General features: G+C 45.5%; 1 protein-coding gene and 1 pseudogene across 3 annotated transcripts; both read left to right on the top strand.

Moving 5' to 3' along the window:
- Window positions 1-37,278: 37,278 nt before the first annotated feature.
- LOC109736143 (uncharacterized) lies at window positions 37,279-40,149 on the top strand (annotated as a pseudogene).
- Window positions 40,150-40,616: 467 nt separating this feature from the next.
- Window positions 40,617-42,701, top strand: LOC109736145 (uncharacterized). Of its 3 annotated transcripts, none has more exons than XR_012183451.1 (4): window positions 40,664-40,988; window positions 41,324-41,400; window positions 41,525-41,730; window positions 41,817-42,032. XR_012183451.1 is itself a non-coding variant. In XM_073498453.1 (4 exons), exon 4 carries the CDS (start codon window positions 42,270-42,272, stop codon window positions 42,597-42,599), a length of 330 nt encoding a protein of 109 aa, XP_073354554.1. In that variant the 5' UTR covers window positions 40,778-40,988; window positions 41,324-41,400; window positions 41,525-41,730; window positions 42,066-42,269; the 3' UTR covers window positions 42,600-42,701. The 3 variants fall into 3 exon arrangements, 2 of the variants coding, with proteins under 2 accessions (XP_073354555.1, XP_073354554.1); XM_073498453.1 differs by lacking the exon at window positions 41,817-42,032 and adding an exon at window positions 42,066-42,701 and having other exon boundaries at window positions 40,778-40,988; XM_073498454.1 differs by lacking the exon at window positions 41,324-41,400 and having other exon boundaries at window positions 40,617-40,988; window positions 41,817-42,701.
- The last annotated feature ends 29,388 nt before the right edge of the window (window positions 42,702-72,089 follow it).

The following is a 72,089-nucleotide window of genomic DNA, read 5'->3' as shown; positions in this document are numbered from 1 at the left end:
ACTTTATCCTTTTTTGTCTTCTCCACACAACCCCCATCATCATATTCTATTCCACCCATAGTGCTATGTCCATGGCTCACGCTCATTTATTGCGTGAAAGTTGAAAAAGTTTGAAAATTCTAAAGTATGAAACAATTGCTTGGCTGAAACCGGGGTTGTGCATGATTTGAATATTTTGTGTGACAAAGATGGAACATAGCCCAACTATATGATTTTGTAGGGATGAACTTTCTTTGCCCATGTTATTTTGAGAAAACATAATTGCTTAGTTAGTATGCTTGAAGTATTATTATTTTTTATATCAATGTTAAACTTTTATCTTGAATCTTTTGGATCTGAATATTCATGCCACAATAAATAAAATTACATCGAAAAATATGCTAGGTAGCATTCCACATCAAAAATTCTGTTTTTATCATTTACCTACTCGAGGACGAGCAGGAATTAAGCTTGGGGATGCTTGATACGTCTCCAGCGTATCTATAATCTTTTATTGTTCCATGCTATTATATTATTTGTTTTGGATGTTTAATGGGCTTTATTATGCACTTTTATATTATTTTTGGGACTAACCTATTAACCGAAGGCCCAGTCCAAATTGTTGTTTTTGCCTATTTCAGTGTTCCGCAGAAAAGGAATATCAAACGGAGTCCAAACGGAATGAAACCTTCGGGAGCGTTATTTTTGGAACAAACGTGGTCTAGGGGACTTGGAGTGGACGTCAAGAAAGAAGCAAGGAGGCCACGAGGCAGGGAGGCGCGCCTGCCCCCCTGGGCGCGCCCCCACCCTCGTGGGGCCCTCGCAGCTCCACCGACCTACTTCTTCCTCCTATATATACCCATATACCCTAAAAACATCAAGGAGCACCACGAAACCCTATTTCCACCGCTGCAACCTTCTGTACCCGTGAGATCCCATCTTGGGGCCTTTTCCGGCGCTCCGCCGGAGGGGGAATCGATCACGGAGGGCTTCTACATCAACAACGTAGCCTCTCCGATGATGTGTGAGTAGTTTACCACAGACCTTCGGGTCCATAGTTATTAGCTAGATGGCTTCTTCTCTTTCTTTGGATCTCAATACAAAGTTCTCCTCGATTCTCTTGGGAGATCTATTTGATGTAACTCTTTTTGCAGTGTGTTTGTCGAGATCCGATGAATTGTGGGTTTATGATCAAGATTATCTATGAATAATGTTTGAATCTCCTCTGTATTCTTTTATGTATGATTTAATATCTTTGCAAGTCTCTTCGAATTATCAGTTTGGTTTGGCCTACTAGATTGATCTTTCTTGCAATGGGAGAAGTGCTTAGCTTTGGGTTCAATCTTGCGTTGCTCGATCCTAGTGACAAAAAGGGAAACGACACGTATTGTATTGTTGCCATCGAGGGTAAAAATATGGGGTTTATATCATATTGCTTGAGTTTATCCCTCTACATCATGTCATCTTGCCTAATGCGTTACTCTGTTCTTATGAACTTAATACTCTAGATGCATGCTGGATAGCGGTCGATCTGTGGAGTAATAGTAGTAGATGCAGAATCGTTTCGGTCTACTTGTCGCGGACGTGATGCCTATATACATGATCAAGCCTAGATATTCTCATAACTATGCGCTTTTCTATCAATTGCTCGACAGTAATTTGTTCACCCACCGTAATACTTATGCTATCTTGAGAGAAGCCACTAGTGAAATCTATGGCCCCGGGTCTATTTTCCATCATATAAGTTTCCAATCTATTTTTACTTTGCAATCTTTACTTTCAATCTTTATCATAAAAATACCAAAAATATTTATCTTATTATCTCTATCAGATCTCACTTTTGCAAGTGGCCGTGAAGGGATTGACAACCCCTTTATCGCGTTGGTTGCAAGGTTCTTATTTGTTTGTGTAGGTACGAGGCGACTTGTGTGTAGTCTCCTACTGGATTGATACCTTGGTTCTCAAAAACTGAGGGAAATACTTACGCTACTTTGCTGCATCGCCCTTTCCTCTTCAAAGGAAAAACCAACGCAAGCTCAAGAGGTAGCAATACATAGACAAACGGAGTGTCCCTAGTATGCCTCTGCTTGACTAGCTCGTTAATCAAAGATATTTCAGTTTCCTAGCCATAGACATGTGTTGTCATTTGATGAACGGGATCACATCATTAGAGAATGATGTGATGGACAAGACCCATCCGTTAGCTTAGCATAATGATCGTTTAGTTTTTCTGCTATTGCTTTCTTCATGACTTATACATGTTCCTCTGACTATCAGATTATGCAACTCCTGCATACCAGAGGAACACCTTGTGTGCTATCAGACGTCACAACGTAACTGGGTGATTATAAAGATGCTCTACAGGTGTCTCTGATGGTGTTTGTTGAGTTGGCATAGATCGAGATTAGGATTTGTCACTCCGTGTATCGGAGAGGTATCTCTAGGCCCTCTCGGTAATGCACATCACTATGAACCTTACAAGAAATGTGACTAATGAGTTAGTTACGGGATGAAGCATTACAGAACGAGTAAAGAGACTTTCCGGTGACGAGATTGAACTAGGTATGATGATACCGATGATCGAATCTCGGGCAAGTAACATACCGATGACAAAGGGAACAATGTATGTTGTTATGCGGTTTGACCGATAAAGATCTTCGTAGAATATGTAGGAGCCAATATGAGCATCCAGGTTCCGCTATTGGTTATTGACCGGAGATGTGTCTCGGTCATGTAAATAGTTCTCGAACCCGTAGGGTCCGCACGCTTAACGTTTGATGTCGATTTGTATTAAGAGTAATGTGATTTGATGACCGAAGTTGTTACGGAGTCCCGGATGAGATCACAGACAAGACGAGGAGTCTCGAAATGGTCGAGAGGTAAAGATTCATATATTGGAAGGTTACATTCGGACATCGGTATGGTTCGGGTCGTTTCGGATAAGTTTCGGAGTACCGGGGGTTACCGAACCCCCCCCCCCCCCGGGGAATTGATGGGCCTTCATGGGCCCTAGTGGAGAGAGGAGGCGGCTGCCAGGTGGAGGCGCCCCCCCCCCCCCAAGCCCAAACCGAATTGGACTGGGGTTGGGGGCGGCCCCCCTTCCCTTCTTCTCCTCCACCTCTTTCCCCTTCCCCTCTTCCCTTGGGCCGGCCACCTCTCCTCCCCCCTTTATATACGTGGGATGGGGACACCCCAAAGGCACACCAAGTCTTCTCTTAGCCGTGTGCGGTGCCCCCCTCCATAGTTACACACTGTTGGAAATATGCCCTAGAGGCAATAATAAAATGGTTATTATTGTATTTCCTTGTTCATGATAATTGTCTATTGTTCATGCTATAATTGTATTAACTAGAAACCGTAATAATGTGTGAATACATAGACCACAACATGTCCCTAGTAATCCTCTAGTTTACTAGCTCGTTGATCAATAGATGGCTATGGTTTCCTGACCATGGACATTGGATGTCATTGATAACGGGATCACATCATTAGGAGAATGATGTGATGGACAAGACCCAATCCTAAGCATAGCACAAGATCGTGTAGTTCGTTTGCTAAGAGCTTTTCTAATGTCAAGTATCGTTTCCTTAGACCATGAGATTCTGCAACTCCCGGATACCATAGGAATGCTTTGGGTGTACCAAACGTCACAACGTAACTGGGTGGCTATAAAGGTGCACTGCAGGTATCTCCGAAAGTGTCTGTTGGGTTGGCACGAATCGAGACTGGGATTCGTCACTCCGTATGACGGAGAGGTATCTCTGGGCCCACTCGGTAATGCATCATCATAATGAGCTCAATGTGACTAATGAGTTAGCCACAGGATCATGCGTTACGGAACGAGTAAAGAGACTTGCCGGTAACGAGATTGAACAAGGTATAGGGATACCGAGATCAAATCTCGGGCAATTAACATACCGATAGACAAAGGGAATTCTATACGGGATTGATTGAATCCCCGACATCGTGGTTCATCCGATGAGATCATCGTGGAACATGTGGGATCCAACATGGGTATCCAGATCCCGCTGTTGGTTATTGGCCGGAGAACGTCTCGGTCATGTCTGCATGGTTCCCGAACCCGTAGGGTCTACACACTTAAGGTTCGGTGACGCTAGAGTTGTTATGGGAAATAGTATGTGGTTACCAAAGGTTGTTCGTAGTCCCGGATGAGATCCCGGACATGACGAGGAGCTCCGGAATGGTCCGGAGGTGAAGATTTATATATGGGAAGTCATCATACGGTCACCGGAAATATTCGGGGGTATACCGGTATTGTACCGGGACCACCGGAGGGGTTCCGGGGGTCCACCGGGAGGGTCCACTTGCCCCGGAGGGCCTTATGGGCTGTAGGTGGAAGGGAACCAGCCCCTAAGTGGGCTGGGCGCCATCCCCCCTAGGGCCCATGCGCCTAGGGTTTGGGGGAACCCTAAAGGGGGCGCCCCCCTTGCTTGGGGGGCAAGCCCCCTCCCCCTTGGCCGCCGCCCCCCCTCTAGATCTCATCTAGAGGGGCCGGCCCCCTTCCCCCATCTCCCTATAAATAGAGGGTGGAGGGAGGGCTGCAGCACCACATCCCTGGCGCAGCCCTCTCCTCCTGCAACTCCTCCTCCTCCTCCGTAGTGCTTAGCGAAGCTCTACCGGAGAACCACGAGCTCCATCGCCACCATGCCGTCATGCTGCTGGAGTTCTCCCTCAACTTCTCCTCTCCCCTTGCTGGATCAAGAAGGAGGAGACGTCCCCGGGCTGTACGTGTGTTGAACGCGGAGGCGTCGTCCGTTCGGTGCTAGATCGGATATTCCGCGATTTGAATCGCCGCGAGTACGACTCCATCAACCGCGTTCTTGTAACGCTTCCGCTTAGCGATCTTCAAGGGTATGAAGATGCACTCCCTGTCTCTCGTTGCTAGCATCTCCTAGATTGATCTTGGTGACACGTAGGAAAATTTTGAATTTCTGCTACGTTCCCCAACAGTGGCATCATGAGCTAGGTCTATGCGTAGATTCTATGCACGAGTAGAACACAAAGTAGTTGTGGGCGATGATTTGTTCAATTTGCTTACCGTTACTAGTCTTATCTTGATTCAGCGGCATTGTGGGATGAAGCGGCCTGGACCGACCTTACACATACTCTTACGTGAGACAGGTTCCACCGAATGACATGCACTTGATGCATAAGGTGGCTAGCGGGTGTCTGTCTCTCCCACTTTAGTCGGATCGGATTCGATGAAGAGGGTCCTTATGAAGGGTAAATAGCAATTGGCATATCACCGTTGTGGCTTTTGCGTAGGTAAGAAACGTTCTTGCTAGAAACCCATAGCAGCCACGTAAAACATGCAACAACAATTAGAGGACGTCTAACTTGTTTTTGCAGGGTATGCTATGTGATGTGATATGGCCAAAAGGATATGATGAATTATATATATGTGATGTATGAGATTGATCATGTTCTTGTAATAGGAATCACGACTTGCATGTCGATGAGTATGACAACCGGCAGGAGCCATAGGAGTTGTCTTAATTTATTGTATGACCTGTGTGTCATTGAAAAACGCCATGTAATTACTTTACTTTATTGCTAACCGTTGGCCATAGTAGTAGAAGTAATAGTTGGTGAGACAACTTCATGAAGACATGATGATGGAGATCATGATGATGGAGATCATGATGATGGAGATCATGGTGTCATGCCGGTGACGAAGGTGATCATGCCGCGCCTCGAAGATGAAGATCAAAAGGCGCAAGATGATATTGGCCATATCATGTCACTTTATGATTTGCATATGATGTTTGTCATGTTTACATCTTATTTGCTTAGAACGACGGTAGCATAAATAAGATGATCCCTCACTAAAATTTCAAGAGATGTGTTCCCCCTAACTGTGCACTGTTGCGAAGGTTCGTTGTTTCGATGCACCATGTGATGATCGGGTGTGATAGATTCTAATGTTCGCATACAACGGGTGTAAGCCAGATTTACACATGCGAAACACTTAGGTTGACTTGACGAGCCTAGCATGTACAGACATGGCCTCGGAACACAAGAGACCGAAAGGTCGAACATGAGTCGTATAGTAGATACGATCAACATGAAGATGTTCACCGATGATGACTAGTCCGTCTCACGTGATGATCGGACACGGCCTAGTTGACTCGGATCATGTATCACTTAGATGACTAAGAGGGATGTCTATCTAAGTGGGAGTTCATTAAATAATCAGAAGAACTTAATTGTCATGAACATAGTCAAAAGGTCTTTGCAAATTATGTCATAGCTTACGCTTTAGTTCTACTGTTTAAGATATGTTCCAAGAGAAAATTTAGTTGAAAGTTGACAGTAGCAATTATGCGGACTGGGTCCGTATACTGAGGATTGTCCTCATTGCTGCACAGAAGGCTTATGTCCTTAATGCACCGCTCGGTGTGCTGAACCTCGAGCGTCGTTTGTGGATGTTGCGCACATCTGACATACCTGTTTTGATGACTACGTGATAGTTCAGTGCGTAATGCTAACGGTTAAGAATTGAGGCGCCAAAGACGTATTTGAAACGTCGCAGAACATATGAGATGTTCCAAAGACTGAAATCGGGATTTCAGACGAGTGCCCACATCAAGAGGTATGAGACCTCTGACAAGTTTCTTAAGCCTGCAAACTAAGGGAGAAAAGCTCAATCGTTGAGCATGTGCTCAGATTGTCTGAGTACTACAATCGCTTGAATCGAGTGGGAGTTGATCTTCCAGACGAGATAGTGATGGTTCTCCATAGTCACTGCCACCAAGCTATTAGAGCTTCGTGATGAACTATAACATATCAGGGATAGACATGATGATCCTTGAGCAACTCGTGATGTTTGACACCGCGAAAGTAGAAATCAAGTAGGAGCATCAATTGTTGATGGTTAGTAAAACCACTAGTTTTCAAGAAGGGCAAGGGAAAGAAGGGATACTTCATGAAACGGCAAATCAGTTGCTACTCTAGTGAAGAAACCCAAGGTTGAACCCAAACCCGAGACTAAGTGCTTCTGTAATGAGGGGAACGGTCACTGAAGCAGAACTACCCTTGATACTTGGTAGATGAGAAGGCAGGCAAGGTCGACAAAAGTATATTGGATATACAATGTGTACTTTACTAGTACTCCTAGTAGCACCAGGGTATTAGATACTAGTTCGGTTGCTAAGTGTTGGTAACTCGAAATAAAAGGCTACGGAATAAACGGAGACTAGCTAAAGGTGAGGTGACGATATGTGTTGGAAGTGTTTCCAAGTTTCATGTGATCAAGCATCGCATGCTCCCTCTACCATCGAGATGTGGGGAATGTAGTAATTTAAAAAATTTCCTACGCACACGCAAGATCATGGTGATGCATAGCAACGAGAGGGGAGAGTGTTGTCCATGTACCCTCGTAGACCGATAGCGGAAGCGTTATCACAACGCGGTTGATGTAGTCGTACGTCTTCACGATCCGACCGATCAAGTACCGAACACACGGCACCTCCGAGTTCTACACACGTTCAGCTCAATGACGTCCCTCGAACTCCGATCCAGCCGAGTGTTGAGAGAGAGTTTTGTCAGCACGACGACGTGATGACGATGATGATGTTCCACCGACGCAGGGCTTCGCCTAAACTCCGCAACGGTATTATCAAGGTGTAATATGGTGGAGGGGGGCACCGCACACGGCTAAGAGATCTCAAGGATCAATTGTTGTGTCTATGGGGTGCCCCCTGCCCTCGTATATAAAGGAGCAAGGGAGGAGGAGGCCGGCCCTAGGAGGGGGCGCACCAAGTGTGGAGTCCTACTAGGACTCCCTAGTCCTAGTAGGATTCCACCTCCCATATGGAATAGGAAAAGAGGAAGGGAAAAAGAGAAGGAAGGAAGGGGGTGCCCCCCTTCCCTAGTCCAATTCGGACCAGACCAAGGGGAGGGGTGCGGCCACCCTTGAGGCCCTTTTCCTTCTTTCCCGTATGGCCCAATAAGGCCCAATACGTATTCCCGTAACTCTCCGGTACTCCGAAAAATACCCGAATCACTCGAAACCTTTCCGAAGTCCGAATATAGTCGTCCAATATATCGATCTTTACGTCTCGACCATTTCGAGAATCCTCGTCATGTCCCCGATCTCATCCGGGACTCCGAACTCCTTCGGTACATCAACATACATAAACTCATAATAAAACTGTCATCGTAACGTTAAGCGTGCGGACCCTACGGGTTCGAGAACTATGTAGACATGACCGAGACACGTCTCCGGTCAATAACCAATAGCGGGACCTGGATGCCCATATTGGCTCCCACATATTCTACGAAGATCTTTATCGGTCAGACCGCATAACAACATACGTTGTTCCCTTTGTCATCGGTATGTTACTTGCCCGAGATTCGATCGTCGGTATCTCGATACCTAGTTCAATCTCGTTACCGGCAAGTCTCTTTAGTCGTTCCGTAACACATCATCCCGCAACTAACTTATTAGTCACAATGCTTGCAAGGCTTATAGTGATGTGCATTACCGAGTGGGCCCAGAGATACCTCTCCGACAATCGGAGTGACAAATCCTAATCTCGAAATACGCCAACCCAACAAGTACCTTTGGAGACACCTGTAGAGCACCTTTATAATCACCCATTTACGTTGTGACGTTTGGTAGCACACAAAGTGTTCCTCCGGTAAACGGAAGTTGCATAATCTCATAGTCATAGGAACATGTATAAGTCATGAAGAAAGCAATAGCAACATACTAAACGATCGGGTGCTAAGCTAACGGAATGGGTCAAGTCAATCACGTCATTCTCCTAATGAGGTGATCCCGTTAATCAAATGACAACTCATGTCTATGGCTAGGAAACATAACCATCTTTGATTAACGAGCTAGTCAAGTAGAGGCATACTAGTGACACTCTGTTTGTCTATGTATTCACACATGTATTATGTTTCCGGTTAATACAATTCTAGCATGAATAATAAACATTTATCATGATATAAGCAAATAAATAATAACTTTATTATTGCCTCTAGGGCATATTTCCTTCAGTCTCGCACTTGCACTAGAGTCAATAATCTAGTTCACATCGCCATGTGATTTAACATGAATAGTTCACATCACCATGTGATTAACACCCATAGTTCACATCGTCATGTGACCATCACCCAAAGGGTGTTTACTAGAGTCAGTAATCTAGTTCACATCGCTATGTGATTAACACCCAAAGAGTACTAAGGTGTGATCATGTTTTGCTTGTGAGATAATTTTAGTCAACGGATCTGTCATATTCAGATCCGTAAGTATTTTGCAAATTTCTATGTCTACAATGCTCTGCATGGAGCTACTCTAGCTAATTGCTCCCACTTTCAATATGTATTTAGACCGAGACTTAGACTTATCTAGATTAGTGTCAAAACTTGCATTGATGTAACCTTTTACGACGAGCCTTTTGGCACTTCCATAATCGAGAAACATATCCTTATTCCAGTAAGGATAATTTTGACCGCTGTCTAGTGATCTACTCCTAGATCACTATTGTACTCCCTTGCCAAAATCAGTGTAGGGTATGCAATAGATCTGGTACACAGCATGGCATACTTTATAGAACCTATGGCCGAGGCATAGGGAATGACTTTCATTCTTTTTCTATCTTCTGCCGTGGTCGGGTTTTGAGTCTTACTCAATTTCACACCTTGTAACACAGGCAAGAACTCTTTCTTTGACTGTTCTATTTTAAACTACTTCAAAATCTTGTTAAGGTATGTACTCATTGAAAACTTTATCAAGCGTCTTGATCTATCTCTATAGATCTTGATGCTCAATATGTAAGCAGCTTCACCGAGGTCTTTCTTTGAAAAACTCCTTTCAAACACTCCTTTATGCTTTGCAGAATAATTCTACATTATTTCCGATCAACAATATGTCATTCACATATACTTATCAGAAATGCTGTAGTGCTCCCACTCACTTTCTTGTAAATACAGGCTTCACCGCAAGTCTGTATAAAACTATATCCTTTGATCAAGTTATCAAAGCGTATATTCCAACTCCGAGATGCTTGCACCAGTCCATAGATGGATCGCTGGAGCTTGCATATTTTGTTAGCACCTTTAGGATTGACAAAACCTTCTGGTTGCATCATATACAACTCTTCTTTAATAAATCCATTAAGGAATGTAGTTTTGTTTATCCATTTGCCAGATTTCATAAAATGTGGCAATTGTTAACATGATTCAGACAGACTTTAAGCATAGATACGAGTGAGAAACTCTCTCATCGTAGTCAACACCTTGAACTTGTCGAAAACCTTTTTGCGACAATTCTAGCTTTGTAGACAGTGACACTACTATCAGTGTCCGTCTTCCTCTTGAAGATCCATTTATTTTCTATGGCTTGCCGATCATCGGGCAAGTCAACCAAAGTCCATACTTTGTTCTTATACATGGATCTCATCTCAGATTTCATGGCCTCAAGCCATTTTGCGGAATTTGGGCTCACCATCGCTTCTTCATAGTTCGTAGGTTCGTCATGGTCTAGTAACATAACCTCCAGAACTGAATTACCCTACCACTCTGGTGCGGATCTCACTCTGGTTGACCCTACGAGGTTCAGTAATAACTTGATCTGAAGTTCCATGATCATCATCATTAACTTCCTCACTAATTGGTATAGGCGTCACAGAAACTGGTTTCTGTGATGAACTACTTTCCAATAAGGGAGCAGGTACAATTACCTCATCAAGTTCTACTTTCCTCCCACTCACTTCTTTCGAGAGAAACTCCTTCTCTAGAAAGGATCCATACTAAGCAACGAATGTCTTGCCTTCGGATCTGTGATAGAAGGTGTACCCAACTGTCTCCTTTGGGTATCCTATGAAGACACATTTCTCCGATTTGGGTTTGAGCTTATCAGGATGAAACTTTTTCACATAAGCATCGCAACCCCAAACTTTAAGAAACGATAACTTTGGTTTCTTGCCAAACCTCAGTTCATAAGGCGTCGTCTCAATGGATTTTGATGGTGCCCTATTTAACGTGAATGCAGTTGTCTTTAATGCATAACTCCAAAACGATAGTGGTAGATCGGTAAGATACATCACATATCGCACCATATCTAATAAAGTACGATTACAACATTTGGACACACCATTAAACCGTGGTGTTCCAGGTGGCGTGAATTTGTGAAACTATTCCACATTGTTTTAATTGAAGACCAAACTCGTAACTCAAATATTTGTCTCCGCGATCAAATCATAGAAACCTTATTTTCTCGTCACGATGATTTTCTACTTCACTCTGAAATTCTTTGAACTTTTCAAATGCTTCAGACTTATGTTTCATCAAGTAGATATACCCATATCTGCTCAAATCATCTGTGAAGTTCAGAAAATAATGATACCTGCTACGAGCCTCAATATTCATCGGACCACATACATCTGTATGTATGATTTCCAACAAATCTGTTGCTCTCTCCATAGTTCCGGAGAACGGCATTTTTAGTCATCTTGCCCATGAGGCACGATTCGCAAGTATCAAGTGATTCATAATCAAGTGATTCTAAAATCCCATCAGTATGGAGTTTCTTCATGCGCTTTACACCAATATGACCTAAACGGCAGTGCCACAAATAAGTTGCACTATCATTATTAACTTTGCATCTTTTGGCTTCATTATTTTGAATATGTGTATCACTACGATCGAGATCCAACAAACCATTTTCGTTGGTGTGTATGACCATAGAAGGTTTTTATTCATGTAAACAGAACAACAATTGTTCTCTAACTTAAATGAATAACCGTATTGCAATAAACATGATCAAATCATATTCATGCTCAACGCAAACACCAAATAACACTTATTTAGTTTCAACACTAATCCCGAAAGTATAGGGAGTGTGCGATGATGATCATATCAATCTTGGAACTACTTCCAACACACATCGTCACCTCGCCTTTTACTAGTCTCTGTTTATTCTGCAACTCCCGTTTTCGAGTTACTACTCTTTAGCAACTGAACCAGTATCAAATACTGAGGGGTTGCTATAAACACTAGTAAGTACACATCAATAACATGTATATCCAATATACCTTTGTTCACTTTGCCATCCTTCTTATCCACCAAATACTTGGGGCAGTTCCGCCTCCAGTGACCAGTTCCTTTGCAGTAGAAGCACTTAGTCTCAGGCTTAGGTACAGACTTGGGCTTCTTCACTTGAGTAGCAACTTGCTTGCCGTTCTTTTTGAAGTTCCCCTTCTTCCCTTTGCCCTTTTCTTGAAACTAGTGGTCTCGTCAACCATCAACACTTGAAGTGGTCTCGTCAACCATCAACACTTGATGTTTTTCTTGATTTCTACCTTCGTCGATTTCAGCATCACGAAGAGCTCGGGAATTACTTTCGTCATCCCTTGCATATTATAGTTCATCACGAAGTTCTACTAACTTGGTGATGGTGACTAGAGAATTCTGTCAATCACTATTTTATCTGGAAGATTAACTCCCACTTGATTCAAGCGATTGTAGTACCCAGACAATCTGAGCACATGCTCACTAGTTGAGCGATTCTCCTCCATCTTTTAGCTATAGAACTTGTTGGAGACTTCATATCTCTCAACTCGGGTATTTGCTTGAAATATTAACTTCAACTCCTGGAACATCTTATATGGTCCATGACGTTCAAAATGTCTTTGAAGTCCCGATTCTAAGCCGTTAAGAATGGTGCACTAATCTATCAAGTAGTCATCATATTGAGCTAGCCAAACGTTCATAACGTCTGCATCTGCTCCTGCAATAGGTCTGTCACCTAGCGGTGCATCAAGGACATAATTTTTCTGTGCAGCAATGAGGATAATCCTCAGATCACGGATCCAATCCGCATCTTTGCTACTAACATCTTTCAACATATTTTTTCTCTAGGAACATATCAAAAATAAACACAGGGAAGCAACAACGCGAGCTATTGATCTACAACATAATTTGCAAAATACTATCAGGACTAAGTTCATGATAAATTTAAGTTCAATTAATCATATTACTTAAGAACTCCCACTTAGATAGACATCCCTATAATCCTCTAAGTGATCACGTGATCCATATCAACTAAACCATGTCCGATCATCACGTGAGATGGAGTAGTTTCAACGGTGAACATCACTATGTTGATCATATCTACTATATGATTCACGCTCGACCTTTCGGTCTCCGTGTTCCGAGGCCATATCTGTTATATGCTAGGCTCGTCAAGTTTAACCTGAGTATTCCGTGTGTGCAACTGTTTTGCACCCGTTGTATTTGAACGTAGAGCCTATCACACCCGATCATCACGTGGTGTCTCAGCACGAAGAACTTTCGCAACGGTGCATACTCAGGGAGAACACTTATACTTTGATAATTTAGTGAAGGATCATCTTATAATGCTACCGTCAAACAAAGCAAGATAAGATGCATAAAGGATTAACATCACATGCAATCAATATAAGTGATATGATATGGCCATCATCATCTTGTGCTTGTGATCTCCATCTCCGAAGCACCGTGCTTGTGATCTCCATCTCCGAAGCACCGTCATGATCACCATCGTCACCGGCGCGACACCTTGATCTCCATCGTAGTATCGTTGTCGTCTTGCCAACTTTTTGCTTTTACTACTATCGCTACCGCTTAGTGATAAAGTAAAACTATTACATGGAAATTGCATTTCATACAATAAAGCGACAACCATATGGCTCCTGCCAGTTGTCGATAACTCGGTTACAAAACATGATCATCTCATACAACAAATTATATCACATTATGTCTTGACCATATCACATCACAACATGCCCTGCAAAAACAAGTTAGACGTCCTCTACTTTGTTGCTGCAAGTTTTACGTGGCTGCTACGGGCTTAGCAAGAACCGTTCTTACCTACGCATCAAAACCACAACGATAGTTTGTCAAGTTGGTGCTGTTTTAACCTCCGCAAGGACCGGGCGTAGCCACACTCGGTTCAACTAAAGTGAGAGAGACAGACACCCGCCGGTCACCTTTAAGCAACGAGTGCTCACAACGGTGAAACCAGTCTCGCGTAAGCGTACGCGTAATGTCGATCCGGGCCGCTTCATCTCACAATACCGCTGAACCAAAGTCTGACATGCTGGTAAGCAGTATGACTTATATCGCCCACAACTCACTTGTGTTCTACTCGTGCATAGCATCAACGCATAAAACCAGGCTCGGATGCCACTGTTGGGGAACGTAGTAATTTCAAAAAAATTCCTACGCACACGCAAGATCATGGTGATGCATAGCAACGAGAGGGGAGAGTGTTGTCCACGTACCCTCGTAGACCGATAGCGGAAGCGTTATCACAACGCGGTTGATGTAGTCGTACGTCTTCACGATCCGACCGATCAAGTACCGAACGCACAGCACCTCCGAGTTCTACACACGTTCAGCTCGATGACGTCCCTCGAACTCCGATCCAGCCGAGTGTTGAGGGAGAGTTTTGTCAGCACGACGGCGTGATGACGATGATGATGTTCCACCGACGCAGGGCTTCGCCTAAGCTCCGCAACGGTATTATCGAGGTGTAATATGGTGGAGGGGGGCACCGCACACGGCTAAGAGATCTCAAGGATCAATTGTTGTGTCTATGGGGTGCCCCCTGCCCCCGTATATAAAGGAGCAAGGGAGGAGGAGGCCGGCCCTAGGAGGGGGCGCACCAAGTGTGGAGTCCTACTAGGACTCCCTAGTCCTAGTAGGATTCCACCTCCCATATGGAATAGGAAAAGAGGAAGGGAAAAAGAGAAGGAAGGAAGGGGGTGCCCCCCTTCCCTAGTCCAATTCGGACCAGACCAAGGGGAGGGGTGCGGCCACCCTTGAGGCCCTTTTCCTTCTTTCCCGTATGGCCCAATAAGGCCCAATACGTATTCCCGTAACTCTCCGGTACTCCGAAAAATACCCGAATCACTCGAAACCTTTCCGAAGTCCGAATATAGTCGTCCAATATATCGATCTTTACGTCTCGACCATTTTGAGACTCCTCGTCAGGTCCCCGATCTCATCCGGGACTCCGAACTCCTTCGGTACATCAACATACATAAACTCATAATAAAACTGTCATCGTAACGTTAAGCGTGCGGACCCTACGGGTTCGAGAACTATGTAGACATGACCGAGACACGTCTCCGGTCAATAACCAATAGCGGGACCTGGATGCCCATATTGGCTCCCACATATTCTACGAAGATCTTTATCGGTCAGACCGCATAACAACATACGTTGTTCCCTTTGTCATCGGTATGTTACTTGCCCGAGATTCGATCGTCGGTATCTCGATACCTAGTTCAATCTCGTTACCGGCAAGTCTCTTTAGTCGTTCCGTAACACATCATCCCGCAACTAACTTATTAGTCACAATGCTTGCAAGGCTTATAGTGATGTGCATTACCGAGTGGGCCCAGAGATACCTCTCCGACAATCGGAGTGACAAATCCTAATCTCGAAATACGCCAACCCAACAAGTACCTTTGGAGACACCTGTAGAGCACCTTTATAATCACCCATTTACGTTGTGACGTTTGGTAGCACACAAAGTGTTCCTCCGGTAAACGGGAGTTGCATAATCTCATAGTCATAGGAACATGTATAAGTCATGAAGAAAGCAATAGCAACATACTAAACGATCGGGTGCTAAGCTAACGGAAGGGTCAAGTCAATCACGTCATTCTCCTAATGAGGTGATCACGTTAATCAAATGACAACTCATGTCTATGGCTAGGAAACATAACCATCTTTGATTAACGAGCTAGTCAAGTAGAGGCATACTGGTGACACTCTGTTTGTCTATGTATTCACACATGTATTATGTTTCCGGTTAATACAATTCTAGCATGAATAATAAACATTTATCATGATATAAGCAAATAAATAATAACTTTATTATTGCCTCTAGGGCATATTTCCTTCACGAGATTGGTGTTAAACCTAAATAATTGTTATTTGGTGTTTGCGTTGAGCATAGACATGATTGGATTATGTTTATCGCAATACGGTTATTCATTTAAAGAGTAATGGTTACTCTGTCTATTTGAATAATACCTTCAATGGTCTTGCACCTAAAATGAATGGTTTATTGAATCTCGATCGTAGTGATACACATGTTCATAGTAATGATAGTACCAAATACTTGTGGCACTGCCATTTGAGTCATATTGGTATAAAACGCATGAAGAAGCTCCATGTTGATGGATCTTTGGACTCACTCGTTTTTGAAAAGATTGAGACATGCGAACCATGTCTATTGGTAGATATGCAGGAAGAAACTCCATATAGATGGATCGTTTGGACTCACTTGATTTTGAATCACTTGAGACATGCAAATCATAACACATGGGCAAGATGACTGAAAGGCCTCGTTTTCAGTAAGATGGAACAAGAAAGCAACTTGTTGGAAGTAATACATTTTGATGTGTGCAATCCAATGAGTGCTGAGGCACGCAGTGAATATCATTATGCTCTTACTTCATAGATGATTTGAGTAGATTCTAAGTATATTTACTTGATGAAACACAAGTCTGAATTATTGAAAGGTTTAAGTAATTTCAAAGTGAAGTTGAAGATCGTCGTGACAAGAGGATAAAATGTCTATGATATGATCATAGAGATGAATATCTGAGTTACGAGTTTGGTACAAAATTAAGACATTGTGGAAATTGTTTCACAACTAATACCGCCTGGAACACCATAGTGTGATGGTGTGTCCGAACATCATAAATGCACCCTATTGGATATGGTGCATACCATGATGTCTCTTATCAAATTACCACTATAGTTTATGGGTTAGGCATTAGAGAAAACCGCATTCACTTTAATAGGGCACCACGTAATTCCGTTGAGACGACACCATATGAACTATGGTTTAGAGAAACCTAAGCTGTCGTTTCTTAAAAGTTTGGAGCTGCGACGCTTATGTGAAAAAGTTTCAGGCTGATAAGCTCAAACCCAAAGCGGATAAATGCATCTTCATAGAATACCCAAAACAGTTGGGTATACCTCCTATTTCAGATCTGGAAGCAAAAGTGATTGTTTCTAGAAATGGGTCCTTTCTCGAGGAAAAGTTTCTCTCGAAAGAATTGAGTGGGAGGATGGTGGAGACTTGATTAGGTTATTGAACCGTCACTTCAACTAGTGTGCAGCAGGGCACAGGAAGTTGTTCCTGTGGCGCCTACACCAATTGAAGTGGAAGCTGATGATAGTGATCATGAAACTTCAGATCAAGTCACTACCAAACCTCGTAGGTCGACAAGGATGCGTACTACATCATAGTGGTACGGTAATCCTGTCTTGGAAGTCATGTTGCTAGACAACAATGAACCTACGAGCTATGGAGAAGCGATGGTGGGCCCGGATTCCGACGAATGGCTCGAGGCCATAAAATCCGAGAGGATCCATGTGTGAAAACAAAGTATAGACTTTGGAAGAACTACTTGATGGTCGTAAGGTTGTTGGGTACAGATGGATTTTAAAAGGGAAGACGGACAATGATGGTAAGTATCACCATTAAGAAAGCTTGACTTGTCGTTAAGATGTTTTCCGACAAGTTCAAGGAGTTGACTACGATGAGACTTTCTCACTCGTAGCGATGCTAAGATTCTGTTGGAATTATATTAGCAGTTACTGCATTATTTATGAAATCTTGCAGATAGGATGTCAAAACATTGTTTCCTCGACGATTTTCTTGAGGAAAGGTTGTATGTGATACAACCAGAAGGTGCTAACAAGTATGCAAAGCTCCAACAATCCTTCTAAGGACTGGAGTAAGCATCTCGGAGTTGGAATATACACTTTGATGAGATGATCAAAGATTTTGGGTTTATGCAAAGTTTATGAGAAACTTGTATTTCCAAAGAAGTGAGTGGGAGCACTATAGAATTTCTTATGAGTATATGTTGTTAACATATTGTTGATCAGAAATGATGTAGAATTTCTGGAAAGCATATAGGGTTATTTGAAAAGTGTTTTTCAATGGAAAACCTGGATTAAGCTACTTGAACATTGAGCATCAAGATCTATAAGGATAGATAAAAAAGCTTAATAGTACTTTCAAATGAACACATACCGTGACAAGATTTTGAAGGAGTTCAAAATAGATCAGCAAAGAAGGAGTTCTTGGCTATGTTACAAGGTGTGAGTATTGAGTAAGACTCAAGACCTGACCACGGCAGAAGAGAGAGAAAGGACGAAGGTCGTCCCCTATGCTTTAGACGTAGGCTCTACAGTATGCTATGCTGTGTACCGCACCTGAAGTGTGCCTTGCCATGAGTTAGTCAAGGGGTACAATAGTGATCCAGGAAGGGATCACATGACAGCGGCCGAACTTATCCTTAGTATCTAGTGGACTAAGGAATTTTCTCGATTATGGAGATGGAAAAGGAGTTCGTCATAAAGGGTTACGTCGATGCAAACTTTGACACTAATCCGGATGACTCTGAGTAGTAAACCGGATTCGTATAGTAGAGCAGTTATTTGGAACAGCTCCAAGTAGCGCGTGGTAGCTGCATCTACAAAATGACATAGAGATTTGTAAAGCACACACGGATCTGAAAGGTTCAGACCCGTTGACTAATAATCTCTCTCACAAGCGAGATATGAACAAACCCCATGGGTGTTGGATTCATTACAATCACATAGTGATGTGAACTAGATTATTGACTCTAGTGCAAGTGGGAGACTGTTGGAAATATGCCCTAGAGGCAATAATAAAATGGTTATTATTGTATTTCCTTGTTCATGATAATGGTCTATTGTTCATGCTATAATTGTATTAACTGGAAACCGTAATACATGTGTGAATACATAGACCACAACATGTCCCTAGTAAGCCTCTAGTTGACTAGCTCGTTGATCAATAGATGGTTATGGTTTCCTGACCATGGACATTGGATGTCATTGATAACGGGATCACATCATTAGGAGAATGATGTGATGGATAAGACCCAATCCTAAGCATAGCACAAGATCGTGTAGTTCGTTTTCTAAGAGCTTTTCTAATGTCAAGTATTGTTTCCTTAGACCATGAGATTGTGCAACTCCCTAATACTGTAGGAATGCTTTGGGTGTACCAAACGTCACAACGTAACTGGGTGGCTATAAAGGTGCACTGCAGGTATCTCCGAAAGTGTCTGTTGGGTTGGCACGAATCGAGACTGGGATTTGTCACTCCGTATGACGGAGAGGTATCTCTGGGCCCACTCGGTAATGCATCATCATAATGAGCTCAATGTGACTAATGAGTTAGCCACAGGATCATGCGTTACGGAACGAGTAAAGAGACTTGCCGGTAACGAGATTGAACAAGGTATAGGGATACCGACGATCAAATCTCGGGCAATTAACATACCGATAGACAAAGGGAATTGTATACGGGATTGATTGAATCCCCGACATCGTGGTTCATCCGATGAGATCATTGTGGAACATGTGGGAGCCAACATGGGTATCCAGATCCCGCTGTTGGTTATTGGCCGGAGAACGTCTCGGTCATGTCTGCATGGTTCCCGAACCCATAGGGTCTACACACTTAAGGTTCGGTGACGCTAGAGTTGTTATGGGAAATAGTATGTGGTTACGGAAGGTTGTTCGGAGTCCCGGATGAGATCCCGGACATGACGAGGAGCTCCGGAATGGTCCGGAGGTGAAGATTTATATATGGGAAGTCATCATACGGTCACCGAAAATATTCGGGGGTATACCGGTATTGTACCGGGACCACCGGAGGGGTTCCGGGGGTCCACCGGGAGGGTCCACCTGCCCCGGAGGGCCTTATGGGCTGTAGGTGGAAGGGAACCAGCCCCTAAGTGGGCTGGGCGCCATCCCCCCTAGGGCCCATGCTCCTAGGGTTTGGGGGAACCCTAAAGGGGGGCGCCCCCCTTGCTTGGGGGGCAAGCCCCCTCCCCCTTGGTCGCCGCCCCCCCTCTAGATCTCATCTAGAGGGGCCGGCCCCCTTCCCCCTTCTCCCTATAAATAGAGGGGTGGAGGGAGGGCTGCAGCACCACATCCCTGGCGCAGCCCTCTCCTCCTCCAACTCCTCCTCCTCCTCCATAGTGCTTAGCGAAGCTCTGCGGGAGAACCACGAGCTCCATCGCCACCATGCCGTTGTGCTGCTGGAGTTCTCCCTCAACTTCTCCTCTCCCCTTGCTGGATCAAGAAGCAGGAAACGTCCCCGGGCTGTACGTGTGTTGAACGCGGAGGCGCCGTCCGTTTGGCGCTAGATCGGATCTTCCGCGATTTGAATCGCCGCGAGAACGACTCCATCAACCGCGTTCTTGTAACGCTTCCGCTTAGCGATCTTCAAGAGTATGAAGATGCACTCCCTCTCTCTCTCTTGTTGCTAGCATCTCCTAGATTGATCTTGGTGACACGTAGGAAAATTTTGAATTTCTGCTATGTTCCCCAACACACACCTCGGTCATATCATCGTAGTGCTTAGGCGAAGCCCTGCGCCGGTAACTTCATCATCGCCGTCGCCACGCCGTCGTGTTGACAGAACTCTCCCTCGACCTCAACTGGATCAAGAGTTCGAGGGACGTCATCGAGCTGAAAGTGTGCTGAACGCGGAGGTGCCATACGTTCGGTGCTTGGATCGGTTGGATCGCAAAGACGTTCGACTATGTCAACCGCGTTACTAAACGGTTCCGCTTTCGGTCTACGAGGGTACGTGGACACACTCTCCCCGCTCGTTGCTATGCATCTCCTAGATAGATCTTGCGTGATTGTAGGTAAAATTGTTGAAATACTGCGTTCCTCGACAAGAAATGAGTGGGAGGAAAGTAGAACCTTATGAGTTAGTTGTACCTTCTCTCGAATTGGAAAGTAGTTCATCACAGAAATTAGTTCTAGTGATTCCTACACCAACTAGTGAGGAAGCTAATGATGATGATCATGAAACTTCAGATCAAGTTACTACCGAACCTCATAGGTCAACCAGAGTATGGTCCGCACCAGAGTGGTACGGTAATCCTTTCTGGAAGTCATGTTGCTAGACCATGACGAACCTACGAACTATGAGGAAGCGATGATGAGCCCAGATTCCCCGAAATGGCTTGAGGCCATGAAATCTGAGATGGGATCCATGTATGAGAACAAAGTATGGACTTCGATTGACTTGACCAATGATCGGTGAGCCGTTGAGATTAAATGGATCTTCAAGAGGAAGACGGACACTGATAGTAGTGTTACTATCTACAAAGCACGAATTGTCGCAAAAGGTTTTCAACAAGTTCAAGGTGTTGACTACGATGAGAGTTTCTCACTCGTATCTATGCTTAAAGTCTGTCCGAATCATGTTAGCAATTGCCGCATTTTATGAAATTGGCAAATGGATGTCAAAACTACATTCCTTAATGGATTTCTTAAAGAAGAGTTGTATATGATACAACCATAAGGTTTTGTCGATCCGAAAGGTGCTAAAAAAGTGTGTAAGCTCCAATGATCCATTTATGGACTGGTGCAAGCATCTTGGACTTGGAATGTATGCTTTGATAGTGTGGTCAAAGCATATGGTTTTATACAGGCTTTTGGAGAAGTCTGTATTTACAAGAAAGTGAGTGGGAGCTCTATAACATTTATGATATTATATGTGGATGACATATTGTTGATTGGAAATAATACAGAATTTCTGGATAGCATAAAAGGATACTTGAATAAGAATTTTTCAATGAAAGACCTCAGTGAAACTACTTACATATTGGGCATCAAGATCTATAAAGATAGATCAAGATGCTTGATAAGACTTTCGATGAGTACATACCTTGATAAGATTTTGAAGGAGTTCAGAATGGATCATTCAAAGAAGGAGTTCTTGCCTGAGTTGTAAGGTGTGAAGTTGAGTAAAGACTCAAAACCCAACCACGGCAGAAAATAGAAAGAGAATGAAAAGTCATTCCCTATGCCTCACTCATAGATTCTATAAAGTATGCTATGACGTGTACCAGACCTATTGTGTACCTCACCATGAGTTTGGAAAGAGGGTACAATAGTGATCCAGGAGTGGATCACTTGACAGCGGTCAAAATTATCCTTAGTGGAATAAAGACATGTTTCTCGGTTATGGAGGTGACAAAAAGTTCGTTGTAAAGGGTTATATCGGTGCAAGCTTTGACACTGATCCGCATGACTCTAAGTCTCAATCTGGATACATATTGAAAGTGGGAGCGATTAGCTAGAGTAGCTCGATGCAGAGCATTGTAGACATAGAAAATTTTCAAAATACATACGGCTCTGAATGTGGAAAACCCGTTGACTAAACTTCTCTCACAAAGCAAAATATGATCACTCTTTGGGTGTTAATCACATAGCGATGTGAACTAGATTATTGACTCTAGTAAACCCTTTGGGTATTAGTCACATGGAGATGTGAACTAATCACATAAAGATGTGAACTATTGGTGTTAAATCACATGACGATGTGAACTAGATTATTGACTCTAGTGCAAGTGGGAGACTGAAGGAAATATGCCCTAGAGGCAATAATAAAGTTGTTATTTATATTTCCTTATATCATGATAAATGTTTATTATTCATGCTAGAATTGTATTAACCGGAAACTTAGTACATGTGTGAATACATAGACAAAACAGAATGTCCCTAGTATGCCTCTACTTGACTAGCTCGTTAATCAAAGATGGTTAAGTTTCCTAACCATAGACATGTGTTGTCATTTGATGAATGGGATCACATCATTGGGAGAATGATTTGATGGACAAGACCCATCCGTTAGCTTAGCATTATGATCGTTTAGTTTTATTGCTATTCCTTTCTTCATGACTTATACATATTCCTCTGACTATGAGATTATGCAACTCCCGAGTACCGAAGGAACACTTTGTGTGATATCAAACATCACAACGTAACTAGGTGATTATAAAGATGCTCTACAGGTGTCTCTGATGGTGTTTGTTGAGTTGGCATAGATCGAGATTAGGATTTGTCCCTCCGTGTATCGGAGAGGTATCTCTGGGCCCTCTCGGAAATGCACATCACTATAAGCTTTGCAAGCAATGTGACTAATGAGTTAGTTACGGGATGATGCATTACGGAACAAGTAAAGAGACTTGCCGGTAACGAGATTGAACTAGGTATGAGGATACTAACGATCGAACCCTGGGAAAGTAACATACCGATGACAAAGGGAACAACGTATGTTGTTATGCGGTTTGACTGATAAAGATCTTCGTAGAATATGTAGGAGCCAATATGAGCATCCAGGTTCCGATATTGGTTATTGACTAGAGATGTGTCTCGGTCATGTCTACATAGTTCTCGAACCCGTAGGGTCCGCACGCTTAATGTTTGATGGCGATTTGTATTATGAGTTATGTGATTTGATGACCGAAGTTTGTTTGGAGTCCCGGATGAGATCATGGACATGACGAGGAGTCTCGAAATGGTCGAGAGGTAAAGATTGATATATTGGAATGGTTTTGGGACGTTTTGGATATCTATCGGGAACCGAGGGGTTACCGGAACCCCCCGGGGAAGTTATGGGCCTTGATGGGCCATAAGGGGGAAGGAGAGGAAAGGCCACAAGGTGGCGCCCCCCCCCCCCAAGGGCAGTCCGAATTGGACTAGGGGGAGGGGACGCGGCCCCCCTTCCTTCCCCTCTCCCTCTCCCTCCTTCCCCTTGTTGGAATAGGAAAGGCGGGAGGCCGAATCCTACTTGGACCGGGAGTCCAAGTAGGACCCCCCCCCCTTGGCGCGCCCCCCTTGGGCCGGCCTCCTCCTCCCCCCTCCTTTATATACGTGGGAGGGGGGCACCCCAAAGGCACACCAAGTCTTTTCTTAGCCGTGTGTGGTGCCCCCCTCCACAGTTACACACCTCGGTCATATCTTCGTAGTGCTTGGGCGAAGCCCTGGCGCCGGTAACTTCATCATCACCGTCGCCACGCCGTCGTGCTGACGGAACTCTCCCTCGTCCTCAACTGGATCAAGAGCTCGAGGGACGTCATCGTGCTGAACGTGTGCTGAACACAGAGGTGCCGTACATTCGGTACTTGGATCGGTTGAATCGTGAAGACGTTCGACTACATCAACCGCGTTACTAAACGCTCCCGCTTTCGGACTACGAGGGTACGTGGACACACTCTCCCGTCTCGTTGCTATGCATCTCCTAGATAGATCTTGCGTGATCGTAGGAAATGTTTTTGAAATACTGTGTTCCCCAACAACCATAACCTAGCCCATGACCTGTGATCTGTCTCTCCATTGGAGTGACCTTCGTTATGTTCCAGCCAATCTGTCTGTTGCTGCTTGGTAGAGGATAAGAGCCTGTACGCAGACTACACTGTAAACCGTTCATAATGCCAAGACCAAAAATCCTCACGGACCCTAGATCTTAAAGGTATATTTAGAATTGCTTCCTTGTCCATCGCATAGAAGTGCTCCTCGAGAGCAGCCCCGTCCCATGTCAAGGTAGTCGGATTAATAATCTCTGAAACCTTCTACGGGGGATTGGAAGATTTTGGGCACACTGATACGTCTCCAAAATATCTATAATTTTTTATTGTTCCATGCTATTATATTATCTGTTTTGGATGTTTAATGGGCTTTATTATACACTTTTATATTATTTTTGGGACTAACCTACTAACCCAAGGCCCAGTACAAATTGCTGTTTTTTTGCCTATTTCAGTGTTTCGCAGAAAAGGAATATCAAACGGAATCCAAACGGAATGAAACCTTCGGGAACGTGATTTTTGGAACAAACGTGATCCAGAGGACTTGGAGTGGATGTCAAGAAACGAACGAGGAGGCCACGAGGCAGGGAGGCGCGCCTGCCCCCTGGGCGCGCCCCCCACCCTCGTGGGCCCCACGTAGCTCCACCGACCTACTTCTTCCTCCTATATATATCCACGTACCCAGAAAACATCCAGGAGCACCACGAAACCCTATTTCCACCGCCGCAACCTTCTGTACCCATGAGATCCCATCTTGGGTCCTTTTCCGGCGCTCCGTCGGAGGGGGAATCAATCACGGAGAGCTTCTACATCAACAACATAGCCTCTCCGATGATGTGTGTGTAGTTTACCTCAGACCTTAGGGTCCATAGTTATTAGCTAGATGGCTTCTTCTCTCTCTTTGGATCTCAATACAAAGTTCTCCTTGATCTTCTTGGAGATCTATTCGATGTAATTCTTTTGCGGTGTGTTGGTCGAGATCCGATGAATTGTGGGTTTATGATCAAGATTATCTATGAACAACTTTTAATCTCCTCTGAATTCTTTTATGTATGATTGGTTATCTTTGCAAGCCTCTTCGAATTATCAGTTTGATTTGGCCTACTAGATTGATCTTTCTTGCAATGGGAGAAGTGCTTAGCTTTGGGTTGAATCATGTGGTGCTCGATTCCAGTGACAGAAAGGGAAACGACACGTATTGTATTGTTGCCATCGAGGATAAAAATATGGGGTTTATATCATATTGCTTGAGTTTATCCCTCTACATCATGTCATCTTGCCTAATGTGTTACTCTGTTCTTATGAACTTAATACTCTAGATGCATGCTGGATAGCGGTTGATGTGTGGAGTAATAGTAGTAGATGCAGGCAGGAGTCGGTCTACTTGTCACGGACGTGATGCCTATATACATGATCATGCCTAGATATTCTCATAATTATGCACTTTTCTATCAATTGTTCGACAGTAATTTGTTCGCCCACCGTAATACTTATGCTATCTTGAGAGAAGCCACTAGTGAAACCTATGGCCCCCGGGTCTATTTTCCATCATATAAGTTTCCGATCTATTTTATTTTGCAATCTTTACTTTTCAATCTATACAACAAAAATACCAAAAATATTTATCTTATTATCTCTATCAGATCTCACTTTTGCAAGTGGCCGTGAAGGGATTGACAACCCCTTTATCGCGTTGGTTGCAAGGTTCTTATTTGTTTGTGCAGGTATAAGGCGACTTGCGTGTGGCCTCCTACTGGATTGATACCTTGGTTCTCAAAAACTGAGGGAAATACTTGCGCTACTTTGCTGCATCGCCCTTTCCTCTTCAAGGGAAAAACCAACGCAAGCTCAAGAGGTAGCAAGAAGGATTTCTGGCGCCATTGCCGGGGAGTCTACGCACAAGTCAAGACATACCAAGTACCAATCACAAACTCTTACCCCTTGCATTACATTATTTGCCATTTGCCTCTCCTTTTCCTCTCCCCCACTTCACCCTTGCCGTTTTATTCGCCCTCTTTTCCGTTTTCCTTTTTCTCGCTTGCTTCCTGTGTGCTTGTGTGTTGGATTGTTTGTTTGTCACGATGGCTCAAGACAATACTAAATTGTGTGACTTTTCCAATACCAACAACAATGATTTTCTTAGCACTCCGATTGCTCCTCTTACCGATGTTGAATCTTGTGAAATTAATGCTGCTTTGTTGAATCTTGTCATGAAAGATCAATTATCCGGCCTTCCTAGTGAAGATGCCGCTACCCATCTAAACAACTTTGTTGATTTGTGTGATATGCAAAAGAAGAAAGATGTGGATAATGATATTGTTAAATTGAAGCTATTTCCGTTTCCGCTTAGAGATCGTGCTAAAACTTGGTTTTCGTCTTTGCCTAAAAATAGTATTGATTCTTGGAATAAGTGCAAAGATGCTTTTATCTCTAAGTATTTTCCTCCCGTTAAGATCATCTCTCTTAGAAACGATATTATGAATTTTAAGCAACTTGATCATGAGCATGTTGCACAACCTTGGGAGAGGATGAAATTGATGATATGTAATTGCCCTACACATGGATTGAATTTATGGATGATTATACAAAAATTTTATGCCGGATTGAATTTTGCTTCTAGAAATCTTTTACATTCGGCTGCGGGGGGGGCACTTTTATGGAAATCACTTTAGGAGAAGCTACTAAACTCCTAGACAATATTATGGTTAATTATTCTCAATGGGACCCCGAAAGATCTACTTGTAAAAAGGTTCATGCGATAGAAGAAATTAATGTTTTGAGTGGAAAGATGGATGAACTTATGAAGTTCTTTGCTAATAAGAGTGCCCCTATTGATCCTAATGATATGTCTTTGTCTACTTTGATAGAGAATAATAATGAATCTATGGATGTGAATTTTGTTGGTAGGAACAATTTTGGTAACAACGCGTATAGAGGAAACTTTAATCCTAGGTCGTTTCCTAGTAATTCCTCTAATAATAATTATGGTAATTCCTACAACAACTCTTATGGAAATTTTACTAAGGTTCCTTATGATTTTGAGACTAGTGTTAAAGAATTTATGATTTCACAAAAGAATTTCAATGCTTTGCTTGAAGAAAAATTGCTTAAGGTTGATGAATTGGCTAGGAAAGTGGATAGAATTTCTCTTGATATTGATTCTTTGAAACTTAGATCTATTCCACCAAAGCATGATATCAATGAGTCTCTCAAAGCTATGAGAATTTCCATTGATGAATGCAAAGAAAGAACCGCTAGGATGCGTGCTAAGAAAGATTGCTTTGTAAAAGCGTGTTCTTCTAGTTTTCATGATAATAGGGATGAAGATCTAAAAGTGATTGATGTGTCTCCTATTAAATCTTTGTTAGCCAATATGAATCTTGATAATGATGGGACTGGAGATGAGTCAACTTTAGTTAAAAGGCGTCCCAATAATTCGGAGTTTTTAGATCTTGATGCAAAAATTGGTAAAAGTGGGATTGAAGAGGTCAAAACTTTACATAGCGATGAACCCACTATTTTGGATTTCAAGGAATTTAATTATGATAATTGTTCTTTAATAGATTGTATTTCCTTGTTGCAATCCGTGCTAAATTCTCCTCATGCTTATAGTCAAAATAAGGCTTTTACTAAACATATCGTTGATGCTTTAATGCAATCTTATGAAGAAAAGCTTGAATTGGAAGTTTCTATCCCTAGAAAACTTTATGATGAGTGGGAACCTACTATTAAAATTAAAATTAAAGATCATGAGTGCTATGCTTTATGTGATTTGGGTGCTAGTGTTTCCACGATTCCAAAAACTTTGTGTGATGTGTTAGGTTTCCGTGAATTTGATGATTGTTCTTTAAACTTGCACCTTGCGGATTCCACCATTAAGAAACCTATGGGAGGGATTAATGATGTTCTTATTGTTGCAAATAGGAATTATGTGCCCATAGATTTTATTGTTCTTGATATAGATTCCAATCCTACATGTCCTATTATTCTTGGTAGACCTTTCCTTAGAACGATTGGTGCAATTATTGATATGAAGGAAGGGAATATTAGGGGAAAGGCATGGAGCACTTTACTAGGAAGAAAATTAAAGTACCTTATGAATCTATTATGACAGACACTTATGGATTGCATGCTAAAGATGATGATACCTAGATCTATCCTTGTTTTTGGGAACTTGAGGGACCAAATGTATGCGAAAAAATCTTGAGGGACCAATTTTATGCCTAGCTAGGGGCGTTAAACAATAGCACTTGTTGGGAGGCAACCCAATTTTATTTTTGTTTCTTGATTTTTCGTTCTGTTTAGTAATAAATAATTCATCTAGCCTCTGGTTAGATGTGGTTTTATGTTTTAATTAGTGTTTGTGCCAAGTAAAACCTATAGGATCTTCTTGGGTGATAATTATTTGGTCTTGCTGAAAAAGTCAGAAACTTTCTGCTCACGAAAACAATTGTTAAAAATCACCAGAACGTGATAAAATACTGATTCCAATTGCAGTAAATCAATAATCAAATTGTCTAGGTCTTCCTATTTTGGTAGATTTGTTTGTGTTCAGGAAGTTTGCGTATGATACAGATTACTACAGACTGTTCTGTTTTGACAGATTCTGTTTATCGTGTGTTGTTTGCTTATTTTGATGAATCTATGGCTCGTATCGGAGGTTATGAACCATAGAGAAGTTGGAATACAGTAGGTTTAACACCAATATAAATAAATAATGAGTTCGTTACATTACCTTAAAGTGGTTGTTTGTTTTCTTTCGCTAACGGAGCTCATGAGATTTTCTGTTGAGTTTTGTGTTGTGAAGTTTTCAAGTTTTTGGGTAAAGATTTGTGGATTATGGAACAAGGAGTTGCAAGAGCCTAAGTTTGGGGATGCCCAAGGCACCCCAAGGTAAAATCTAAGGACAACCAAAATCCTAAGCTTGGGGATGCCCCGGAAGGCATCCCCTCTTTCGTCTTCGTCCATCGATAACTTTACTTGATGCTATATTTTTATTCACCACATGATATGTGGTTATCTTGGAGCGTCTTGTATGATTTGAGTCTTTGCTTTTTAGTTTACCACAATCATCCTTGCTGTACACACCTTTTGGGAGAGACACACATGAATCAGAATTTATTAGAATACTCTATGTGCTTCACTTATATTTTTTGAGCTAAATAATTTTGCTCTAGTGCTTCACTTATATCTTTTTAGAGCACGGTGGTGGATTTATTTTATAGAAATTATTGATCTCTCATGCTTCACTTATATTATTTTGAGAGTCCTCTAGAACATCATGGTAATTTGCTTTGGCTATAAAATTAGTCCTAAAATGATAGGCATCCAAGATGGATATAATAAAAAACTTTCATATAAGTGTGTTGAATACTAAGAGAAGTTTGATACTTGATGATTGTTTTGAGATATGGAGATAGTGATATTAAAGTTGTGCTAGTTGAGTAGTTGTGAATTTGAGGAATACTTGTGTTGAAGTTTGCAAGTCCCATAGCATGCACGTATGGTAAACGTTGTGTAACAAATTTGAAACATGAGGTGTTCTTTGATTGTCATCCTTTATGTGGAGGTCGGGATCGCGCGATGGTTAACTCCTATCAACCCTTCCCCTAGGAGCATGCGCGTAGTGCTTGGTTTATGATGACTTGTAGATTTTTGCAATAAGTATATGAGTTCTTTATGACTAATGTTGAGTCCATGGATTATAAGCACTCTCACCCTTCCATCATTGCTAGCCTCTTCGGTACCGTGCATTGCCCTTTCTCACCTTGAGAGTTGGTGCAAACTTCGCCGGTGCATCCAAACCCCGTGATATGATACGCTCTATCACACATAAACCTCCTTATATCTTCCTCAAAACAGCCACCATACCTACCTATCATGGAATTTCCATAGCCATTCCGAGATATATTGCCATGCAACTTTCCACCGTTCCGTTTATTATGACACGCTTCATGATTGTCATATTACCTTGCATGATCATGTAGTTGACACCGTATTTGTGGCAAAGCCACCATGCATATTATTTTATACATGTCACTCTTGATTCATTGCCCATCCCGGTACACTGCCTGCGGCATTCATATAGAGTCATATTTTATTCTAGTATCGAGTTGTAATCATTGAGTTGTAAATAAATAGAAGTGTGATGATCATCATTAATAGAGCATTGTCCCAAATAAAAAAAGAAGAAGAAAGGCCAAATAAAAAAAGGAAGGCCCAAAAAAGAGAAAAAAAAAGAAAAAAAGAAAGAAATAAAAAGGGGCAATGCTACTATCCTTTTTCCACACTTGTGCTTCAAAGTAGCACCATGATCTTTATGATAGAGAGTCTCTTGTTTTGTCACTTTCATATACTAGTGGGAATTTTTCATTATAGAACTTGGCTTGTATATTCCAACAATGGGCTTCCTCAAATGCCCTAGGTCTTCGTGAGCAAGCAAGTTGGATGCACACCCACTTAGTTTCTTTTGTTGAGCTTTCATACATTTATAGCTCTAGTGCATCCGTTGCATGGCAATCCCTAATCCTTGCATTCACATCAATTGATGGGCATCTCCCTAGCCTATTGATTAGGCGCATCAATGTGAGACTTTCTCCTTTTTTGTCTTCTCCACATAACTCCCATCATATTATTCTATTCCACCCATAGTGCTATATCCATGGCTCACGCTCATGTATTGCGTGAAAGTTGAAAGAAGTTTGAAAATTCTAAAGTATTAAACAATTGCTTGGCTGAAACCGGGGTTGTGCGTGATGAGAGCATTCTTGTGTGACGAAGATGGAACATAGCCAAACTATATGATTTTGTAGGGATAAACTTTCTTTGGCCATGTTATTTTGAGAAGACATAATTGCTTAGTAAGTATGCTTGAAGTATTATTATTTTTATGTCAATATTAAACTTTTGTCTTGAATCTTTCGGATCTGAACATTCATGCCACAATAAAGAAAAATTACATTGAAGAGTATGCTAGGTAGCATTCCACATCAAAAATTCTGTTTTTATCATTTACCTACTCGAGGACGAGCAGGAATTGAGCTTGGGGATGCTGGATACGTCTCCAGCGTATCTAGAATTTTTTATTGTTCCATGCTATTATATTATCTGTTTTGGATGTTTAATGGGCTTTATTATACACTTTTATATTATTTTTGGGACTAACCTACTAACCCAAGGCCCAGTGCAAATTGATGTTTTTTGAAATATTTCAGTGTTTCGCATAAAAGGAATATCAAACGGAATCCAAACGGAATGAAACCTTTGGGAACGTCATTTTTGGAAGAAACGTGATCCAGAGGACTTGGAGTGGACGTCAAGAAACGAACGAGGAGGCCACGAGGCAGGGAGGCGCGCCTGCCCCCCTAGGCGTGCCCCCACCCTCGTGGGCCCCACGTAGCTCCACCGACCTACTTCTTCCTCCTATATATATCCACGTACCCCGAAAACATCTAGGAGCACCACGAAACCCTATTTCCACTGCCGCAACCTTCTGTACCCGTGAGATCCCATCTTGGGGCCTTTTCCGGCGCTCCGCCGGAGGGGGAATCGGTCGTAGAGGGCTTCTACATCAACACCATAGCCTCTTCGATGATGTGTGAGTAGTTTACCTCAGACCTTCGGGTCCATAGTTATTAGCTAGATGGCTTCTTCTCTCCCTTTGGATCTCAATACAAAGTTCTCCTCATCTTCTTGGAGATCTATTCGATGTAATTCTTTTGCGGTGTGTTTGTCGAGATCCAATGAATTGTGGGTTTATGATCAAGATTATCTATGAACAATATTTTAATCTCCTCTGAATTCTTTTATGTATGATTGGTTATCTATGCAAGTCTCTTCGAATTATCAGTTTGGTTTGGCCTACAAGATTGATCTTTCTTGCAATGGGAGAAGTGCTTAGCTTTGGGTTCAACCATGTGGTGCTTGATTCCAGTGACAAAAAGGGAAACGACACGTATTGTATTGTTGCCATCGAGGATAAAAATATGGGGTTTATATCATATTGCTTGAGTTTATCCCTCTACATCATGTCATCTTGCCTAATGCGTTACTCTGTTCTTATGAACTTAATACTCTGGATGCATGCTGGATACCGATCGATGTGTGGAGTAATAGTAGTAGATGCAGGCAGGAGTCGGTCTACTTGTCACGGACGTGGTGCCTATATACATGATCATGCCTAGATATTCTCATAATTATGCACTTTTCTATCAATTGCTCGATAGTAATTTGTTCACCCACCGTAATACTTATCTATCTTGAGAGAAGCCACTAGTGAAACCTATGGCCCCCGGGTCTATTTTCCATCATATAAGTTTCCGATCTATTTTATTTTGCAATCTTTACTTTTCAATCTATACAACAGAAATACCAAAAATTATTATCTTATTATCTCTGTCAGATCTCACTTTTGCAAGTGGCCGTGAAGGGATTGACAACCCCTTTATCGCGTTGGTTGCAAGGTTCTTATTTGTTTGTGCAGGTATAAGGCGACTTGCGTGTGGCCTCCTACTGGATTGATTCTCAAAGGAAATACTTACGCTACTTTGCTGCATCACCCTTTCCTCTTCAAGGGAAAAACCAACGCAAGCTCAAGAGGTAGCACACACTGGTCAGAGCTTGAAGTACCATGGAATCCAATTGTCATGCCAGATATCTGTATCCTCGGCCGAGCCAATCCGCTTCACTAGTCCCAGTTTAAACATGTCCCTCCCTTCAACTATTGAACGCCAAACCTATGACGGATTCTTTCCCACCGCCGCTTCAAGGATCGAGGATGTGGGGTAGTAGACCGCCTTCAGTATCCGGGCACTAAGAGAGTTGGGTTCTTGAAGAAGACGCCAAGCTTGCCTTGCAAGCAAGGCCAAGTTGAAAAGCTCAATATCGCGGAACCCCATGCCTCCCATGAATTTGAGCTGTGACATAACTTCCCAAGAGACCCAGGCGGTCTTCCTTTCACCATTCTTTGATCCCCACCAAAACTTCCGCACGAGACCGTTAATATGTTGACACAAGCCCCTTGGCAGTTTGAAACATGACATGGAGTACGTGGGAATTGCTTGAGCAACAAACTTGATGAGCACTTCCTTTCCTCCAACTGAAAGCGCCTTCTCCATCCAGCCCTGGACTTGCTTCCAAATCATGTCCTTAAGGTACTTGAATGACCCCTCCTTTGCTCTCCCCATGTCGGCAGGGAGGCCAAGGTACTTATCGGATAGCTTCTCATCCTAGACTGCAAGAATTTGTTTGACCTCCTGCCTTAAGGTTTCCGAACAGCCCATAAATATTGAAGATTTGTCCTTGTTTATTCACTGCCCTGAAGCGGCACAATATCTGTGTAGCAGGAGATCCACTCTGTTTGCCATCTCAGGTGTAGCGTCAAAAAATAGAAGGCTATCATCAGCAAAAAGGAGGTGATTTACCTGGGGGGCACCCGCTGCCGCCGTAAGAATAAGTATGGCAGTATCGGATCACCCTGTCTTAGACCTCGAGAAGGCCTAAATTCCTCTTGCTTCCCTCTGTTAAAGATGACCGAGAACGAGACAGATGTGACACACCTCATCACTATCTCTGTGAAACGTGGGATGATCCCTAACTTAAGCATAACTCTCTTTAGATAGTTCCACTCGAGTCTATCATAAGCTTTCATCATATCAAGTTTTAGGGCACAAAATTTGTTGCCCTTCAGCTTCTTCCTCTTCATATAATGCAGGCATTCATAGGCCGAGATGAAATTGTCAGTAATGAGACGTCCTGGTACAAATGATGACTGTTCCTCAGAGATGATGTCGGGGAGAATGAGCTTGAACTGGTTAGCCAAAACCTTTGACACGATCTTGAAGATCACATTGCAGAGGCTAATCGGTCAAGACTGTGCTAAATTTTTTGGACTAGCAATCTTGGGAATAAGTACGATGAACATTTTGTTTATCTCCTCCAGGGAATCCTCTCCATTAAGAAATCAAAGCACCATATCAGTAACCTCATCACCACACAACTCCCAATGCCGCTGAAAAATATGTGCTGGGAAGCCGTCAGGCCCTGGAGCCTTTGTGGGAAACATCTGGAACAAAGCCAATTTTACATCAGCCTTGCTATACCGAGCATTAAGCGTGGTGTTCATTGCAACATCAACCTTGGTTGGGGTGTGAGATAGAACTTCCTCAATCCCAACCGTGCTCTCTGTAGCATACAGATTACTGTAGAAATTTGTGGCCATATCCGCCATCAACACGCTGCAGCTCAACTATACGATTCTTTGCTTTACGGGCGCTGGCTTTGCGGTGGAAAAATTTCGTGTTGCTATCGCCTTCCGCTAGCCATTGGATGTGTGCCCGCTGGCGCCACATAATTTCCTCTCGTAAACATAACTCCACCATCCGGGTTTCTACCCTGTCTTCCTCGGCAGACGGCCCTGTTCGATTTGGGAGCGAGCGCAACAACTGAAGTTGTTGCCATAGAGATCGCAGTTCCGCCAGGACCGCACCAAAGGTGGTGCGACCCCATCGTTGCAGACGACCCGCGACGGTAGCCAACTTATCTGACAATGCTGAAATGGTCTGGGCTCGTCCGGCTGAGGTCCAGGCATCAGCAAGAACATCCCCAAACCTTGAATCTCGTTCCCACATGCACTCATAGCGGAACTGTTTTTATTTCGCACGTACACTTGTATCAACAAGTTCGGTAACCAGAAGTATAGGACAGTGATCTGACTTTGCCACTGTGAGGTGCTCGATAGTAGCAAAAGGGAAAAGAGTCGACCAACAAGCCAAAGCCAAGGCTCTGTCAAGACGAGCGCGGCAATAATGCCCCCTGCGACCTTCTTCTCCCACGTCCAGTCCAACCCACGGTACCCCAGGTCGGCAAGTCCGCATACATCGACTACTTCTCGGAATGCTTCAATTTGTGCACTATCACGTGCATTAGGGCCATGTTGCTCGTTCGGCCTGAGGATCTCGTTGAAATCTCCAATGCACATCCATGGGAGGGAGCTCTCTCCGCTCAGCCTCTTCATGGTATCCCATGTCTTGTATCGAAGACTTCGGGTTGCTTCACCATAAAAGCATGACAGTCTCCACTGGTTCTTACCCGGTTCTGTGACCCAGGCATCCACATGATACTCAGAAAAGTTCTTTATTGCAACATCCAAGGGATTTTTCCAAAAGATACAAATTCCGCCACTGCGGCCACTACTACCAACTCCAAAACTAAAATCATAGCCTAAAGAAAAACGAAGACCTTCAACACGACTCTTTTGCAACTGAGTTTCAACTAAACACAAGATAGCAGGCGAACTGATCTCCACTAAGTCGCGGAGCTCTCGAACTGTCGCGGGATCGCCAATCCCATGACAATTCCAACTTAGGATTTTCATTGGGCCTGGCGGTGCCCCGGCTCGGATCCCGCCAATAATGCCATCTTATTCTTGCTCTGCTTCGTTGGTGATTCTGATTTCCTTGCCTTCTTTGCGTCTCTGGGAGAGACATATGCTGGAGGGAGTGGCGGGACAACCACTAGGGCTTGTTTATCAACCAGTGGTGGTGTACTATTTGCTCCAGACCCCTGTGTCGTACCATTCAAGTGCAGATCATGGTCAGACGGGATATCAGACAAGGCAAAATTCAGATTTCTGCGTGCCGTAGGATATCCTACTCCATGCTCCTCCTCCATTGTAGCTGCTGGTTTTAGTGGGCTTGTGACGTCTTCCCCATCCTCCGCTTCCTCATCCAGTCCGGCCTCTTGGGATGACCATTTTCATGGTGATCTTGGACGAGCCGGGGGGACCCCCCTGCCTGTCCTTCCTCTGCCTCGACCCCCTGAACGGCTACCTCGTGGGACACGGCCTCCCCCTTGCTGCTCTGGTACTGTCTCCCTTCTCTGTGCTAGCATCCATCTTCCCCACTGCTTGTCTTTAGCCTCCCAAACTCCATCTCCACACTCCTCATGGTTATGACCCATGAAGCCACAAACTTGACAAAAGTAAGGGATTTTCTCGTACTTGACAGGGAGGAACTTCCTTCCTTCTCCCGCAATATTCAGCGGCGTCACCCTTGTAAGAGGTTTGTTCACCAGAAACCTTGCTCGTACTCTGACATAGTCTCCCTCGTAGAAGAGCCTTGGAGAGGGTTGAGTTTCCTTAACCCGACCAATGTGTCGTGCCAGTTGATCCATTACCTCAGTTTTCCTGTACAGCTCTGGTATATTGTGAATCTAAGCCCAAACATAAAGGCCATCAAAAACATAGGAGGTTGGTTCCTGCTTGCCGTCGTAGTCTTCAATGAGCATCCCCATCCCTCTAAACAGCCACGGTCCTCCATGGACCACCTTCTTCCAATCCCCAAGCAAAACATCTGGAAGATATAAAGATTCTCTCCAGCCTCTCTATACTTGGGCACATGCGCTAGTCCCCATATTGACTTCATGGTTTCAAACATCGCCGATGAGCTAAAGATTCGGGTCGTGTTTACCTTCCCGGTCACCAACCACCTTGCATCCGCTTCGTATTTCTTCAGATCCTCCTCCCCCACAACCACGTTATCCAACTCATCATCCTGAAGATCCAGGTGTTGCAGCATCTCCTCCAGATTCTTCCCCATACATCCCGTAGTAGACGAACCCGCCTGAGCCGCCATCTAGGGTTTGCCCCTTCGACTGCGTGCCAACTACTGATGAGCCGTGCGATCTTCTCTGAGAACACACCACAGGCCAGGCAAATAGTTTGGCCGAGGGCGGACCTGCGATAGGCCATGATCTCTAGGCGGCGATGGAGACGCCGCCAGAGGCGAAAACCCTAAACTAGAGGGTAGAAGATCTCGGGTTTTTGCGGTGCAAGTCGAAAATACACAGGGAGTACATAGAGAGTTATAGGTGGGCTTAGATCTCTCGTGGGTTGTTCCAAAATTTTCAACACGTCAAGCAAATTTTGGCAACGACGTGATTATCTCAAGGGGGGCCAAATCCTATTTGCCGCTTATCGCAACAAATAATCTACCAATCGCACAGATTTCACCAGGAGAGCGACTAACCGGACAGGCCCATTTTGCTAACGTGGGAAGATTTTAACTGTAAATTTTCCAGGTCTTCAGAACGTTCTAGAATGTTTGCCTTAGTTTTTTCTTTCTTTTTCTACACCTGTGTTTACCTTTTTCTTCTTATTTTCCCCCTTTTCTTTCCTTTTTTTGTTTCCTTTTATTTTCAGAAAAAGGTTCTCAAATTCTAAAAAATGTGCACTTTTAATTCAATTAATTATTTGAATTGGGGAACATTTTCAGTATTCCAGAACATTTTAAATTAGAGAACATCTTTCAAATTTTGAGATTGTTTTTCAATGTGCGCATTTTGTACTCGAGAACATTTATTAATTTAAGAGCATATTTTTCAAACATTTTTTAAGTTCGCGGCCATCTTTACCTTAAATTTTTTATATTTAAGAGGTGTAACTGTCTATTTTTTTTTCAAAGCCAGCAAGAAAAATCCAAGGTGGGGAAGTTGTTGGATGCGGCGGTTGTGCCTGGTGTCGTACGACCGGAAAATGGGCGGCGGCGGCTAGGGCAGCGAGGAGTGGGAAACGAGTGAGGAGGGGAGGCGGGCCAGGGAGAGGACAAGGGCGGGCGTCGTGCGCGTCCGCGCCTTCTTAACGCTGGCGCAAAATCAACTCAAACTTGGGCCGGAAATGGGACGGCCCATAATACCACTACATCAGATTACCCTCCTCCCCCCTGCACATCGCTCTGCTTCGAGTGTTACTCAAAAAAAAAAATCACTCTGCTTCAAGTTCGACCACGACTAGACAGTCGGCCATGCTTCTTCCTCCCAGCAGCATACCACCACCTCCTCCTCCGGTACTCCGCTCACCGCGCGCGCCTCCATCTTTACGCACGGTATCCTCCTCTCCTCCTCGCCTTCCTCGATCTGCAATGGTGTTAGTCTCAGCGCCTTCTACTCCAGTGCCCACAACCTGTTTGTCGAATTGCTTGCTATAGTCCGGCTGGCCAACACAACACTAGTTTTGTGGCCGCAAGCCCGCAAGCGCTTCTGGATGCCGCTATGGTCTGAACTGGGCATGACCATGAACTCTTGGGAGCCGGCCAGCTCTGTTCTAGTGTGCTCCTACTGATGAATGTGTTACTTTCATTCAGACACTGCTTAACTGAAGATGCTTTCTAGTTTGCGTTGTCCGACACTGTTCGTGATTACAACACAGATTACCTACTTTGCAATCTTTGATCGATCATGCTAACGAGTCAAGTGTATGTTCATCTCCACCTTCTTCCATCTCATGTGCCAATCCAAAGTTTCTTTAGTCTCGCAGGAATCACCCAGCCGGCATGTCATAGCACATTGTGACACTTCATGGAACAAGCCAAGAATATCTTAAACTGAGGCTACACTTGCTGAACCTTCAGGAGCTTCCCAATATGGTTTTGCCCCTCTGGTTCAGGCACTGGAATCAACTGCAGCCGAAGACGTGTCTTGCTTTCACTTCCCTGGACACAACCAAGGGAAAGCTGTTCCATCTTCATTGTCGAACCTAATTGGCGCGGGGGCGTTTTTGCATGACTTGCCCGAGCTACCTGAGCTGGATGACCTCTTCTACCCTAAGGGTGTGATTTTGGATGCTCAGAACCGGGCAGCTCAACTGTTTGGATCATCTAAGATGTGGTTCCTAGTCAACAGGCGTACCTGTGGAATCCAGGCCGCTGTGATGGGCACCTGCTGCCCCGGTGACTACATCGTTGTGCCTCGAAACTGTCACATTTCAGTGATCTCTGCCCTGATTCTGTCAGGTGATGTGCCCAAGTACAGTTCTATGTGAGACATTACTGGTGTGTTACGCCGCCACTGAACGAACTCCAGAAGGATGGGAAGAAAGTAGGTGTTGTTCTTGTTACTTCACCGACCTACCATGGCATATGCAGCGATGTGCAAGGTATCGTCGATGTTTGCCATCCCTTACATTTCGGTTATAGTTGACTTGACGAGGCTCATGATGCGCACTTCAGGTTCCATGACAGTTTTCCAAGCACGGCGATTGAGCAAGGTGCTGACTTGGCTGTGAATCAATGCACAAGGTTCTGAGCTCTCTTACACAGTCCTCGATGCTTCACATGGCTGGAGGTCTGGTTGATGCAGATAAAGTGAGCCACTGCATTCAGTTGCTCCAAAGCTCAAGCCCGAGTTACCTCCTACTGTCGTCTTTAGATGCTGCAAGAGCTCAGTTGAGTGAGAATGGAAAATATTTTGATGACTCGGTGGCGATGGCTTTAGAAACAAAAGATCAACTGATGGTAATCCCAGGAGTATCTGTCCTGGACTTGCCATGCTTCGCTTCTGACTTCCCTGCCATTTATCCTTAGCGTATCACACTAAGTGCTTCAGATCTACATTTATCTGGATACGAAGCAGACGACATTTTGGAAGAGCCTCAAATTGTATCTGAGCTTGTTGGAACACAGGCGGGGACAATTGCAGTTAACTTAGGGACCAGAAGGCAAGATGTTCAAAAGCTTGTACAGTGTGCAAAGCATGTATCAGAAAAATATTTCCTCAATGAACGATTACGGTTGCAAGCAACGTTTTACAACTTTTATGTTGTGTTTTATTTATGAAACAGTTATCTACTAAGAGTTATTGTATTCGACAACCTTTTCTGTCGGGAACAAGTGCAGAATATTAGAATTACCAAAATTTTGTTCAAAAGGTTAAGCAAAGTTTGCTACAAGTTATTCGCAAAAAAAAAAAGTTCGCTACAAGTTAAAATAGATAGGATTTCTGTATGAGTATCTGCAAATGCAAATTCAAAAAAATAATGTCTGGGCCCAGGTTCGAACTGGGGACCTTTAGTGTGTGAGACTAACATGATAAGAGCATCTACAGCCGGGCGCCCCAAACCCGCCTTATACGCCCGGGCGGGCCGCCCGGTCACTGACCGGTCACGATTTCTGACCCCAAGCGGCCCCCTCAAACGCCCGGGCTGACCGGCACCCCTCATATCCAGCCCAAATATGGGGCGGATATGGGGGCGCCCGGACACGTCCGCCACATAAGACTGACGAAGGGGTCCCACACGGACTCGCCCGGAAAACCAGCGGTCCGACGGACGCCTCCTCCGTCGCCGTGGTGTGAACGCCGCGTGGCGTTGCTCCGGCTCGCCGCCCGAGAGCAAATCCGCCTGTTTAACCCGGCCTGAGTCCCGCAACCCTAGTCCATCCACCTCCCTCCCCCCGTGCCGCCAGTCCGAGGCCATCCACCTCCTCCCTCTCCCGCTCCGACGCTCTGCCCACGCTCCGGCACTCCGCCATGGTTCGGAGGAAGATCACCTACTATGCAATGCCATGGGCGGATCTGGGCCCCAGGCAGCCCAGGCCATTGCCTGGGGCGTTGGAATTTTCCTCAGCCCATATTTAAAAAAAGAATAAGGTTTGGCCTGGGGCGCAGCCCACTTGTAAGCCCAGCCATTGCCTGCTTTGCTGCCACACGAACAGAGCCGGTCTGGACAAACCAGACGCCCCCGACCAGGACGAACCCTAGGATTGGCCCTCCTCTGCCCGCCGCCGCCCGAGGAATCTCCGGCCACCGGAATCCCTTCTCTCCTCCGTCCGGCGGATCGGCTCCACCGTCCTTCCCAAATCCTTGCCTCCGAGCTTCCCCTTTCTCCTCCGCGCCTTACGTCGCCCCCGACAACCGAGGTCACTGATGCCGTCGTCCTCGCCTACAACGCCGCCGCCCGAACCTCCTCTCTTCCCACGCCGCCCACCGCCTTGAGCCCCTGATCACTTCAGACGCCGCTGGCCCGCCTGCTTCACCTCCGAATCCAAGGTAGCGCCATCACCATCATTTCTTAGTTATGCTGCTGATCTAGCTGGTTTCCCTGGAGTGAAGTTTAGAAGTTTTTGCGCTGACCACTAGTTCTTAAGGACATGTATAAGATCAAATATATATACTTGGTTTTGAACTTCGAAAGGAAGCTCAAATTTTTGTTTCTAGATGCCACTGTAAATTGTTTTTGTTCCCAGATGCCATTGTAAACTGTTTGATGATGATTTTCGTTGCTAGATGTCAATGTTGTTGCTTGATGCTACATTGCCACTGTTTGTTAGATGTGGAAACTGATTTAGACATCTAGTATTTTTTGTTTATATGTAATATTACAGGAAGTCAAGATGAGTAAACGAAACAAGACACTGAATTCTTTTTTTCAAGTTATGCTGCTGATCTATGGAGTAAATGGGTATGTGTTTGACACCAGTACCTTTGCTCGTATTGTATGTGTGTGTGTGTGTGTGTTATTGTAGCCTTGTAGGTGTATTTTCTTATAGTTTTATATATTAATCATGCTCCCTTGTCTTATGTAGGTATCTCGGAAAACAAGGGGAGGTGATTGAGAGATTCATGGCAGTTGAGCATGTTCCTGATTGAGGAACAAAATGAGTGATGATTGGATGAATCATAGAATGGTATGTTACATTGAGCGAGATGCATGTGTTAGTATTGAAGAATGAAAGGTCATCAAGCGATTTCAAGGTTATCGCACACGCAAAGGCCTTTTGCCTCGTCCGACGTAAGTTTTCACTTTTGCATTTGTTATTAACTAGTTTTACCTGCTATATTATGCATTGATTTGCATTTCAAAATATATGATTGAAGGTTTAGCTTCTTCTACTATTGAAGATGTAGTCATGGGAGGCTCAGGTCAACCAATCCTTTGATTTGGTATCAATCGTTTGTATCATCTATGTATGCTATATATTGTCTTTTGATTTGTCTCGCTTTATTAGTTGACCCATCATGGAACAAATGTTGCCATTGAATATTATGTATGGTTTTTTATTAGTAATGCAACATAGATTGACTTTTGTATGACTTGAAACTGAATTTTTTTGGGGTCGTTTTTAGCCCTTAGTTTCTCGCCTGGGGCGTCAGCGAATCCTGGGTCCGCCATTGCGCAATGCTCACACCGGAGCGCCGCTACAAGATCTGGCATGAGATCCGGGCAAGACAAGTCGCGTGCGCCGCCCGCATCACTGTCGGGCTGCCTCCGGACTCGCCGGAGCCGGACGAGGAGGAGCAGCCGGGGAAGAGGAGGAGTAGCTGGCTTCGATGGAGGTGGAGGAGGCGGAGCAGCTAGAGCAACAGTTGCTAGGCTTCAACATGGAGCAGGTGGCGGCGGAGTTCGCCGTCACCCAGTCCGACGAGATGGTGGAGCAGCAGGCCATCCTGAAGTCCATCCAGGATGAGGCCTATGTGAAGGCCAACCCGGCGTTCCTCCAGCAGAAGCAGGCGGCGTCCGACGCACTCTTCGCCGAAGCCGGCGCGGAGATAGCGAAGGAGGAGGCCGGAGCCAAGCAGCCGGAGGAGCCAGAGCTGCAACTGCCGCCAATGCTGCCGGAGTCGGGCACGGAGATTGTCGATATCTCCGACGATGAGTAGCTAGGTGATCGACGTAGTATGTAGGTTTATTTCGTTTGCATGTCTTTGTATGGATTTAAAAATCTAGAATGAGATGTTCTGCAACTAGTCAAATTTGAGGCATGCCCGATCACTGTCCGCAGACGCGCCCTCCGCGTGCGTTTGAGGGGCCATATTTGACATATCCGACTATAGATGCTCTAACCTACTACACCACCCAGACCTATCCGTCAAGCAATTGCCGGTTTTGTATTTATTCAGAAGTAGGCTTAGTTTGGCAGAGGTGCAACGGAAGAAAAACATATCACATGCCCGTAACCCAAATAATCATGAGTCAAGAAACCAATAGATCCATGTTCTTTATTTCAACATGACATCCCATCTTGTTGTCATTTGTCCGTCGTTGCATTCTCGCATACGATGATATAGTGCTTATAAAACCACGATGCACTTGAATGTGTTCAATCGTAAGCCGTCTCTCTCATGGCATAAGATGAGATTTTTCTCTTGCTACATTTATTTCGTCTCCAATTTTTTGGGCAGATGCTACCCATCATCCGACTGATCCTCCCACGTTATAAGTCGCCTTGTGCACCGTCCGATGTGAGGCTTCACAGTCGCTAGATTCTTTCACACACGCCTCGCAGGACCCCTCGACCCGTGCTCTCCCCGCTCGCAACTACTGGCAGTCGTCGCATCCAATAGCCTTGGCAGACGGTGCAGCGCGACCCTTATTCGTCAGAGCTCAAGACAACGCAATGATGTTTCGTTACAGCTCCAGACCAGCACGCCTCCCTCGGCGACGCTACAAGGAGCTCCATCACGACACCGCACACCCCGTGATGCTTCGTCGCACCACCGACGACCCCCGATGTTGCTCCATTGCAGCTCGCGTCACTGCACCTCGCCGCCCGGTGATGCTCCGTCGCAGCACCGACGCCCCGCATCGCTGCACCATGCCGACCGGTGATGCTCCTACGCATCACCGAAGGCCGCAGACAGTGTTGTGACGCTGGAAGACAGTCTATGCGACATCTACAGTTGGTTCCCAGCGACTAGCGTGGGGAGGAAGCCGCCTCTGCAGTTGCTTTCAGTCTGAGATTGTGCGACGCAGCCGCGTCCGCGTCTTAGGTTGTTCCCGGCGGTGGTAGAGTGAGTCAATGGCGTCTGCAATTGGTTCCCAGCAGCTAGCGGTAGGAGTCATTCGCCTCTGCGGGAGGTTCCCATTGGAGGTGAAGGGAGGCAACGGAGGTAGTAGGAGGTACCCGACACAGGTAGAGGAAGGCAACGGAGTCCTCCTGTCTGACGCCGCGCGTACCTCCTCCAAGCTCCTGGTGTGCATACCTAGTTTGATGATCTACATGTATTTCATCCTCCAGGCTCCAGGCACACTCCGCCTTGGATGGCCGCCGAGCTCCACTACCTTCTCCTTTGCCATTCCGTCTCCGCCGCCTTCCTGCTTCGCCACGACGATCGTAATTCTAAATATACTAAACCAAGCGAGGATTCTTTGTTGTGGTTGTTTTGAATTTTTTTACTGCCTTAAGTCAATCAATCAGGGATTAACACGTGTTATTATTGGGGGATTTGGAGGGGTAGCTACTCGGATGCATCTAGCGATTTTTGGTGGGGGCGTTGGATGTTGACTGGATTGACGGGCGTTGATTCGTTTCTTTTATACTATATCGGAGCTGCTAAAAATCAGTCGACTCTCAGTCGACGCCTCAACCTTTGGATCCTTGTTGCTTTAAGATTCGCGCAGCTCAGTGTCTTTTTCTCAGTTCGGCCTGTTAAAGCGTGAGTCTGGCCTGTTTATCCCGTCCGTTTCATTGTTTTTCTCAGTTGTGGCGGGGGCTGGGGTTTGCCCGTGGGCTGTGCAGGTGTTCGGCCCTTTTTTGTTGTTTGCTTTTTATTCTTTTTGTTTCTTTTGTAAACTTTTACCACTAAAGAGAGAGAAAGGGAAGTTGTCACCATTACTGTCTGTGACTTAGGGAGCGGAAGGGGTACTGTCACAAACACTCCTCTCTCCGTACTCTCTTTGTAGTATAGGTGTTTCTCCTTCTGTGCAAGTGGTCATGTTTTTTACTTGAAAAAGTGTGTTTCTGTTGTTGTTGCGTAATCTATGTGTTTATTTCACTTCTATTTTTATTTTTTTCTTCATAATTTATCTATGTACTAAAAATATCATCTATCATTGCTTCTTTATTCTTGTTTTCTCTTTTAAATTCTTTTTTATTGTCTAGTTGCACTATCTTTTTCAATGTGCAACGTGAGTTAAGCAAATTTCCAGTAAGTCATTATTTTTATTTTTATATTTTTTGTGATGTAATTTTTTTAATATTTTAGCGTACCAGTTGAATATTTCTAGCCACACGATAGCCGTAGCTTTTTTCTTCTTTTTTTTTTGGTTTTTTGTCATTGTTCTTGGGCCGTTTTGAAGCCCGCAATTATTAACATTTAGCATGTGAGTTTCCTACTTAATCATTAGCTATTGTATTAAATATGTATATGTGTCAACAATAACACAACCCCCGCAACTGCAAGTGTCGCACCCGACCGCAACTGCATGTCTTGTAACCCGACCGCAACTGGACTTTTTTATTCTGTCGGAGGGGGTGGGCCAGTTGCAAGCTCGACAACATCCCTGCAACTGCAAGCGCCGCACCCGACCGCAACTGCATGTCCTCGAACATGGTTGCAATTGAACCTTTACTTTGTCAGAGGGGGCGGCGGGAGAAGGGGTGGGCCAGTTGCATGTCCGACACTAGGAATGCAACAGCAAGTGTCGCACTCGACCGCAACTGCATGTCTCGTAACCCGACCGCAACTGGACTTTTTTGTTCTGTCGGAGGGGGTGGGCCAGTTGCAAGCTCGACAACATCCCTGCAACTGCAAGCGCCGCACCCGACCGCAACTGCATGTCCTCGAACATGGTTGCAATTGAACCTTTATTTTGTCAGAGGGGGCGGCGGGAGAGGGGTGGGCCAGTTGCATGTACGACACTAGGAATGCAACTGCAAGTGTCGCACCCGATCGCAACTGCATGTCTCATAACCCGACCGCAACTGGACTTTTTTGTTCTGTCGGAGGGGGTGGGCCAGTTGCATTCCCGCAAACACAAATCAAGCACCCGATCTCACAACCAGTTTGTGTTTTTTTTCTTATTTTTTGAAAACATACACATTTTTTCCTTTTTTTCTTTTTGCATTTTTTTTGTTTTTCCAAGGATGAAGAAAAAAATTATTTTTTGTTTTTTGTATCTGATTCTGATAGCAGAGCTTATTTTCTCAAAAAAGGAGCATATTAAAGGAGAGAAGAGTTACTTGCCCAGATCCTCGGACACATTTTTAATGCTGTTGTGAAGGGAGTTTGCTAGTAGGCACGCAACTGCAAGCTTCGCCCCGACTGCAAATTGCATGTGTTTCAATAGTTACGCAATTGCATGTGCGTCTTCTGATTGCAACTCCAACTCAGTATTGTTCTGTCCGGGTGAAGGAAGGCAATTGCAGTTGCTACTATGCACGCAAGTGCAAGCGTCGTCCGACTATAATTGCATGTCTTCAAAGATATTGCAACTCTTGATTGTTTTGTAAGGGACGAGGGAAGATTCAAATTCGTATTTTAAATATTTGCCAGCAAACTTAACATTTTTTTTAATATTTGCCATCAGGTGGCATACACGTTGGCCACATGAGTTGCTTGTTTGGCTACCGAGTTGCACACATGTCAGCCGCATGCAATTGCATGTCCTCGATCGAACACAATTACATGTTATTCGCATGAAAATTACTTTTTCCCCTTCCAAAATAATATTGATACCCATTTGCACACTAGTCGGCCACATATAGTTATTCGTTGCTCACAGACAATTAAATTGTCTTCTTCTTTATATTTTGTTTGTTTTTATTTTTTCTTTGTTGCATTAAATATTTCTTTATCATTTAAAAATACAAATTTTTTTTGTAAAAAAGATTAAAAAAGAAACAAGATGACATAAAAAGAAGGAACAGAGCATTGGCAATGCTAGCGTAAAAAATAAGAGCTACATTTGTGTTGTGTAGCAATACACCAACGGGACAATGTTCTAGCAACTCCAGTAAAAAGCACAAATAAAAAAACAAAAAAACTCAGGCACAACAAATGAACAATGTCAACACAGCCCAACAGCAGCCCACGTGGTGAGCCAACAAAGGCCAACACAAAACGTACAGGGAAACTTACTCCAGGCATGCGACGGAGTTAAATCGTGCGATCTAATTTATATATGACGTCAGTCGCGAAGTCTAAGCCGATTGAGATCTAGACAGACCCTAGTCGGTTGTTGCATGCTGAATTGGCGTGGCATGACCACGTGTGTGCATGCAATTCTGCATGTCGTGTTAATTCTAGACACAACCTCTGAATCTGCTGTTTGTTTGGTCTGCTCTAGATCTCTCTCGTGGATCCGGACGAACCCAGCGACACCGCTCCGCCGCCTTTCACGCGGCTATAAAAAGCTCTCTCACCCGCCAGTTCCTTCCTCACCTCCTCCCCTCCCGTTCCCCTCCGTGCGTCGCCTCCACCTTCCATCTCTTCGTGAAGAAGAGACCGGTGTGCCGCGCGTGCCATGGTGTTCCTTGTCTCTGCCGCCACCAGCACAAAGCATGAGGTTGCAAACGTCAGAGATGGACGCGACGCGGCAGGCGATTGCGTCGGACCAGTAGGAGGTGGAGCACTCGGACTCGGACGTGGCCGGCAAGCGGTGTTCGTGATGCTGCTGCAACACACGGTGCGCAAGGACGAGAGCGCGCCGGTGCATGCGTCCCTGGCGGTGCTGAAGAGCGCCGGTGTGGCGGGCATCATGGTGGACTCGTGGTGCGTCGCCAAGAGCGAGCGCCCGATCGGTGCAAATTCGACAGCCGTCTCCGCACTCTACACCATGCACAACGACTTCGCTGACGCCATCAAGGACAAGCGCATCTCCCTCATCGTGCTGCCCTTACACAAGCGCTAGCACACCGGCCACGGCCACGGCAGCGTCGACGGAGTCGAGAATCTCGGCCCGAGTGGTGCGCCGTTAATCGGAGGAGAGGCCCCGTGCGCGGCTTCAGCAGTGGTGAGCAGGAGAGCCCGGATGGCGAGCACCCCGGCGTGCAGATCACGGTCGTCCAATTCCTTGATGGGAAGGCCGACAGCGAGGAGCACACGGAGGTCACGCTGCGTCCGTTCCATGAAGGAGCAGATGCTTGCACGCATGAGCTTGACAAGGCCGCCGTTGCGGAGTTCCGTCAGAGGATGGGCGACGCGGTGCGGTTCGAGGAGTGTGTAGTGGCCGGAAACGTGATCGGGGAGGTGGTGGAAATCAGCAGGAGCCGGGAGTACGGGCTGGTGGTGGAGCGCAAGGGGCGGCTGCCGTCGACGACAGTGGGGGAGCTGGCCGTCCGCGGACCGCCGGCGCGCGCGTGATGTACCACCTATACACCGTGGAATGCATGCCACCCATTTGGAGCGACGACAGCGCGAGAAGTTCTGGCCGGAGTAGTGTCTGACGGGCGCCAGCGGGAGGTTCGTGCAGGAGAGCCTTTACAGGTACCCGGTGTTCTAGGCTGGGTTCCGCGTTTGCCTCGGCAAGGAGCTCGCCGTGCTGGAGATGAAGACCGTGATGGTGGCAGTGGTGAAGCAGTCAGACTTGGAGGTGGTTGGAGAAAAGACCACCGTGTCCATGTTTCGCTCCGGGGCTGATGGCATCCATCAGCGGCGGGCTCCCTGTTCGGGTCAGGTGAGATATGTTCACAGTAGTAGCAGTAGCTAGACTCTGTTTCCATACTGTACATAGGGAAATTAAGAGCAGAAATCAACGAGAAGGGGAACTGTTCGTAGTGACAAAAGAAGAGAAACTGATGGATTTGCTTCTTCTTGCAGAACTATTTTGTGATACTACATGATTCCTCTTATGGTAACAGCAAGAAGGGAAGTGATGATGGTGAGTACAGTATATTTATCCTTGACTCTGACAATCAGCAATTGTTAGAAATGACATTGGTGCAGCCGGTGACTACCAGGATTATCTTTTTCTCTGTTCAAATTTGTCATGATGTCTACATTCCGCCTCAACCGTTTGCAATGGGTCATCTCCAAGCGTGATTGGCAATAGGGCCAAGGATCTTGCTGCAAAGTCTAATTATTTTTTAATAAGTGCTGATAATGAAACTGGTATGTTTCCATCTATACAATTTTAGCAGGTTAAAAGTACCTTCCGATAACACCAAGTTCATCCATGTAGTTCAGTTTCTTCATTTCCCCTGTAAACTCATGTTTATCAGTTTGCAAGTTTTTTTTAGGAAATATCAGTTTGCAAGTAGGTTGCCTTTGGGAACTCGATCGGCAGCCCCATAGGTCCTGACACACACACCCTACTGCTGTGTCTCAGGTGATAATGTTTTTTTTTCATATATGAGAACTTTGGGCATGCATGCATTATAATGATAGATCTGAGGAAAGGTAGATGGCCTCCATAGGCTTTCCAATTGGTTTACTAATTGATGATTCTATCCTAATTAGATATACTAGCACACATGCCCGTGCGTTGCAACGGGATAATAAAATTGCATACCTCTAGCTCATTATAAGAATGCATCAAGACCCCCACATATCCGTATTCTCTTGTATTGGCACGTGCCCACAATTCCTTTCAATTATAATTACCAGCATATTCTCTTTTATTGGCACAGGGAAGTCAATAAGTTATGGTGTCCTTTATTTTGAACAAGCCGACTCAGCTCCATGTGCCGGATGCGGGCCAGGCCCAGTATGGGAGTGATCGAACTCACGACCTCAAAGACCAGACCACATGTCGCTAGCCACTCAAACAAACGCATCCTGTTAACGAATGGTCAGCGTGAATATTAAAGAATATAATGCAATGTCGAAACATTTTTATTTATTTTTTGAACTTTTCCAAATCTGATAACTATGGAAACGTGAACATTTTCCAAATTACAAACAGTTGTTTTTTTTTGTAAATTCCATACATTTTTGGACAAAGAAAGAACAAAAAATTTGAATGCAACATCTCCTGGAATTCACAAACATTTCTTAGAAACATGAACCTTTTATAAAACTGCGAACATTTTTTAAGTTGTGAACAATTTTTAAAAATAGGAATATGTTTTGAAGATTCAGAAGAGTTTTAGTAATTTTTTTCTTTAATGCAAATATTATTTTCAATTTTTGAACATATCGCGAAAACAAAAATATTTTTCGAATTTGGAACATTTTGAAAATGCATTTTTCTAAATATTGATTTTTTAAAAAATACAGTAATTTTTTAACAAATGGGAATATTTTTAAAATTTCCAAAAAAATTTGGCACAACAAAAAATCCAAACATTTTTTAGAATAGGAACACATTTATTTAATTCGTAACTTTTTCTGAATTTTTGAAAAAAAATGAAATTGCAATTTTTATTGAAAATTTTGAATTAAAAAAAGTAAAAAATAGACTTAGAATGGGAAAAATAAAAAGAAATAGGAAACAAAGAGAGAATGAAACAGAAAAAGAAAAATGGAAACAGAACACAAGCATAAATGGGCCGCTGAGTTTTGGGCGCCCTGTGCGTACCTGAAACTATTTACCGCCTTGTGCGGGAAATAGGATTTTTATTGCAACATGGGCAGGAAAAATGGGCTGACTTTACGGGGCCATAGTGCGCGCGGCCCATGTACGAAATTCTGCACAAATTGTTTTTCCTTTGCTAATAGACGAACATAGAAAGTTTAGTACCACCTTGGATAGAAACATAATAATCTTTTGACGGTGAACGGATGAAGAAATCGGAGAAACGCACCTTGCTTTATTAGTAGGTATAGATTTGCATACCATGGTGGTTCTGTGAAGATTTATGTTATGATAGTGACTTTGGGTTTGATTTCAATACAGTGCATACCACTACCTTCTGATTATGTTGTGATGAATTTTGATGGCACACTACTAACTTACATAACTTACATAATAAGATTCTTAATGGTAAAAAAAAGCAAGCAATGGCAAGGAATTAGCACTCTATTTGTCTCATGTTGCTTACTGAAGCTGAACAACACGGTGCATTTTAATGGCTCTCTTGACATGCTACTTATTTTAGATTCAGGTTGGGCCAGATTTTATTCATATGAAAAATGTGAAGATTGTGCTATCATGTTCTAGCTGTGTTAAAATGCTTACCATGTCAACAAGACATTCCAAGGTGTTGTTGTGAGTAGTCATTTTCAGTATTCATTATTTTCTGCAGCAAACCAACTTTATAGAGATGGTTTACATTTTTCTCCGAGTGCATGTTTTGGAAAGCTTACCTTTCTTTGCTGGTGCATATTTTGGACAGAAGCAAACTTAGTTCGTGAGTCAAGCTTTGTATGCGCAGTCTACTGGGTTTATACTGCGGTCACTGTACATTTTCTTTGTGCGTGTTTCCATCGCGCTAGCTATGTCTCTGTTGTATTTTGTTTTCCCTCTGAACGTTGTAAGATAATGAGTAGTCTAAAAGCTCAGTGAAATGTGTTATACTTTTGTGTGGTTTCTGTCAGAGAAAATGTTCTCTAATTGCTATGCCATGGATGCAAGTTAGTCACCAGACCAAAGAAACTGCAACAGATGGTTACTGCTATTTTTTTCTATACATAAAAGCTGGTAGTTCCATTTTTATACACAAACATTATTTTGATTGTATAGCTGAAGTCTATATGGTCATAAATTATGGATTCGGGCACATGTTCATGCACATTATTTGCCCCATATACAAACTCACGTTACTACTGATATCATACTCCCTCGATTAATGGTGCCTTCATATACTGAAACAAATGGAAGGAAGTTATCACATGTTTCTTCTTATAGCACTGAAGTTTCACAGCAATCACAGCATTAGAACCACTAGGGTGTGCCTTTTTGCTTAATGGGTTTCACGTCAGATGCACGAGTCCAGTAATGCAAAAAAGAGTTTATGCTGCCAGGCCAACATTCGCAAGGGCGTCAAGCAGCACTAGTAGAAAAATAGGCTTCCATACGTTTCCATTAGTCCCCAAAATAATCGAACCGCGACCAAAGGGGTCTTTAGTCGCGGTTCGGGAGGAGACCCGCGACCAATTATCTGGGCCCAGCGCGCTCGGTCGACAGCTGGCGGACGGGAGGGGCTTTAGTCCCGGTTGGCCAACCGGGACTAAAGGTCCTCAGGCTGGCCCGAAGGCCTTTAGTCGCGGTTGGCCAGACCAACCGGGACTAAAGGACCTTTAGTCCCGGTTGGTGCCACCAACCGGTACTAATGGAATTTGAGGCATTAGTACCGGTTCATGGCACGAACCGGTACTAAAGGCCTCATTTTCAAACTCTACCCCCCCCCCCCCCCCCCCCAATCGCCTTTTCAGTTTTAGAAAAAACAAAAGAAAATGATGGAAATGTCAAAAAAATAAAATAAAATAAGTTTCCCATGTGATATGTGGTCTAGTTGTTGGGAAAATTAACAAATATGAATTTCGACTTTATTTGCAAAATCTCTCTGGAATTTCTTAAAATGGGCATAACTTTTGCATACGAACTCGGATGAAAAAGTTTTTTATATGAAAAATCATCTACTCGAAAAGTTACATCCGAATTTAATCGGGGGAACCCCGTTAAACATTTTCAAAATCCTCAAAAACCTAACAGAAAAAAAGATACAGGGCTTTTAAGATTTGGAGAGGCAAAAAATTCAAAAAAATTCAAATTGTGGTCAGACTGTGGTCAAACAATGGTCAAACTAATTATTCTAGAATATTAGTGTTACTAAATAATTATTTCAGTTTTTTTAAAATTTTGGTCAAATCTGGTCAAACAGTGGTCAAACAATGGTCAAACTAATTATTCCAGAAATATTAGTGTTACTAAATAATTATTGTTTTTTAAAACAATAGTTTCAAACTCAAACAGTGAAATGTGTCACTTCATGCTCAAGCTAAATTTCTGAGGGTTAATAGAATTGACATCCTACTATTGTCAGGAAAACAACAAGTGCAGACTTGGAAACGAGGGAGAATAGAACCCGGAAGTTAAGCGTGCTCAGGCTGGAGTAGTGAAAGGATGGGTGACCGTCCGGGAAGTTAGATGATTTGGAGGTGATTAGAGATTAGAGGATAAATTGAGCAGTGATGAGGGGTGGTGATTAGAGATTAGAGGTTAAAATAATTCAGAAATTTGAAAATAAAAAAATAAAAAAATTCGCAAGAAAACCAGGTTTAGGGGGGCTAAAACCCTAAACCTGCGGAGGAGGCCTTTAGTCCCGGTTAGCCACGAGAACCGGGACTAAAGGTCTTTAGTCGTGGTTCGTAAGAGGCGCGACTAAAGGGGGGAGCCTTTAGTCGCGCATATTTAGTCCCGGTTGCACAGCCGGGATTAATGGCCTTTGCGAACCGGGACTAAAGGCCTATTCTCTACCAGTGCAGATTGTTCATGGAAGGGGGTCAAGCAAAGTACTCTATTTGCTACACATGTACAGAAATGGGGAGCAAATAAGATGATCATAGAGTGGCTTAAATTTGTATCAAGTAGTACCCAAAATCAAATTTTTAGCATTTGGATATTTGTTACATCTTTGCGGACAGGATTAGTCGGGGATTGTGTGAAAGAAGGCAATGATACAAAAAACCAATAAAATAGCCCAAATAAAATAAGATCGAATACATATAGAATCTTACACAAAACAAAAAACATAGAAGACTGCAAAGCAATCAGCGAGGCGCAACATTGTTATGCTTCCATATAACCGACCTATACAATTACACATCAACGGTTCTCAAATGCCCGTGCCAAAAATATGGTGACCAAACTAGCAACTAATCAAACATTAAAAAACTAACAAACATGAGTCTTTCGTTTATCACATATGGAACCCCAACATTAAGTATCAATTGCGCGCGGCGGCAACGCCGCGCGAGCAAGGCTAGTCATGCTCTATAGGTTTGGAGCATTCTCAATGATCTGTGGCCTGTCTTTTTTTATCATCAAAAAATGAGTCATACAAGTGCCTCTTTTAGTGCCATGTCTTCATACAACAACTCTGTTTTCACCAATTCAACTCAGTTTTTGAACCCACCAAATGCAGCAGCAACATCTCCAGATGCCGGCCAGTTTTGATTTTTTTTTTAACACCACCAAACTCATCCACACCAGTTTTACCCAACAAACTCTGATCAAGAGACTGGCCAGTCTCCCTCACAAACTCTACTTAACCATGCAACGAATTAAGACATATTTATTCTCATGGTTCATAGGTTTGGACAGCAAACTCTATGATACAGTATCATCCATGGTTATATTACAAGGAACATCATAGTCTCAACAACATAAAATACATACGACAAAGCAGAGCATTTCCTCTCTTGTTTGGTGTATCCGTGGACGACAAGCCACACTCCACACCCTACCTTTCACTCGAACATCGATATGTCGAGTGCCCATGTTGGCCCGCCCGTGAACATGACGTGATGGTGAGCAACCCTGTCACGTTGTTCCACACGCGAACCCTCTCGTCCTCATAGGCGTGGGAGTCAGCTGAGGGAGTCCTGGACTAAGGGGTCCTCGGGCGTCCGGCCTGTTAGCCATGGGCCGGACTGATGGGCTGTGAAGATACGAAGACCGAAGACTGCACCCGTGTCCGGATAGGACTCTCCTTGGCGTGGAAGGCAAGCTTGGCGACCAAATATGTAGATTCCTTTCTTTGTAACCGACCTTGTGTAACCCTAGATCCTCCCGGTGTCTATATAAACCGGAGGACTTAGTCCGGAGGGAGATATTCATGACCATAGTCATACAGGCTAGGCTTTTAGGGTTTAGCCATTACGATCTCGTGGTAGATCAACTCTTGTAACACTCATATTCATCAAGATCAATCAAGCAGGAAATAGGGTATTACCTCCATAGAGAGGGCCCGAACCTGGGTAAACATCATGTCCCCTGTCTCCTGTTACCATCGACCTTAGACGCACAGTTCGGGACCCCCTACCCGAGATCCGCCAGTTTTGACACCGACATTGGTGCTTTCATTGAGAGTTCCACTATGACGTCGATGACAGGATCGATGGCTCGCCTTGTTCTCAAGGACGATATCACCGCCGGAGGAGCACCGGCCCCAGGCCAAACCCTCCGGCTAGGCGGCTTTACCATGACCGCCCGTTCGGTCGTTGAGCCGACGATGACCTCCCAGGTCATCGAAAATCCCCTTCGTATCGACTCCGAACACTCCAAGCAGATGGATCCAGCGGAGCTTTCGTCCTTAAATGAGCTCCTAGATCGCATCGCCTCCCTGGGGTCGCTACAGACTATGATCGAATTGGGCTTAAACCCGATCAGAGAGAAACCAAATCTCCACCGATCACCCACCAGATAGAGGTAGTCGAGGAGCAAGACGACGACTCTTCCTCCATACTAAGGACGGACTATGCCCGGATCTCCGGTTTCGAGGAGCCGGACACCCACCTGCGAGGAGATGTATGCCTTCCGAACATAGAATCGGACGGGCCTAAGAAATCGGTGGATATCCCAGAGCCCGATCTGTTAAGTTTGGAAGACCTTCAGACTCCGGATCTAAAATTGGGTCAGGGTTCGGATTCAAAACCACCCGCCCACCCAAATATAAGCGCTCTCATGAGCATACAACAGCAGTCTCAGGAAACGGTACATCACTTCTAAGCCAGATTCCTTCTTGCCAAAGACAAGATTAAAGATTGCCGCGATGAGGAAGCGATCTCAGCGTTCCGCAATAATTGCATGGACAAAGGAATCCTCAACACCATCAACTGCCGTCGCATATTACACTTCGCTGACTTGGCAACTATCGTACAGAAGTACAGCGCAATGGAAAGCGGCTGGAAAATTTAGGCATCCCGTTGGGAACCATCGATCCCCACTCTACCCCTCATTCAGGCAAAAAGGGCGCACCCTTGTAACACGCCCGGTCCAATAGTAAAGAAATATAAGTCCATTACAGGGCCCGGAACCGTTCTGGAAGGATGGCTCGATGGGCCATGCAAAATACAGGCAACACCGGATAACATACCAACACATAGCCTTAGATCATGTTGGATACTCCGGCAAGTGGCCAAGAGCGGCGAGGATATCCTCACCAAGAATACCCCAGAACAACACCCCCCAGAAGACGACGACCCCAAAGTACTGACGGTCTTCGAGACATTCGCCTCAAACAATAGGCGCAAAAGGGCACTCCGCGGACTCAGCGAAGTCTGTCAAATAGCAACAATAAACCCTTGGAACGACACGGCTGTAACTTTTAATGCCGGTGACGAACCAAAATATAGGACAGTCCGAGCACCCGCCGTCTTGGTCCTTAGTCCAATCGTGGACAGCTTTCGGCTCACCAAGGTTCTCATGGACGGCGGCAGCGGACTAAACCTCATCTATGAAGGTACACTCCATAAAATGGAAATAGACAGGAGCCGCATCGAGCAATGCAGCACGACCTTCCGAGGAATCATTCCCGGTCGAGAGGCGTGGTGTGCGGGAAAAATAACACTCGACGTGGTATTCGGCACGCCGAAGAATTATCGGTCTGAAGAAATAACCTTCCAAGTGGCCCTTTCAACAGCGGGTATCACGCCCTCTTGGGGCGAGAGGCATTTACACGCTTTCAATCTATACCTCATTACGGGTACATGAAGCTTAAGATGCCCGGGCCCAACGGCATAATCACTCTCGCCAGTGATCCGGACATAGCACTCCGTGCCGAAAATAAAACCGCATCCCTGGCCCTTGAGGCATTATCTGAAGCCCTCGCGGTCGAAGAATTAACCGCACTACGCTCCACGGTGGATAGGGACGATGTGATCTTAGACAAACGCCCCAAATCCACCTCCTTCAAGCCAGCGGAAGAAATAGTCAAATTCCAGGTCTATCAACAGACCCCAAAAAGACAGCATCTATTGGGGCACAACTAGACCCAACGGCCGACGCCGCGCTACGGGATTTTCTTCGCGAAAACTGGGATATATTCGCCTGGCACCCTTCTGACATGCCAAGAATCCCACGCAAGCTGGCCGAACACAGCCTCAACATATTAAAGGGATATAAACCGGTCAAACAAACACTGCGGCGCTTTTCCGAACCCAAACGCCAAGCCATGGGAGAGGAGCTAGCCAAGCTAATCGAGGCCAGATTCATTAGAGAAATAAAACATCCGGACTGGCTAGCAAACCTGGTGATGGTACCAAAGAAGGATAAATCCTGGCGCCTGTGCGTCGATTTTAAAGACCTCAATAAGGCTTGCCCTAAGGATCCCTTTCCCCTCCCCCGCATTGATCAAATCATTGATGCTACTGTAGGACACGACTTACTGTGTTTCCTCGACGCATATTCTGGATACCATCAAATCAAAATGAAGGAGTCTGATCAAGCTGCAACAGCATTCATCACCCCATATGGGCCATTCTGCTTCAACACCATGCCCTTCGGGCTCAAGAACGCCGGCGCCACCTACCAACGCATGATCGAAACATGTCTGGAGAAACAGATCGGAAAGACAGTCGAAGCCTACGTGGACGACGTCGTAATCAAGACAAGGCGCGTCGAAACACTAATAGACGACCTACGTCTCACATTCGACAACCTCCGCGCATATGACATTAAGCTCAATCCGGAAAAGTGTGTTTTTGGTGTCCCCGCAGGAAAGCTGCTGGGCTTCATCGTTTCCAATAGAGGAATTGAAGCAAATCCAGCCAAAATTCGAGCTCTGTCACAATTGGCTACGCCAACATACCTTAAACAAGTCCAAAAACTCACGGGTTGCATGGCAGCTCTAAGCCGCTTTATCCCCAGATTGGGAGAAAAGGCACTGCCACTCTATTGCCTTCTACGGCAAACCGATCACTTCGAGTGGACGGACGCGGCAACAACTGGACTGGAAGAAATAAAAACCCTTCTAGCGAGCAACCCAATCCTGGCTGCGCCAAATGTCGGTGAACCCATGTTACTATACATATCGGCAACACATCAGGTGGTGAGCGCCGTGCTCGTCGTTGAACGAGAACAGGACGGACATAAATTCCCGCTTCAGAAGCAACTATACTACGTATCCACTGTCCTTACACCATGCAAATCTCGGTACCCCCGTTATCAAAAGATAGCACACGCGGTCTTCATGGCATCCCGAAAGCTACGACACTACTTCCAGGAGTGTTCGATCACGGTGGCTTCCGAAGTACCACTCAACGACATAATAAACAACCGCGATGGCACGGGCCGGATTGCCAAATGGGCCATTGAGCTCCTTCCATTTGATATTACATACAAACCACGTCGAGCTATTAAATCCCAAGTACTGGCTGACTTCGTCGCCGAATGGACAGAGGCCGAACTCCCTAAAGAGTACGGCACATATTCCAATTGGGTTCTGCATTTCAATGGCTCCAAAATGCTGGCAGGGCTAGGAGCGGGTGTCGTTTTAATGTCCCCCACTGGAGACGTTGTTCAGTATGTACTCCAAATACTATACACACACTCCAATAACGCCGACGAGGCCTTATTGCATGGTCTCCGGATGGCTGTCTGTTGGAAATATGCCCTAGAGGCAATAATAAATGGTTATTATTATATTTCTTTGTTCATGGTAATTGTCTATTATTCATGCTATAATTTTATTGTCCGGAAATCGTAATACATGTGTGAATACATAGACCACAACATGTCCCTAGTTAGCCTCTAGTTGACTAGCTCGTTGATCAACAGATAGTCATGGTTTCCTGACTATGGACATTGGATGTCGTTGATAATGGGATCACATCATTAGGAGAATGATGTGATGGACAAGACCCAATCCTAAGCATAGCATAAAAGATCGTGTAGTTTCATTTGCTAGAGCTTTTCCAATGTCAAGTATCTTTTCCTTAGACCATGAGATCGTGCAACTCCCGGATACCGTAGGAGTGCTTTGGGTGTGCCAAACGTCACAACGTAACTGGGTGACTATAAAGGTGCACTACGGGTATCTGTTGGAAATATGCCCTAGAGGCAATAATAAATGGTTATTATTATATTTCTTTGTTCATGGTAATTGTCTATTGTTCATGCTATAATTGTATTGTCCGGAAATCGTAATACATGTGTGAATACATAGACCACAACGTGTCCCTAGTAAGCCTCTAGTTGACTAGCTCGTTGATCAACAGATAGTCATGGTTTCCTGACTATGGACATTGGATGTCGTTGATAACGGGATCACATCATTAGGAGAATGATGTGATGGACAAGACCCAATCCTAAGCATAGCATAAAAGATCGTGTAGTTTCGTTTGCTAGAGCTTTTCCAATGTCAAGTATCTTTTCCTTAGACCATGAGATCGTGCAACTCCCGGATACCGTAGGAGTGCTTTGGGTGTGCCAAACGTCACAACGTAACTGGGTGACTATAAAGGTGCACTACGGGTATCTCCGAAAGTGTCTGTTGGGTTGGCACGGATCGAGACTGGGATTTGTCACTCCGTGTGACGGAGAGGTATCTCTGGGCCCACTCGGTAATGCATCATCATAATGAGCTCTATGTGACTAAGGCGTTAGTCACGGGATCATGCATTGCGGTACGAGTAAAGAGAATTGCCGGTAACGAGATTGAACAAGGTATTGGGATACCGACGATCGAATCTCGGGCAAGTAACATACCGATTGGCAAAGGGAATTGTATACGGGATTGATTGAATCCTCGACACCGTGGTTCATCCGATGAGATCATCGTGGAACATGTGGGAGCCAACATGGGTATCCAGATCCCGCTGTTGGTTATTGACCGGAGAGGCATCTCGGTCATGTCTGCATGTCTCCCGAACCCGTAGGGTCTACACACTTAAGGTTCGGTGACGCTAGGGTTGTAGAGATATGTGTATGCGGAAACCCGAAAGTTGTTCGGAGTCCCGGATGAGATCCCGGACGTCACGAGAGGTTCCGGAATGGTCCGGAGGTGAAGAATTATATATAGGAAGTCCAGTTTCGGCCACCGGGAAAGTTTCGGGGGTTACCGGTATTGTACCGGGACCACCGGAAGGGTCCCGGGGGTCCACCGGGTGGGGCCACCTATCCCGAAGGGCCCCATGGGCTTAAAGTGGAAGGGAACCAGCCCCTAGTGGGCTGGGCGCCCCCCCATGGGCCTTCCCCATGCGCCTAGGGTTGGGAACCCTACGGTAGGGGGGGGGGGCTTCCCCCTTGCCTTGGGGGGCAAGGCAACCCCTTCCTCCCTTTGGCCGCCGCCCCCCCCCCCCTTGAGATCCCATCTCCAGGGCCGGCGCCCCCATCCCAGGGGGGAGGGAGGGCAGCAACAGAACAGCCTTGGGCGCCTCCCTCCTCCCCTGCTACACCTCTCCGTCTCGCAGAAGCTCGGCGAAGCCCTGCCGAGACCCACTACATCCACCACCACGCCGTCGTGCTGCTGGATCTCCATCAACCTCTCCTTCCCCTTGCTGGATCAAGAAGGAGGAGACGTCACTGCACCGTACGTGTGTTGAACGCGGAGGTGCCGTCCGTTCGGCACTCGGTCATCGGTGATTTGGATCACGGCGAGTACGACTCCGTCATCCACGTTCATTGGAACGCTTCCGCTCGCGATCTACAAGGGTATGTAGATGCACTCCTTTCCCCTCGTTGCTAGTATACTCCATAGATGCATCTTGGTGAGCGTAGGAAAATTTTAAATTATGCTACGATTCCCAACAGTGGCATCATGAGCCAGGCCTATGCGTAGTTACTATGCACGAGTAGAACACAAAGCAGTTGTGGGCGTTGAGTTTGCCAATTCTTCTTGCCGCTACTAGTCTTTTCTTGTTTCGGCGGCATTGTAGGATGAAGCGGCCCGGACCGAGCTTACACGTACGCTTACGTGAGACAGGTTCCACCGACTGACATGCACTAGTTGCATAAGGTGGCTAGCGGGTGTCTGTCTCTCCTACTTTAGTCGGAACGGATTCGATGAAAAGGGTCCTTATGAAGGGTAAATAGAAATTGGCAAATCACGTTGTGGTCATACGTAGGTAAGAAACGTTCTTGCTAGAAACCTACAAACCACGTAAAAAAACTTGCAACAACAATTAGAGGACGTCTAACTTGTTTTTGCAGCAAGTGTTATGTGATGTGATATGGCCAGAAGATGTGATGAATGATATATGTGATGTATGAGATTGATCATATTCTTGTAATAGGAATCACGACTTGCATGTCGATGAGTATGACAACCGGCAGGAGCCATAGGAGTTGTCTTTATTATTTTGTATGACCTGCGTGTCATTGAATAACGCCATGTAATTTACTTTACTTTGTTGCTAAACGCGTTAGCCATAGAAGTAGAAGTAATCGTTGGCGTCAAGACTTCATGAAGACACAATGATGGAGATCATGATGATGGAGATCATGGTGTCATGCCGGTGACGGAGATGATCATGGTGCCCCGAAGATGGAGATCAATGGAGCATAATGATATTGGCCATATCATGTCACTATTTGATTGCATGTGATGTTTATCATGTTTTTGCATCTTATTTGCTTAGAACGACGGTAGTAAGTAAGATGATCCCTTATAATAATTTCAAGAAAGTGTTCACCCTAACTGTGCACCGTTGCGAAGGTTCGTTGTTTCGAAGCACCACGTGATGATCGGGTGTGATAGATTCTAACGTTCGAATACAACGGGTGTTGACGAGCCTAGCATGTACAGACATGGCCTCGAAACACACGCAATACACTTAGGTTGACTTGACGAGCCTAGCATGTACAGACATGGCCTCGGAACACGGAGGACCGAAAGGTCGAGCATCAGTCGTATAGAAGATACGATCAACATGGAGATGTTCACCGATCTTGACTAGTCCGTCTCACGTGATGATCGGACATGGCCTAGTTAAACTCGGATCATGTTTCACTTAGATGACTAGAGGGATGTCTATCTGAGTGGGAGTTCATTAAATAATTTGATTAGATGAACTCAATTATCATGAACTTAGTCTAAAAAATTTACACTATGTATTGTAGATCAAATGGCCAACGTTGTCCTCAATTTCAACGCGTTCCTAGAGAAAACCAAGCTGAAAGATGATGGCAGCAACTATACGGACTGGGTCCGGAACCTGAGGCTCATCCTCATAGTAGCCAAGAAAGATTATGTCTTAGAAGCACCGCTAGGTGATGCACCAATCCCTGAGAACCAAGACGTTATGAACGCTTGGCAGCAGCGTGCTGATGATTACTCCCTCGTTCAGTGCGGCATGCTTTACAGCTTAGAACCGGGTCTCCAAAAGCGTTTTGAGAAACATGGAGCATATGAGATGTTCGAGGAGCTGAAATTGGTTTTCCAAGCTCATGCCCGGGTCGAGAGATATGATGTCTCCGACAAGTTCTTCAGCTGTAAAATGGAGGAAAATAGATCTGTAAGTGAGCACATACTCAGAATGTCTGGGTTGCACAACCGCTTGACTCAGCTGGGAGTTAATCTCCCGGATGATGCGGTCATTGACAGAATCCTTCAGTCGCTTCCACCAAGCTTCAAGAGCTTTGTGATGAACTACAATATGCAGGGGATGGAAAAGACCATTCCTGAGGTATATTCAATGCTGAAATCAGCGGAGGTGGAGATCAGAAAAGAACATCAAGTGTTGATGGTGAATAAAACCACTAGGTTCAAGAAGGGCAAGGGTAAGAAGAACTTCAAGAAGGACGGCAAGGGAGTTGCCGCACCCGGTAAACCAGTTACTGGGAAGAAGTCAAAGAATGGACCCAAGCCCGAGATTGAGTGCTTTTATTGCAAGGGAAGTGGTCACTGGAAGCGGAACTGCCCCAAATACTTAGCGGACAAGAAGAAGGCCGGCAACACCAAAGGTATATGTGATATACATGTAATTGATGTGTACCTTACCAGTACTCGTAGTAGCTCCTGGGTATTTGATACCGGTGCGGTTGCTCATATTTGTAACTCAAAACAGGAACTGCGGAATAAACGGAGACTGGCGAAGGACGAGGTGACGATGCGCGTCGGGAATGGTTCCAAGGTCGATGTGATCGCCGTCGGCACGCTACCTCTGCATCTACCCACGGGATTAGTTTTAAACCTCAATAATTGTTATTTAGTGCCAGCTTTGAGCATGAACATTGTATCTGGATCTCGTTTAATTCAAGATGGCTACTCATTTAAATCCGAGAATAATGGTTGTTCTATTTATTTGAGAGATATGTTTTATGGTCATGCCCCGCTGGTCAATGGTTTATTTTTGATGAATCTCGAACGTGATGTTACACATGTTCATATTGTGAATACCAAAAGATGTAAAGTTGATAACGATAGTCCCACATACTTGTGGCACTGCCGCCTTGGTCACATTGGTGTCAAGCGCATGAAGAAGCTCCATGCAGATGGACTTTTGGAGTCTCTTGATTACGAATCATTTGACACGTGCGAACCATGCCTCATGGGTAAGATGACCAAGACTCCGTTCTCCGGAACAATGGAGCGAGCAACCAACTTATTGGAAATCATACATACCGATGTGTGCGGTCCAATGAGTGTTGAGGCTCGCGGAGGATATCGTTATGTTCTCACTCTCACTGATGATTTAAGTAAATATGGGTATGTCTACCTAATGAAACACAAGTCTGAAACCTTTGAAAAGTTCAAGGAATTTCAGAGTGAAGTTGAGAATCAACGTGACAGAAAAATAAAATTCTTACGATCAGATCGTGGTGGAGAATATTTAAGTCACGAATTTGGTCCACACTTAAGGAAATGTGGAATAGTTTCACAACTCACGCCGCCTGGAACACCTCAGAGAAATGGTGTGTCCGAACGTCGTAATCGCACTCTATTGGATATGGTGCGATCTATGATGTCTCTTACCAATTTACCGCTCTCATTTTGGGGCTATGCTTTAGAGACTGCCGCATTCACTTTAAATAGGGCTCCGTCGAAATCCGTTGAGACGACACCGTATGAATTATGGTTTGGGAAGAAACCTAAGCTGTCGTTTCTAAAAGTTTGGGGATGCGATGCTTATGTCAAGAAACTTCAACCTGAAAAGCTCGAACCCAAGTCGGAAAAATGCGTCTTCATAGGATACCCTAAGGAAACTATTGGGTATACCTTCTACCTCAGATCCGAAGGCAAGATCTTCGTTGCCAAGAACGGGTCCTTTCTGGAGAAGGAGTTTCTCTCGAAAGAATTGAGTGGGAGGAAAGTGGAACTTGATGAGGTGATAGTCACCCCTTCCGAACCGGAAAGTAGCGCAGCGCGGGAAAATGTTCCTGTGGTGCCTACACCGACTGGGGAGGAAGTTAATGATGATGATCATGAAGCTTCGGATCAAGTTACTGAACTTCGTAGGTCCACAAGGACACGTTCCGCACCAGAGTGGTACGGCAACCCTGTCCTGGAAATCATGTTGTTAGACAACGGTGAACCTTCGAACTATGAAGAAGCGATGGCGGGCCCGGATTCCGACAAATGGCTAGAAGCCATGAAATCCGAGATAGGATCCATGTATGAAAATGAAGTATGGACTTTGACTGACTTGCCCGATGATCGGCGAGCCATAGAAAACAAATGGATCTTTAAGAAGAAGACGGACGCGGATGGTAATGTGACCATCTACAAAGCTCGACTTGTTGCTAAGGGTTATCGACAAGTTCAAGGGGTTGACTACGATGAGACTTTCTCACCCGTAGCGAAGCTGAAGTCCGTCCAAATCATGTTAGCAATTGCCGCATACTATGATTATGAGATATGGCAGATGGACGTCAAAACGGCATTCCTTAACGGCTTCCTTAAGGAAGAGTTGTATATGATGCAGCCGGAAGGTTTTGTCGATCCTAAGAATGCTAACAAAGTATGCAAGCTCCAGCGCTCAATCTATGGGCTGGTGCAAGCATCTCGGAGTTGGAACATTCGCTTTGATGAGATGATCAAAGCGTTTGGGTTTACACAGACTTATGGAGAAGCCTGTGTTTACAAGAAAGTGAGTGGGAGCTCTGTAGCATTTCTCATATTATATGTGGATGACATATTATTGATGGGAAATTGATATAGAATTCTTGGAAAGTATAAAGGCCTATTTGAATAAGTGTTTTTCAATGAAGGACCTTGGAGAAGCTGCTTATATATTAGGCATCAAGATCTATAGAGATAGGTCGAGACGCCTCATTGGTCTTTCACAGAGTACATACCTTGACAAGATATTGAAGAAGTTCAATATGGATCAGTCCAAGAAGGGGTTCTTGCTTGTATTGCAAGGTGTGCAATTGAGCACGGCTCAATGCCCGACCACGGCAGAAGATAGAGAAAAGATGAGTGTCATCCCCTATGCCCCGGCCATAGGGTCTATTATGTATGCCATGCTGTGTACCAGACCTGATGTAAACCTTGCCGTAAGTTTGGTGGGAAGGTACCAAAGTAATCCCGGCATGGAACAGTGGACAGCGGTCAAGAATATCCTGAAGTACCTGAAGAGGACTAAGGATATGTTTCTCGTTTATGGAGGTGATGAAGAGCTCGTCGTAAAGGGTTACGTCGACGCTAGCTTCGACACAGATCTGGATGACTCGAAGTCACAAACCGGATACGTGTATATTTTGAATGGAGGAGCAGTAAGCTGGTGCCGTTGCAAGCAAAGCGTCGTGGCGGGATCTACATGTGAAGCAGAGTACATGGCAGCCTCGGAGGCAGCACAGGAAGCAGTCTGGATGAAGGAGTTCATTACCGACCTAGGGGTGATTCCCAATGCGTCGGGCCCGATGACTCCCTTCTGTGACAACACTGGAGCTATTGCCCTTGCGAAGGAGCCCAGGTTTCACAGGAAGACCAGGCATATCAAGCGTCGCTTCAACTCCATTCGTGAAAGTGTTCAAAATGGAGACATAGATATTTGTAAAGTACATACGGACCTGAATGTAGCAGATTCGTTGACTAAACCTCTCCCTAGAGCAAAACATGATCAACACCAGGACGCAATAGGTGTTCGATTCATCACAATGTAACTAGATTATTGACTCTAGTGCAAGTGGGAGACTGTTGGAAATATGCCCTAGAGGCAATAATAAATGGTTATTATTATATTTCTTTGTTCATGGTAATTGTCTATTGTTCATGCTATAATTGTATTGTCCGGAAATCGTAATACATGTGTGAATACATAGACCACAACGTGTCCCTAGTAAGCCTCTAGTTGACTAGCTCGTTGATCAACAGATAGTCATGGTTTCCTGACTATGGACATTGGATGTCGTTGATAACGGGATCACATCATTAGGAGAATGATGTGATGGACAAGACCCAATCCTAAGCATAGCATAAAAGATCGTGTAGTTTCGTTTGCTAGAGCTTTTCCAATGTCAAGTATCTTTTCCTTAGACCATGAGATCGTGCAACTCCCGGATACCGTAGGAGTGCTTTGGGTTTGCCAAACGTCACAACGTAACTGGGTGACTATAAAGGTGCACTACGGGTATCTCCGAAAGTGTCTGTTGGGTTGGCACGGATCGAGACTGGGATTTGTCACTCCGTGTGACGGAGAGGTATCTCTGGGCCCACTCGGTAATGCATCATCATAATGAGCTCTATGTGACTAAGGCGTTAGTCACGGGATCATGCATTGCGGTACGAGTAAAGAGACTTGCCGGTAACGAGATTGAACAAGGTATTGGGATACCGACGATCGAATCTCGGGCAAGTAACATACCGATTGACAAAGGGAATTGCATACGGGATTGATTGAATCCTCGACACCGTGGTTCATCCGATGAGATCATCGTGGAACATGTGGGAGCCAACATGGGTATCCAGATCCCGCTGTTGGTTATTGACCGGAGAGGCGTCTCGGTCATGTCTGCATGTCTCCCGAACCCGTAGGGTCTACACACTTAAGGTTCGGTGACGCTAGGGTTGTAGAGATATGTGTATGCGGAAACCCGAAAGTTGTTCGGAGTCCCGGATGAGATCCCGTACATCACGAGAGGTTCCGGAATGGTCCGGAGGTGAAGAATTGTATATAGGAAGTCCAGTTTCGGCCACCGGGAAAGTTTCGGGGGTTACCGGTATTGTACCGGGACCACCGGAAGGGTCCCGGGGGTCCACCGGGTGGGGCCACCTATCCCGGAGGGCCCCATGGGCTGAAAGTGGAAGGGAACCAGCCCCTAGTGGGCTGGGCGCCCCCCTATGGGCCTTCCCCATGCGCCTAGGGTTGGGAACCCTAGGGTGGGGGGGCTTCCCCCTTGCCTTGGGGGGCAAGGCAACCCCTTCCCCCCTTTGGCCGCCGCCCCCCCCCCCTTGAGATCCCATCTCCAGGGCCGGAGCCCCCCAGGGGGCCTATATAAAGGGGGGAGGGAGGGCAGCAACAGAACAGCCTTGGGCGCCTCCCTCCTCCCCTGCTACACCTCTCCGTCTCGCAGAAGCTCGACGAAGCCCTGCCGAGACCCGCTACATCCACCACCACGCCGTCGTGCTGCTGGATCTCCATCAACCTCTCCTTCCCCTTGCTGGATCAAGAAGGAGGAGACGTCGCTGCACCGTACGTGTGTTGAACGCGGAGGTGCCGTCCGTTCGGCACTCGGTCATCGGTGATTTGGATCACGGCGAGTACGACTCCGTCATCCACGTTCATTGGAACGCTTCCGCTCGCGATCTACAAGCGTATGTAGATGCACTCCTTTCCCCTCGTTGCTAGTATACTCCATAGATGCATCTTGGTGAGCGTAGGAAAATTTTAAATTATGCTACGATTCCCAACAGTATCTCCGAAAGTGTCTGTTGGGGTGGCACGGATCGAGACTGGGATTTGTCACTCCGTGTGACGGAGAGGTATCTCTGGGCCCACTCGGTAATGCATCATCATAATGAGCTCTATGTGACTAAGGCGTTAGTCACGGGATCATGCATTGCGGTACGAGTAAAGAGACTTGCCGGTAACGAGATTGAACAAGGTATTGGGATACCGACGATCGAATCTCGGGCAAGTAACATACCGATTGACAAAGGGAATTGCATACGGGATTGATTGAATCCTCGACACCGTGGTTCATCTGATGAGATCATCGTGGAACATGTGGGAGCCAACATGGGTATCCAGATCCCGCTGTTGGTTATTGACCGGAGAGGCGTCTCGGTCATGTCTGCATGTCTCCCGAACCCGTAGGGTCTACACACTTAAGGTTCGGTGACGCTAGGGTTGTAGAGATATGTGTATGCGGAAACCCTAAAGTTGTTCGGAGTCCCGGATGAGATCCCGTACATCACGAGAGGTTCCGGAATGGTCCGGAGGTGAAGAATTGTATATAGGAAGTCCAGTTTCGGCCACCGGGAAAGTTTCGGGGGTTACCGGTATTGTACCGGGACCACCGGAAGGGTCCCGGGGGTCCACCGGGTGGGGCCACCTATCCCGGAGGGCCCCATGGGCTGAAAGTGGAAGGGAACCAGCCCCTAGTGGGCTGGGCGCCCCCCTATGGTCCTTCCCCATGCGCCTAGGGTTGGGAACCCTAGGGTGGGGGGGCTTCCCCCTTGCCTTGGGGGGCAAGGCAACCCCTTCCCCCCTTAGGCCGCCGCCCCCCCCTTGAGATCCCATCTCCAGGGCCGGAGCCCCCCCAGGGGGCCTATATAAAGGGGGGAGGGAGGGCAGCAACAGAACAGCCTTGGGCGCCTCCCTCCTCCCCTGCTACACCTCTCCGTCTCGCAGAAGCTCGGCGAAGCCCTGCCGAGACCCGCTACATCCACCACCACGCCGTCGTGCTGCTGGATCTCCATCAACCTCTCCTTCCCCTTGCTGGATCAAGAAGGAGGAGACGTCGCTGCACCGTACGTGTGTTGAACGCGGAGGTGCCGTCCGTTCGGCACTCGGTCATCGGTGATTTGGATCACGGCGAGTACGACTCCGTCATCCACGTTCATTGGAACGCTTCCGCTCGCGATCTACAAGCGTATGTAGATGCACTCCTTTCCCCTCGTTGCTAGTATACTCCATAGATGCATCTTGGTGAGCGTAGGAAAATTTTAAATTATGCTACGATTCCCAACAGTATCTCCGAAAGTGTCTGTTGGGTTGGCACGGATCGAGACTGGGATTTGTCACTCCGTGTGACGGAGAGGTATCTCTGGGCCCACTCGGTAATGCATCATCATAATGAGCTCTATGTGACTAAGGCGTTAGTCACGGGATCATGCATTGCGGTACGAGTAAAGAGACTTGCCGGTAACGAGATTGAACAAGGTATTGGGATACCGACGATCGAATCTCGGGCAAGTAACATACCGATTGACAAAGGGAATTGCATACGGGATTGATTGAATCCTCGACACCGTGGTTCATCCGATGAGCTCATCGTGGAACATGTGGGAGCCAACATGGGTATCCAGATCCCGCTGTTGGTTATTGACCGGAGAGGCGTCTCGGTCATGTCTGCATGTCTCCCGAACCCGTAGGGTCTACACACTTAAGGTTCGGTGACGCTAGGGTTGTAGAGATATGTGTATGCGGAAACCCGAAAGTTGTTCGGAGTCCCGGATGAGATCCCGTACATCACGAGAGGTTCCGGAATGGTCCGGAGGTGAAGAATTGTATATAGGAAGTCCAGTTTCGGCCACCGGGAAAGTTTCGGGGGTTACCGGTATTGTACCGGGACCACCGGAAGGGTCCCGGGGGTCCACCGGGTGGGGCCACCTATCCCGGAGGGCCCCATGGGCTGAAAGTGGAAGGGAACCAGCCCCTAGTGGGCTGGGCGCCCCCCTATGGGCCTTCCCCATGCGCCTAGGGTTGGGAACCCTAGGGTGGGGGGCTTCCCCCTTGCCTTGGGGGGCAAGGCAACCCCTTCCCCCCTTTGGCCGCCGCCCCCCCCCCCTTGAGATCCCATCTCCAGGGCCGGAGCCCCCCCCCCCAGGGGGCCTATATAAAGGGGGGAGGGAGGGCAGCAACAGAACAGCCTTGGGCGCCTCCCTCCTCCCCTGCTACACCTCTCCGTCTCGCAGAAGCTCGGCGAAGCCCTGCCGAGACCCGCTACATCCACCACCACGCCGTCGTGCTGCTGGATCTCCATCAACCTCTCCTTCCCCTTGCTGGATCAAGAAGGAGGAGACGTCGCTGCACCGTACGTGTGTTGAACGCGGAGGTGCCGTCCGTTCGGCACTCGGTCATCGGTGATTTGGATCACGGCGAGTACGACTCCGTCATCCACGTTCATTGGAACGCTTCCGCTCGCGAGCTACAAGCGTATGTAGATGCACTCATTTCCCCTCGTTGCTAGTATACTCCATAGATGCATCTTGGTGAGCGTAGGAAAATTTTAAATTATGCTACGATTCCCAACAGTATCTCCGAAAGTGTCTGTTGGGTTGGCACGGATCGAGACTGGGATTTGTCACTCCGTGTGACGGAGAGGTATCTCTGGGCCCACTCGGTAATGCATCATCATAATGAGATCTATGTGACTAAGGTGTTAGTCACGGGATCATGCATTGCGGTACGAGTAAAGAGACTTGCCGGTAACGAGATTGAACAAGGTATTGGGATACCGACGATCGAATCTCGGGCAAGTAACATACCGATTGACAAAGGGAATTGTATACGGGATTGATTGAATCCTCGACACCGTGGTTCATCCGATGAGATCATCGTGGAATATGTGGGAGCCAACATGGGTATCCAGATCCCGCTATTGGTTATTGACCGGAGAGGCGTCTCGGTCATGTCTGCATGTCTCCCGAACCCGTAGGGTCTACACACTTAAGGTTCGGTGACGCTAGGGTTGTAGAGATATGTCTATGTGGAAACCCGAAAGTTGTTCGGAGTCCCGGATGAGATCCCGGACGTCACGAGAGGTTCCGGAATGGTCCGGAGGTGAAGAATTATATATAGGAAGTCAAGTTTCGGCCACCGGGAAAGTTTCGGGGGTTACCGGTATTGTACCGGGACCACCGGAAGGGTCCCGGGGGTCCACCGGGTGGGGCCACCTATCCCGGAGGGCCCCGTGGGCTGAAGTGTTAAGGGAACCAGCCCCTAGTGGGCTGGGCGCCCCCCATGGGCCTCCCCCCATGCGCCTAGGGTTGGGAACCCTAGGGTGGGGGGGCTTCCCACTTGCCTTGGGGGGCAAGGCACCCCTTCCCCCCTTTGGCCGCCGCCCCCCCTTGAGATCCCATCTCCAGGGCCGGCGCCCCCCCAGGGGGCCTATATAAAGGGGGGAGGGCAGCAACATGACAGCCTTGGGCGCCTCCCTCCTCCCCAGCTACACCTCTCCGTCTCGCAGAAGCTCGGCGAAGCCCTGCCGAGACCCGCTACATCCACCACCACGCCGTTGTGCTGCTGGATCTCCATCAACCTCTCCTTCCCCCTTGCTGGATCAAGAAGGAGGAGACGTCGCTGCACCGTACGTGTGTTGAACGCGGAGGTGCCGTCCGTTCGGCACTCGGTCATCGGTGATTTGGATCACGGCGAGTACGACTCCGCCATCCACGTTCATTGGAACGCTTCCGCTCGCGATCTACAAGGGTATGTAGATGCACTCCTTTCCCCTCGTTGCTAGTATACTCCATAGATGCATCTTGGTGAGCGTAGGAAAATTTTGAAATTATGCTACGATTACCAACAGTGGTATCAGAGCCAGGCCTATGCGTAGTTACTATGCACGAGTAGAACACAAAGCAGTTGTGGGCGTTGAGTTTGCCAATTCTTCTTGCCGCTACTAGTCGTTTCTTGTTTCGGCGGCATTGTAGGATGAAGCGGCCCGGACCGACCTTACACGTACGCTTACGTGAGACAGGTTCCACCGACTGACATGCACTAGTTGCATAAGGTGGCTAGCGGGTGTCTGTCTCTCCTACTTTAGTCGGAACGGATTCGATGAAAAGGGTCCTCATGAAGGGTAAATAGAAATTGGCAAATCACGTTGTGGTCATACGTAGGTAAGAAACGTTCTTGCTAGAAACCTACAAACCACGTTAAAAAAACTTGCAACAACAATTAGAGGACGTCTAACTTGTTTTTGCAGCAAGTGCTATGTGATGTGATATGGCCAGAAGATGTGATGAATGATATATGTGATGTATGAGATTGATCATATTCTTGTAATAGGAATCACGACTTGCATGTCGATGAGTATGACAACTGGCAGGAGCCATAGGAGTTGTCTTTATTATTTTGTATGACCTGCGTGTCATTGAATAACGCCATGTAATTTACTTTACTTTGTTGCTAAACGCGTTAGCCATAGAAGTAGAAGTAATCGTTGGCGTGACGACTTCATGAAGACACAATGATGGAGATCATGATGATGGAGATCATGGTGTCATGCCGGTGACGAAGATGATCATGGTGCCCCGAAGATGGAGATCAAAGGAGCATAATGATATTGGCCATATCATGTCACTATTTGATTTCATGTGATGTTTATCATGTTTTTGCATCTTATTTGCTTAGAACGACGGTAGTAAGTAAGATGATCCCTTATAATAATTTCAAGAAAGTGTTCACCCTAACTATGCACCGTTGCGAAGGTTC

The sequence above is a fragment of the Aegilops tauschii genome, chromosome 5, assembly GCF_002575655.3.
Source record: "Aegilops tauschii subsp. strangulata cultivar AL8/78 chromosome 5, Aet v6.0, whole genome shotgun sequence".
NCBI classification, from domain to species: Eukaryota; Viridiplantae; Streptophyta; class Magnoliopsida; order Poales; family Poaceae; genus Aegilops; species Aegilops tauschii.
This window is presented reverse-complemented; position numbering and strand designations above follow the sequence as displayed.

Bases quoted from the DNA above. Each gene is read 5' to 3' on its own strand.
- LOC109736145 (XM_073498454.1), top strand. From the start codon at position 42,270: ATGGAGGTGGAGGAGGCGGAGCAGCTAGAGCAACAGTTGCTAGGCTTC.